This window comes from Girardinichthys multiradiatus, chromosome 8, assembly GCF_021462225.1.
Source record: "Girardinichthys multiradiatus isolate DD_20200921_A chromosome 8, DD_fGirMul_XY1, whole genome shotgun sequence".
Lineage (NCBI taxonomy): Eukaryota > Metazoa > Chordata > Actinopteri > Cyprinodontiformes > Goodeidae > Girardinichthys > Girardinichthys multiradiatus.
In genome coordinates, this window is record NC_061801.1 from 13,933,144 (window position 1) to 14,005,232 (window position 72,089).

General features: G+C 38.6%; 1 protein-coding gene across 2 annotated transcripts; it reads left to right on the forward strand.

The window, feature by feature from the left end:
* The first annotated feature begins 15,266 nt into the window (after nucleotides 1–15,266).
* Nucleotides 15,267–44,877, forward strand: olfm1b (olfactomedin 1b). Of its 2 annotated transcripts, none has more exons than XM_047372541.1 (6): nucleotides 15,267–15,866; nucleotides 26,225–26,374; nucleotides 26,996–27,151; nucleotides 30,304–30,523; nucleotides 37,461–37,567; nucleotides 42,785–44,877. In XM_047372541.1, the coding sequence occupies exons 1-6, from the start codon at nucleotides 15,801–15,803 to the stop codon at nucleotides 43,457–43,459; spliced, it is 1,374 nt and encodes a 457-aa protein (XP_047228497.1). In that variant the 5' UTR covers nucleotides 15,267–15,800; the 3' UTR covers nucleotides 43,460–44,877. The 2 variants fall into 2 exon arrangements, with proteins under 2 accessions (XP_047228497.1, XP_047228496.1); XM_047372540.1 differs by lacking the exon at nucleotides 15,267–15,866 and adding an exon at nucleotides 22,144–22,955.
* The last annotated feature ends 27,212 nt before the right edge of the window (nucleotides 44,878–72,089 follow it).

Genomic DNA, 72,089 nt, shown 5'->3' on the forward strand with positions numbered 1-72,089 from the left:
AGTGTATCAAAGAATACCCAACAGTTCAAAGGCAGCAACGATCATCTCCAGTGTGATCAAATAAAGTCTAAAAGAGTGCTAAAACAACTGGAAGATTCTTAGGTGAAACCAACCTGTCAGCAAAAAGCATGAAAAGTCCCATTGTTCAAACAAACGACATGGTTTGGAGTTGTGACAATTTCCTAGAGAACACAATGCAAGATTGTTTGGTTTTGGGTTTGCAGATAGTTTGTCAGATAGCCCCCAAGCTCTGGATTTAAGCCACAGTACATTGTAGAGCAGTGGCTTAAGTATGCTATGGGGATATTTCTAAAACTATAGACATCAGGTATATTTAGCCTGATAATGGATATGTTTGAATGTATCAAAATTCTTGACAAGATCACGTTCTCTTACTGTGAATAAAGGAAATGTACTTGAAATGTTTTTTTTCCCACAAGACATCGACATCAAACACACCAATAAACAAGCAGGATCTTGGTTCCAGACCAACAAACTTAACATTATGGAGTGACCAACCCTGATCCAATAGAAAAAATGTGTAGTGACATCAAATTTGTTGTTTCTGTGCCAAAGCCAAAAAATAGAGAGGAATTGTGGAATGTAGGCCAATCATCCTGGGTTGGAAAATGTGTTCACAGGTGGCAGAAGCTGAATAAATCCATACAACACAGATATGAAACAATTCTCAGAAACAGAGACTTTACAACGAAATATTTCCTCAGCACAGCGCCCGGGAACTGAAATAGGGGAAAAAAAATACATAGTGTGCGCACGAAAAACTAATTTGTTTCCACAAAATACTAATTCGTCCCCACGAAATAATAATTTGTGCCCACGTAATAATAATTTGTGCCCACGAAATATTTATTTGTGCCCATGAAATACATATAATGTGTGCACAAAATACTAATTCGTTCCCACGACATAGGTATAACGTATGCACGAAATACTAAAACAGCGCACTTTCTCAAACATACAGAGGAGCAAAACAACAACTGGATGGACAGGGATAGTCTGATCGATTTTTATTTTAGGCTTTGGAGGAGCTATAAGTGATTCTGAATAGCCTGGCTTCGCAAGGAATTCTCATTATTGAGAGGCATTTAAATAGAATATTGAGAGCCAGGTGTTAACCCTTCCTGCTTCTGTTTCCTGAAAGTGATCGGGAAACACAGGGGAGATGATTCCTCCAGGGCCGAATTAGTTGTTCACTTCGGGGTTAACTCCCTGTACTTATGTGTCACTGGGGGTGAGACTTCTATAATAATGAAGGGACCGGATTGCTGAAGCAGTGGAGTTTTTAATAACTGTACTGCACACTGATTGCATGTTAAATGTACCGTGGCCAGCTGAACTTCCTCCCAGGTCGCCGTCGTGTATACTGCCAAAACACAAAACCGCACGCACACTTTTCTTCTCTCTCTACACTCTTCGTGGTCCCAGTGTGACAGCGCCACAGCACCCATGCACACATACACATTTACACACCCACCGTACACTGAGCTCCATCACTTATGAGTTACACGTCTCTACAACACAGGTCCCTTGATGCCTACTTTGTGGGAACGAATCAATACTTCATGGGCACAAATTAGTATCTTGTGGGAATGAATTAGCATTTTGTAGGCATAAATTAGTATTTCGTGGGAACTAATTATTATTTTGTGCGCACGCTATATATTTTTTTCCCCCATGTCAGTTCCCGGGCGCCATACCTCAGGAATTCACAGGAGCATTTTTCAGTTTATGAAGTAAATTTGTAAAGAAAAATATAGACCTTTGTATATTATAAAAGTCTAATATTCCTTGTTTCTCATTTTCTGTAGCGTTATAACAAACTTTTCCCCCATGTTTTGATTTGGAAAAGGAGGTGCAGCATTTCCAATGTGCTTGTGTGCATGCAAGTAAAAACTACAATGAGGAACTGTAGAAGCACTAGAATGGGGTAGCTTACAAAAATGTGTGCATAGTGTTTCTACGTTGTGATGCAGCTTTTCTGGTTTTGCAGAAGTTAAGTATGTATGTCAATGAACTGCATGTGGACAGATTCAAACCTTAGATTCTTATTGGCTTAACTTAGTTGCCTCAGCATTGACGGACCGCATCAAACAATCTTACATTGTTGATGAAGGTTTATAAACCAGGCTAGATAATAAAAATCTAATTCAAGAATCCCATAAATCTCTAACATGCATGTAAGGATTGGATTAGTTCAGTATTGTGTTTTATTATTACCTTCTTCCAACACTGATTAAACTGCACACTGAGTGGCTCTAGGGGCTTGGTTATGGGACATTTTCCTCCTGCCGCCTGAGAACACCATGAGGGAAAAGCATTTCCGTGCTGTGTGGTGTGCAGCTGATGCTGTAAACAGTCTAATGCATTTCAGTTTTGATACAATCATGCTGAGCAATCATCGGATAAAATGTCTTTGGAGTGCATTGTTCTGGGTATCACTTCAACCCTAGAGCTGCATTTAACGTCACACAGCTGACTCTCAGATGTTAATGTTTCTTTCAGCACAGACTAATAAAAAAAAAAAAACATTTATCAGAGCACATTTTTTTAGAAGGCCCTAATGCAGGGTTTGATATTTTTGTGGACTGGCAGATATGGTAAGTCTTTGCAAATGCAGCAGTTGTATAAAATCCAAAAGGTTTCAGTGAATGCATTTAAAATGTTGTAGTGGTATTCAAATGTAACCTTCAATAACTGTAAGTTTTTAGGCAACTAGAAAACTAGAAACTGTCAAGCTGAGTTATATTTTCTTACATAATGCTAATAAGCCCCAACTCTACTTTCTATTTAAGTACACATTAATTGGCACCACTAGCACAGATGTGTAAAAAGACTAAACATCTCCCACTGAAAACTTTAGAAAAATTCAACCTTTTAATTGGATCACATTTATTCAGTAAGAACAAATCCATGTCCAAGTATTTATTTACCAAAATAAACTATACCCTAATTATTGGTACCACTCAAAATAAATGTAACTTAAGTATTTTATTTAATATTGTCAATTAACATGTTATGGTTGATCAGAGTTTCTAGGAACCTATTCTTTGATCCTCACTATCAGAAAACTGCAGCAAAGAGTAGCATCATGGGGTCACCAGCTCAACACTACAAACATTCAATGACACCTACATGCCACGGGATATCTACAACAGGGTTTTTGGGAAGAAAAGCATTTTTTTCTTTTCACAAACATAAATGTGTAGTTTGCTAAATTCTGCTGGAAATTTAACTGGAACTGGGTGCTTTGGTCAGATGAGACCAAGCTTTTCAGCAACAAACACTCCAGGCGTGAAGCAAAGGAATAGCTTTAATACTGTGGCTATTTTATTTTCCTTCTAAAGGCCCTGGGAACTTTGTTAAATGATATTTTAAATAGAAATTGAGTGGCTTCCAACAGTTAAGTCAAACTGAGTTTATGCTTGTCAATAACCATGAATTTGTTGGGTGGTATGGGGGAGCAATAAATGGCCTCCACACCAGGACTTGGGGTGGGGGACTGGAATCCAGCTGTCTTACAGTTTGGTTACTACTTATTTCTAACCAACTCAATGACGTCTGATTTATTATAGAAGATAAAATCTTCATTTGTAAAAAATTTATCTAGCAACCAAAAATCCACAAATTAAATTTTCAGTCTAATTCAATAGATAAATCCTTTCATCTTTGTTTTATACTCTCCTGCCACTCTCTCTCATCCCCCTTCCATCCACTCTCTACTTTCCCATTCTCTGTACACCACTGAGGCACATTCTCCCTTACTCTTCCAAGGTCTGAAGACTGAATGCTGATGGAGTGATTATCCAATGCATTAATGCTAACTCAAGATCAGCACACAAGGGGCTGTTAAATCATGCTTTTATGGAGCTCTACCCTATTATCGCAGAGCCTATCAAGGTCACAAGCTCATAAAGATTGGGTCCTGAGCTCAATAAATAAATAGAACGTCACTGAGACACAATAAACTAGAACATATCTTTAATAGTTATCTATGACTGTTCAGATGAAGTGATGAAAGGGGCAAGCAAACCCAGCTTGCTATAGTGAGAACATACTGTTTTTTTCATGACCGAAACATAAAACTACTCTCTGCATGTTGCTTCTTCTGATTTTCATACAGAATCGCACAACAATGGCAAAGAAGACAAACTTTTCCTACAAAGCTAAACTACTTATTAGTTATGTACTCACTCTAGAAAGATTTTAAAGGGGTGGCCAGATGGGAGCCACCAATAACTTTAGGGTGGCAGAAGAAAACCAAGAGCCATAATTAAACTCCAGAAGTTCAATTACAGTGAGGTTATTTAAATGGGTGTGCAAGATGGATATTCAGAGTGGCGTGAACTAAAGCAGTGGTGTCCAACCACTAGGACAGAGTGGTGGCGGTCCTTGGATCTTTAGAAAAATATGTTTTTGTATTTCTGTTGTATTGATGAAAACCCTGGAAGATTATATACAGGGGTTGGACAATGACACTGAAACACCTGTCATTTTAGTGTGGGAGGTTTCATGGATAAATTGGACCAGCCTGGTAGCCAGTCTTCATTGATTGCACATTGCACCAGTAAGAGCAGAGTGTGAAGGTTCAATTAGCAGGGTAAGAGCACAGTTTTGCTCAAAATATTGAAATGCACACAACATTATGGGTGACATACCAGAGTTCAAAAGAGGACAAATTGTTGGTGCACGTCTTGCTGGCACATCTGTGACCAAGACAGCAAGTCTGTGATGTATCAAGAGCCACGGTATCCAGGGTAATGTCAACATACCACCAAGTAGGACGAACCACATCCAACAGGATTAACTTAGGACGCAAGAGGAAGCTGTCTGAAAGGGATGTTCGGGTGCTGACCTGGATTGTATCCAAAAAACATAAAACCACGGCTGCCCAAATCACGGCAGAATTAAATGTGCACCTCAACTCTTCTGTTTCCACCAGAACTGTCCGTCGGGAGCTCCACAGGGTCAATATACACAGCCGGGCTGCTATAGCCAAACCTTTGGTCACTCATGCCAATGCCAATCGTTGGTTTCAATGGTGCAAGGAGTGCAAATCTTGGGCTGTTGACAATGTGAAACATGTATTGTTCTCTGATGAGTCCACCTTTACTGTTTTCCCCACATCCGGGAGAGTTACGGTGTGGAGAAGCCCCAAAGAAGCGTACCTCCCAGACTGTTGCATGCCCAGAGTGAAGCATGGGGGTGGATCAGTGATGGTTTGGGCTGCTATATCATGGCATTCCCTTGGCCCAATACTTGTGCTAGATGGGCGCGTCACTGCCAAGGACTACCGAACCATTCTTGAGGACCATGTGCATCCAATGGTTCAAACATTGTATCCTGAAGGCGGTGCCGTGTATCAGGATGACAATGCACCAATACACACAGCAAGACTGGTGAAAGATTGGTTTGATGAACATGAAAGTGAAGTTGAACATCTCCCATGGCCTGCACAGTCACCAGATCTAAATATTATTGAGCCACTTTGGGGTGTTTTGGAGGAGCGAGTCAGGAAACGTTTTTCTCCACCAATATCACGTAGTGACCTGGCCACTATCCTGCAAGAAGAATGGCTTAAAATCCCTCTGACCACTGTGCAGGACTTGTATATGTCATTCCCAAGACGAATTGATACTGTATTGGCCGCAAAAGGAGGCCCTACACCATACTAATAAATGATTGTGGTCTAAAACCAGGTGTTTCAGTTTCATTGTCCAACCCCTGTATGTTGTTTGTTTGTTTGAAAAACCTGATCCTCTTGATGACACCCATATTTTTCTCTTCACACGTTTGACATTTTCCATTTGGTTATGTAACACCAGAAATTAAGGTAGCAAGATTTATTCCCAGGTTGCTTCAAATGGCTTCACTGGACTTTAGATTTAGTCAAAACAATATCGCATTCACATCATTAAGCAACCAGTTTCTTCCAGGGCTATGCTCTTTGTCACTGTCCTTTCTTTTTAAATGAAAGCTGCCAGAAATGTCAAAGATTGTATTGGTTATTAGTGGGACTTCGGTTAATTTAGAAAATCAGAAATCTTTTTAAAGTATCTAGAATTAAATGTACATTTCACTATTGGTCGTAAATGTGTCAACCCAACATTTTTTTTTTTTCAAAAGACTGATGTTTGACTGATGTACATGTTTAAAATGGTTCAATGTGAAAACAGCATTGGTCATTAGGTAGGTAATCTGGCTGAGGTGATAGACTGTTGACATTGTTTAGCTGAGAGGTCTACCTGATGTCGTAATATAGCATTTTGAAAAATAAAATAGTAGAAACTATTTACCATTGGTCATTACATTACATAACTCTCACATTATGCCAAGTCCATTTCTATTAAGTTAATGAGTTTTTCCTGCATCCATTTCATGGAGACTCCACCAGCTTAACCCAGAAAACATAAAGGATCTTCTACCTTTATAATTCGGATTTGAAGGAACCTCCAGAAGAACCTCCAGAGACCAGTTCGAGAAGAGACAACTTACCTGAAATCCTCAGAGCGATCTTTGGTGGGCTGAGCCTCTGCTGGAGCAGAAACCAGGTACTTGATTTCATTAATTACGATTTCTTGTGGATTTTTCTAATAATCTTTAATTGCAGTGTTGATTTTAATGTTGGTTTTAAATAAAGTTTAAGTCCTGAGAAGTATACACATATCTCCTGATACTTTTTAAAAAATACAGACCTATTCAGTAAATTAGAATATGGTTGAAAAGTTTATTTATTTCATTAACATAGCTCAATTAAGTAAAACACATTATATAGATTAACTGCACACTAACCAATGTTTTCAAGCATTTATTTCTGTTAATTATGATTTTCTGCTTACAGCCTAATGAAAACAACATTTAAGATTAGAATATTACCTCAGACCAATGGAAAAAAAAAAAAACGTTTAATACAGACAATAGCCAGACAAACAATCTTCATTGGGACATATATTCTAATTTATTGAATGTGACTAAATTTACCTGAAAAGGTAAATGATTTACTCTTTAGATCATGTTTGATAGATTATTAGTCTGAGTGGTTATTACCATCTTTGCAGAACTACTTTACAAGGCCCCAAAGTTCAGAATTCAACTTCCAGGTAAAAGAAAGCTTAATTCAAAAGAAAGAAAATCAGGAATCCAAGAGGTGATTCTGACGCACCAAGCCTTCCCTGCATATGTAGCAATGGGTTGTCATATTAGCCAGTGTCGCCTTCAAACCATCTTTGTTACAAGAGGATGAAGACGAAGCACCCTAGATCAAAGTATACCCTATGGAGTTTTAAAAACCAGTAAAGGACAGAAGAAACTGTTTAGGGCGACCACATCAACAAATGTGAAGGCTCTAATCTCATCATGTTTAGAGGTAATAATGCTAGGGTAGACAACCTTTTAGAATTGGTGAGGAGTTAATTCTGCCAGCTGCAAAGCACATTTGATGTGAACTTTCAGAGAAGACTTGTGCCTGTTTGAGAAGCTTTAAGGAGATGGGTGCAGAGCACAAAGGTCATGCAGCAGTGACAAGGCTACCCAAAGAGGGATCCTTAGAAATTTCAATAACAAGGAGTGCGTCACAAACCTGTTCTTCTTGTGTGTCGTATTCAAACTTCTCAATGGATTCAATCTTTCATTTCAGAGAAGAATGACAGCTGTCTTCGGGTTGGCAGAATAGCAAATAAAGTGACCACATTCAAAGCTAAACTGGACCTGTGGAGACTTGCTATGCACAGATTAGTAGAGATTTTGGAAGAGACTAACTCTGGAACCCAATATTCCCTCCAGAAAAGCAGTAGCTGAAACAAATCCCAGTTATGTCCGTCATAAAACCTGGGAGTAGATATTATAGTGATAACTCTCTGAATACATTTGATAAATATGATAGACTTAAGCCTAGACATATTTCTGAATGTAAGAAACAACTTTTCACCACACAGTAGGTGTGCTTTTCAAATTCTAATTAACAATACCAGTTTACATCCTGATACTTTGAGAAAGCCTGACGAGCAAATTATAACAGCTCTAAAAGGGTTGCAGGAGTTATATGCAAATTAGAAGGACAAATAAATCACCATCTCAGACCCACTATCAATTAGCTGAAAAAACTAACTAGACATTCAACATTTCACCACTTTAATTTAGATAGCATGCAGAGAACAGGTTATCAGAACTCAAGATCAGCAGAGCTGATCCATTTTTGTATGGGGCCTTAAGCAGATTTGATTTGGGACCCGTCTTCCTGTTTAGAACATCACAACCACAAAAAGTGTTTCAATGAAGAATTGGTGGAATCTGGGAGAAGGGCCAAGTTTCATTGGCTGAGCTTAAAAACAATCACTGAACAAACTGAGCTCAAATACATAAAAAAGATTAAACTCGGAGCATCAGATTGTAACTATGTTAACACAACAATCAAACAATGAAAATTATTGTTTGTACTTTTACATATTTAACTTGCCAATTCCTTTAAATCCTAAATTTTAATTCTAATCAATTTAAAATATTTTAATTTATCTATGATAAATAAATTAATTAAAACAAATCAAATTTAATAGTATTCTCAATCTCCACAAACAAATGTAAAAATTTTAGAACTATGGTTTGTGTTAAAATTCCAGCATTTGAGGAATGCCCCTTATGATTTGGGTGCTCAAAGCAACAGCTCAGTTTTATATGCCTTTGGCTGGATTTGCTCAAGGGCATATACATTTGTTTATTGGAGATAATACAGAGATTATTACTAGAGAAATTTTATATTTCCGAAAGATATGACCTAAGGTAACATGTACAGCTTGAATAAAAGCTGGCCCAAAGATGGATCCTTGAGGAACTCCAGAACTAATGAGTTATTGAGAAAGAGAAATTTCAACTAGGTAAGTAAGGTAAGGACAACACACTTTATCCCAAGATCAAAATACTCACTGAGCTTTAACAAAATCAGAATAAAAAAAACATCATAGTCCACAGTCAGAGGCAGGTCATTTCAGACTTTTATTAACACAGATTTGGTACAGTAGGGACCCCTAAAACCTGACTGGATTTTCTCTATTATATTGTTGTTATTTAAGAAATTGCAAATTTATTAAGGTAGTCAATGACCAACTCAAACCCATCCTGACATTCCAAGGAGGAGGCAGTAAAAAGAAACACATAGCTGTGACTCCCATCTGTACCCACCCATTACCTTCTAATATACTAACAACAAAGATACAATAAATACATCTGATTGCAAACAAGAAAACTGGATATTGTGCATTCTCAGCTCAATGAGCAAAAAGAAAATCACCACAAGCAGCTGCAATCTACATTTCCGTTAAACCGCATATGCAGCTCTTATCCATTTTACTCCAACTTACAGTTGGCATCAACCATCTCATCTTTTCCCAGTTGGCATTCAGTATCTTTGATTGTTTTTTCATGCATCACATGCTCACCACTGCTCTTATCATGATCTGCTTTCTGTTAGAACCCAAGAAGTTAGAGCTCCCCTCATGCAGACTAATCAAAACAGTAGCTGTGATTGGATTTTGATTTTCTTTTTCTCTACAAAACCTTTAAGATAAAAATAAACCAACAAAGGAGAATATTAATTAAACAACTGAACACACAGGAACTGTAGCCTGAAAGCCATTTAAAGACAAATCCACAGTGATTATTCTTCACCACTTGGAAAAAGAGAACATTTCATCATTCAGAATTTAAGGGTCTGCTTGGCTCAGTGGTTCCTGCTGCAGCTTTGTTCTTTAAAGACAAAGTTAAATGTTGGCCAGCGTGCTAGTGAGATGTGTCACCTGCTGTCCTGTGTGTGGGCTGTGCACCACCATGCAGGGAAGGACTCCTGCCAGTAAACAAATGTTCCTGTTTATGTCTGGAGTATTCCACTCTTATTACTCAGACCATACATTAGGTTGCCCAACACTCCAATCTTCTCTGAGTGAGTTACAATTCAGTTACTTATATATGTTTTCCTAAACAAACATGCTGAAAAGTGTCATGGAGTTTAGAGTACCTTGACTCTTTATCTAGAAAATATAACGTGATGTAAAATTATTGATACAACCTGATTTTTTTTCTCATGTTCCAACCACTTAATTCTTCAAAGAGAAAGATGCATATGAATGAATATAGCAGTTTGTATGTCCAGTTTTGGTCTTGTCTGAACAGAGCACCTTCTTCCACATGTTTGGTGTGTCCTCTCCATGGTTTCTGGCAAACTGCTAACAAGACTTTTCATGGCTTTCTTCCTTTTACCATTCCATACAGGCCAGAATTGTGGAGTGCACAACAATTTTCCAGATGACAGATTCCCCCATCTGAGCTTAGGGTCTCCTGAGCAATATAAACTAATGACAAGGTAAAGATGGGATTCTCGAGTCCAAACTGGGTCAACAAAAAGTAGTCAAAATCTTGAAAGAAGGAAAAATATGATTAAAAGTTTTTTTTGTTATTTAATATTAATGACTCATGCACAAATATGGAGGGAACATATTACGGTGCAGTCAGTGTTTATTTTCTATTCTTTACTGAGAATAAATTATCTTCTTTATCATATTTTTAGAATTTAATGTACACTTGTTCCTTTCCACCATTATGTTTTATAATTTGGTTTGTTTATATTTTAACCCATAACCAAAAAGAAAAATAATAGTAATTGTTGCTTTTATGTATCCAGCAGTTTGTTCTAAATATGTAAAAACAGATTTTCTTCTTAATTATTTTACTCTGGAACCTAAATATGCAATATAGAAATAACAATCATATAGTTAAAGTCAGTAACTTGTTTCTGATAACTACAAATATTTGATCTGATGACATGAACAGTAAAATGTTGCCTTTTTATATTTTTTTCCTCCAACAGGCAGCAATCAGCTCAAGATAATGTTGTTTTGGCTGTTACTTCCAACTTCTTTCTCTCACAATAATATTAGGAATATATCTTATTTTATGGGACCCTTCTTGAAGGAAGAATGGGAGTCTTGAGTTTTAATGGATTTGAAATGCTCAGTCTGGTCCCATTAGTATGAATAACTGGGAAATTCAGCTAGTTTTACAATAATCTCCTCTTTATTTTACAGCCAATAATTTTGCTTTTATTTTACACTTTGCTGTCTAGACCTTTTAAACGTACTTTTTTAGAGAAAACCCTTCAGGTGTCAGAGTTGGGTTGTTTCCCACATTGCTGTGTCTGATTGTTAGGTCTAAAGACAGTGGCCTTTTATACTATTTTATTTTTCTAATATGCATCTAGGAGTGTGCTGGTTTTTAAGTGTGAAAGTGCAGGTATTGCAGATACACAGGTAAATAGTTACATAGAAGTTATCTACTACAAGAACTTCTTTAACCTCGCATACAACGCCAAAAGGTTTTAATCACAGCCACAAGATTCTGACTCATGTGTTCCTTTTTAGCCAACTTAAACATCAGTGTGACAAATTTACTTGTTTATGTGACACATAGTGCCAGACTAACACAAATTTGTTTGTCTAATTTATTTTAATACAGAGCCCACATGGGCCCCGTATCCCTCCATGCTCCACTCAAAAGTTGTAAAAACCTTTATAAACATAGAGCTCATTGATTGTTAATGAACGTAGGTGTGCTGGTAAATGAAAACAATATACTGGTGGGACTTACTACAGATTTAGCTTAGATTGTAATAGGGCAAAGATTCACCCCAAAGCATTATCCAGGTAAGCTGCTGCTCTGAGCCTTCAAACCAGCAGGAGGGCCCTAAGAACCATTGACCTCTAATATAGAATATAGCTCTTAAAGCCGGAAATTTGTATTTATGTTAAAGCAAACATTAGAAAGAATTTGAGGATAATCCAAATATAAAATGCTGATATATTAAAAGTAATCATAAAGAGAAACATTTTCATAATTTGATAGTCATGCTAACAGTCAAAATTTTATCTTGTTGGTTTAATTTTTTCCAATGCTAAAGAATATATAGATGACAACAAATGAGTAAATTGGGGAACTAACAATATCTCCCAAATTATTTATTATTCGTTTAACATAGCTGAAACCACCTGTGTACATTCACTGTCAATAAAGGTGCGTGACCCCATTTTCTCATTGTCTGACATTAAATCAAATCATTTCCTAATGTAGGTAAGTTACGATTATTAAAATTATTTCTATTTGCTAAATGCCCAAATAGTGAGGGATATATGTTTAGAAACTTGTTAACTACACTCTTCAAAGTCATAAGGTTACATACACACAGATTACTTTGCTGTCAAACAATTTGTGAAAAGCCAGATGATGATGCCATTGCAAACTACAGGGGTTGGACAATGACATCAGCACACAAGGGGCTGTTAAATCATGCTTTTATGGAGCTCTACCCTATTATCGCAGAGCCTATCAAGGTCACAGGCTCATAAAGATTGGGTCCTGAGCTCAATAAATAAATAGAATGTCACTGAGACACAATAAACTAGAACATATCTTTAATAGTTATCTATGACTGTTCAGATGAAGTGATGAAAGGGGCAAGCAAACCCAGCTTGCTATAGTGAGAACATACTGTTTTTTTCATGACCGAAACATAAAACTACTCTCTGCGTGTTGCTTCTTCTGATTTTCATACAGAATTGTACAACAATGGCAAAGAAGACAAACTTTTCCTACAAAGCTAAACTACTTATTAGTTATGTACTCACTCTAGAAAGATTTTAAAGGGGTGGTCAGATGGGAGCCACCAATAACTTTAGGGTGGCAGAAGAAAACCAAGAGCCATAATTAAACTCTAGAAGTTCAATTACAGCGAGGTTATTTAAATGGGTGTGCAAGATGGATATTCAGAGTGGCGTGAACTAAAGCAGTGGTGTCCAACCACTAGGACACAGAGTGGTGGCGGTCCTTGGATCTTTAGAGAAATATGTTTTTGTATTTCTGTTGTATTGATGAAAACCCTGGAAAATTATATACAGGGGTTGGACAATGACACTGAAACACCTGTCATTTTAGTGTGGGAGGTTTCATGGATAAATTGGACCAGCCTGGTAGCCAGTCTTCATTGATTGCACATTGCACCAGTAAGAGCAGAGTGTGAAGGTTCAATTAGCAGGGTAAGAGCACAGTTTTGCTCAAAATATTGAAATGCACACAACATTATGGGTGACATACCAGAGTTCAAAAGAGGACTAATTGTTGGTGCACATCTTGCTGGCGCATCTGTGACCAAGACAGCAAGTCTTTGTGATGTATCAAGAGCCACGGTATCCAGGGTAATGTCAGCATACCACCAAGTAGGACGAACCACATCCAACAGGATTAACTTAGGACGCAAGAGGAAGCTGTCTGAAAGGGATGTTTGGGTGCTAACCCGGATTGTATCCAAAAAACATAAAACCATGGCTGCCCAAATCATGGCAGAATTAAATGTGCACCTCAACTCTCCTGTTTCCACCAGAACTGCCCGTCGGGAGCTCCACAGGGTCAATATACACGGCCGGGCTGCTATAGCCAAACCTTTGGTCACTCATGCCAATGCCAATCGTCAGTTTCAATGGTGCAAGGAGTGCAAATCTTGGGCTGTTGACAATGTGAAACATGTATTATTCTCTGATGAGTCCACCTTTACTGTTTTCCCCACATCCGGGAGAGTTACGGTGTGGAGAAGCCCCAAAGAAGCGTACCACCCAGACTGTTGCATGCCCAGAGTGAAGCATGGGGGTGGATCAGTGATGGTTTGGGCTGCCATATCATGGCATTCCCTTGGCCCAATACTTGTACTAGATGGGCACGTCACTGCCAAGGACTACCGAACCATTCTTGAGGACCATGTGTATCCAATGATTCAAACATTGTATCCTGAAGGCGGTGCCGTGTATCAGGATGACAATGCACCAATACACACAGCAAGACTGGTGAAAGATTGGTTTGATGAACATGAAAGTGAAGTTGAACATCTCCCATGGCCTGCACAGTCACCAGATCTAAATATTATTGAGCCACTTTGGGTGTTTTGGAGGAGCGAGTCAGGAAACGTTTTCCTCCACCAGTATCACATAGTGACCTGGCCACTATCCTGCAAGAAGAATGGCTTAAAATCCCTCTGACCACTGTGCAGGACTTGCATATGTCATTCCCAAGACGAATTGATGCTGTATTGGCCGCAAAAGGAGGCCCTACACCATACTAATAAATGATTGTGGTCTAAAACCAGGTGTTTCAGTTTCATTGTCCAACCCCTGTAGTTCTGCACTGACAGAAAAAGCCACTCATCAAGAAAGAAGCCATTTCTTCAAAATAATATCAAAAGTAAGATCATAGTTTGCACATGTACATGTGGTCAAAGACATTAATTTGTGGAGGAATTATCTGTGTTCTAATGAAACTAAATTGAAATATAATGCCTATTTTCGATTTGGAGGAAGAGTCAAAGCTCGAAAGCCTGGATACACAACACCAACTGTAAAGTACAGGATGGCAGCATTATGCTGTGTTAATGTAATGGTTTGCTGATGAAGGGACTGGTGCACTTCACAAAATAGGTGGCATCATGTGAAAAGAACATTACTAAATTACAGTAAAGCTTGGGGACAAATTGGTCTTTCAAATGAACCAAAGCATAAAGCCAAATTAGGTATTAAGTGGCTTAAGAAAACAAAGTAAATATTTTGGAGGCGCCATCACAACACCCTGATCTCAGTCCCATAGAAAATTTGTTCAACGTTACACAAGTTCTGTCAGGAGGAATGAACCAAAATTACAGCAGACTATTGTGAGAAGCTTTTGGAAGGATACCCAAAATGTTTGCCTCAAATCACACACTTTAAACGCAATGCAACCACATTATTGAAGTAATGCATGCAAACTCCTGACATGGAAAAAACCAAATAAAAAAATTGGAAAAACCTTTATCTCTGTCATTGTTCTGCAAACATATCTAATTGTGGTAACCCTAACTGACCCAAATCAGAGCAAGTTTAGTCTGATTTAATATTATACAGTAAAAAAAAGTTCTGGGTCTTTTGTACAGTGTATACAACCCTCTGGTTTCAATCTGTAAATTATATAAAGTAGAATGTGGCCCCAAATTAAACTCTGTTCAAGGCCCTATAGCTACAGTCTGAACCTGTTCTAGTTTCGCAATATTCAATACAATTCTGTGTTTTAGTATAAATCGGACTATTTCCTCCAACTGGTCTTTAATTTCATCTTTTCAGTGTTTATCAGTCAACACATATCCAGTCTGTGAGAGCCCTCTCTCCTCTGTGCGCCTGCCTGTTTAAATCTCGCTCTCTCTGCGATGCAACTTCCGTTTTCAGCACCACGGACAGCTCCGTCTCTCTCATTTTTCTCCCTCCCCCTAACCGAGACCTTATACGGCATCTTGAGCGCGGAGGTAAACTTTTGCCAATATCCTGACTGAAGGTTTGTAACCGGTGTATGCGGAGCAGTGTGCGCGTCCGTCTGCTCCCATGTCCATCACAGCCGCACATCGCAGCTAGAAAGAAGAGCGTCCGCCACCCGACAAGGGAGAGGCTCCGGTGACAGATAAAAGCTCCCGATATGAAATGAATATGTACGGAGACGATACCGTGAGACAGATTTGCCGTTATTTGCTGCGGGGGATCAAACTGTAATCACGATCGTTACAAACTAAAAAAAAAAAATAGATAAAAAGAGAGAGCCGAGTGACCCACAGCACAGAAACAGAGCCGAGAGGTGGTTGACGAGAAAAGGACTGCTGCGCCGGGGGGACTCGAAAGGAGGGAACCGATCTGCATGTGAGACCGCTGGTCCAGGCGCGCACACACCGGAGGCAAGAGATGCAGCCTGCGAGCAAGCTCCTGACTCTGATTCTCCTCATCTTCATGGCCACAGAACTCACCCAAGTAGGTTTGCTATTTTAAACGCCATTTTTCCACCTGTTTGTTGTTTTTCAATATAAAGGTTAATTGGATCACTCTCATTAAAGGAGACCCAGAGAATTAGCCCTCTCCTCTTCTTAAACAGATTAACAACCTAGGATTACATGGTGTGAATGCGCTGTGCATTCACTATCTTCACTGCTGACAGATTGCAAACTCGGTCCTCGTTAGTGAAATCTCTGATTTATCAGTTCACATTTCCACTGTTCTGGTATCAGATGTTGCCTGCAGCTTTCTCTAAAACCCATCAATTAACAATGATGGACTGCTGCTCTCGACAGTTATAAATAAGAGCTAAACAATCAAATGCAGTGTCTCACACAAATGGGGGTGGGGTGGGGAGGTGGGATTTGAGCATGCCCACTGACCACAGTGTGACAGGGTGCTGGCGCCTGTGAGTGAAGGGAAACATTAGTCCAAAAATTAGCTCAAAAGTGGTGCACAATACACGGTGAGCAGCATACTGATGTTGGGTTGTTTATTAGAGATACCTGACATGCAGTAAACATAATAAACATGAGACTGCCATGCTGGTAAGAGAGTGAGAGGAGTGGGTTTATTTATCACCAAGGCCCCTGATGCTGCTGGAGTGAAGGATTTTGTATTATTTAATTCCACTTGCTTTAACACAAAGTCATATTTTTCTGTGTTGTAAATCCAACAGTAGCTGGTAATTGGAGAGAAAATAATATCAAATATGGAACGAGGCACTATCAACACTATCAATAAATTCTGTTTCCCCCATTGGCACGCCACAAGGCACAAACTCAATAATGTGGGTGTAAAGTAGTTTGCTGCAAAAATCCTGCCGGCCCTGACAACCAGCATGTCGGAACAATATTGACACAATGTGGCTTTTCATGGGAACAGGTTTTCATGAGAAATGTCATGAGCACACTTTTATTCAAAGAAGCAACAGCTTTCTTTTGACATTCTCACAGGGTTGTGTAGCGGACAAGGTTTGGATGTTAACATTTTTGTTAATCTGGCAAGTTTTTACATAAAAGCGAGCATTATGCAGCTACATCTGCTGGTGGAAGCAGTGGTGCAGACAGACCATTTGGAACATACTGATAATCCTGGGGTGCCACACTGAAACCAAAGAGCATAGACAGGGGTATTTACAGGGGTATTTTTAGGGGTGGTGGGGTTTGCTAAAAAAGATTTGAAGGATTCCCAGAAGTTGACTGTTATAAATGTACAAAAAGCTACATAAATAAATGGAAAACTCTGCAATGACCCTAGGTCACTTTGCCAATTTGCCAGGTCATACCCCAATTTCCTAAACACAGACTGACACTTACTCCCATGGTGTACTTGTAAACAAACTATCTTTTGCTCATGTACTTAAACTGATGCATAACAGTTGACCCCCCCCCCCCACCCCAACTCAATGTTGGATTCAATCAAATGAATTGAGAATAGTATTTTACATGTATTTTTTAGAAACTTGCAGATTCTCCAGTTTTATGGCATTTTGGGGTGGAGGGGTGGGGTGGGGGGCCCAAACTGGATTTCTCAAATCAGTATCTTACTAAATTTTAAATAGATCAGTCCAGGTTTTCACCAACCTAAACACAGTGATTTCCATTCGTGTCTAAATCTTAAATTTTCCCAATACTGAAAAAGCAAATAAATAAATTAATTGTTGTGTTTATTCAACTATATAGCATTTCCATTAAGCTTAAACTGTATTTTAAAGTAGCTCTGTTCAATGTATTGACTTACAGTGCTTAAAATGTGCATAACACAGTGGATGCCAAATTCCCATTGACAGGACATGAAAAATAAACAAAAACAAAAAATGGGTGCAATTCTATTTTTTCATTATTTAATTAATTGTTTGGAACAGCAGTGCCACTCCATGATGAGAGGGCACCCTGGGCAGTTGGCCTTATTGCCCACATTAAACACCTAATTTACCCTATATCGATTTATTTTGGTTCTAAAGCCAATTTGGCCAGTCTTTTATGACATTTATGAATATGACCAAAACAGCAATATGCAAAATGGTAAAAACAGCAGTACCTGTTGCAACTCATTAAAGCTTGGCAATGAATTGCAGCATGGACCCCCTCATAATTCATATTTAAAGAAAATATTTAAAGCCTTGCCATGAAATGGCAGTGAGGGAGTCAGCAAATTTATAGTGGTGGCCATTGCTCCCCTTTGGTAGCTCCACTGGGTGGAAGCCAGAACTGTGTGTTGCCCTCCTTTTCTGGTGTTGTGCCTAATTCCTGTTCAGGTCAGAGCCCATGACACACTGACAGTGTTCTTTTTTGATGGCCTGTGAGGAAGTCGATATTATTCTGGCACCACAGAAACAAAAAGACAAGGTACCCTGACAGGCAGTAGTTTTATTGCCTCCTTTTCATAAAAACCTTAGGTACATTTAAGTGTAGGAGGGTAAATCAAATATCTTCCCATTTCACCTCTGGCTGAAACCAGTTAGGAAAAAAATCTGAGCTTTTTCTATGCACACATGGACTGCATGCATTACTGCTGAATCATTTATTATGAAAAAAGCCACCAAGCAGTACTGTACTGTGTCGACCTCTGAGGCTGAACAATGAAACCTTCCTAACGACTGCATTAAGAGCCTCGCTTCAAAACTCTTCCACAGTTTCAGATGGAGAGTTTAAAGGAGAACTTTTCACAGCATCTGGCCGCAGGAGCAGCCAGCCGTCTGATTAGTGACACCATCTCTATATTCATCCTGCTCTCAGTCATTCAAATCCTGCTCCCCGGATTTGGCTTTTTAGACCCCACGTTCTTTCTGAGACAAAGCATTCTGAGCAGCATCTGTTTCTCTCCTACGCTGCCTCTTCCACCAATGGGTACCTCAGCAACACCCTAATGGAGCAGGTGGTGCTCTTTAAAGGCACCTTTTTGATACTGCAACATGGTAATTGAAGGAATAGCTCAGTTTGTAAAGCTTTTGGTTGCACGTGTAAGTACATATAGGTTTTCAAGGAGCAGTTTACCAACTTTTGTTGGACGAAACTAAGAAAAAAATAGTAAAACAACAATAATACTCAGTCTGGCTTTACATGGTTTAGAGTGAATTTCATTATGCGTGGTGTGATTGGCAGCTGATGATTATGATTCACTTTGGCCAGCTGAGCAAAGGGTGGAGAGGAGGAAGGAAGGAATCAGAAGACGAGTAGGTGGAGGTATGATGCATTTCACAGTGCATTTGTAGGATGAAATATGTGATTTTTTTCTTCTTATTTTTGTTTTTTCCTTTTTTTACTGCTTCATGAAGAGCTATAACTCTGGATTCTAAATGTGACATTGTGGTTGTCCTACAAGGTAAAAACCGCTGCAGCAGCACAAAGAGCCCAGACAGAAGTACTACTCTCATGAAGCTTTAATGCTGAATTATGGAGCAGTAGTAGGTCGTTGTGGAGGTGTATTGTAAAAACTGCCAGCTTGTTTTTATTTTCCAGCAGTTCTGTGCCTTTAACCTACAGTTTAGTACCAAATAAATTGTAAAAAGAAGTATTAATATTAATCTCAGGCAAGCACAGTTATCACAGTTAACCAGACTGGTATTGTTTTTTGTATGAACCCCTTGGGGATAAATGCTCAATCAATGCTGCAGTGCATATCCACCAATCTGTCTTGATAAATGGTCTGATTGACCCATCTGCAAGAAGGTGGATGATTATTATCCTTTCTGTAACCGTAACTGTTGTTCTCCATGATTTAATCCTGAGAACTTTAGCCGGATGCTGTGCCATTCATTTTGAGATTAGGGTGAAGGTACGCTGATGCATATCTAGTTAGCAATATATTTGTCTGGGTTTCTTTCTTTATTTTTCCTTCTTTTGTGATTTTCTGTTTCCTTAAAAAAACAGACAAATAAAAAACAACCAACAACATTATTGTAATCGGTATGCAATAGGAAAACATGTGTATCTAAGGCACCAGGTCTGGCTCTAACCCAAGGGCCCATAAAAGGCCGGCCACGAGAATACATTGTTAAAAGCTCCCGCTGTCCTCCACTAACCTTTATCTCATTATATAATCTGAAAGTGGACAGCAGAGCACAGTGGGGGGTCGATAGCAGCCAATGAACCTAATGTCACTGTGAGATCCCACCTGAAAGGTCATCTACAGTGAATGAGAAAAGGCTACAGGTGGAGGAGAATCGTAGATGTGAAAATAATGGACATACAATGTGCACATAGATTCTTCTGATGTTTCAACTTGCCAGAGAAATGCATTATACAGACTGCACACCTACACACATCTAATCAGAGTTTTAACCTTTATCAAATTGATCCAGAACATTGCTAGATTCTATTTCATCTCTTACCCCTCATTCCCAGTCCTTAACCCTACATTTATAAAAGCAGGACATCCGAAATGTTTCTGTGGTGAGTGTGAATTTGAATGGGAATGGCTTTTTAGTCCTTAAAAAGTTATTTTTTTCAGGGGTGCACTTGGAAACAAGGCGTAAGAGGTGTGCTTGCACTGACTCTGACAAATGTACATTTTTCCCAGATGACATATTTTTAATGGCCTAATTACTGATATAATCTCCAAGTCATTAATCAGCATAAAACATAGAAAAGAAAAAAAAAATCTCAATTTATAACATGTTACCATCACAGCACTCGTTAGATGTCATTTAAAGATTTTTTTAACAAGCAGCACAAAATCGACCAAACAGTGTAGCATTTCACTGTTTAAAATATGCTGTCATAAGAGCAACCACAGGACAATCAATGTAATGTCTGGTTTTATGTAATATGCTGTATTACTGTAGTGGAAAATAAATGCACTAAGCACTCCCAATGTTGTATGATGCTGTAAGTAGAGCTTTATTTGGCGCCTGCATCCAGTTAAAGCCACTTTCCACAAAAGCATCACTGACCTCCGCTCCTGTGCTTGATCTTTTTTTTATTTATTTTTTATTAATCATTTATTTATTTGCATTTTACAATCCACAAGAGGAACCAAGTTTGGTGTTGCTGATCTGTTTAAAACAGCTAAAGCATACAATGTGCATATATATATATATATATATTTTACCAGATCAGTTAAATCAGCTTAAATGTGATTTAAATTATTACACTGTTGGCATAATTTTGAAACTTTAAAGGTTTTGCTTAGCAGCCATACAACTGGTGCATTTGTCAACATGTAATGTGGGAATTTTCCCCTTGGGTCCATAGGCAACCATGTACTACTAATTGATATACTTCAAGGAGGCTTAAAGATTAGTGTTAATGGACGTCTGATGTTTTGGAACAACTGTATATCACATAGTACATTTTTATAACTATATTGTAAAAATTTTAAGCAACATTTATTTTTCACAGAATGTTACATGTTTTTTATTTTTTTATTTTTAACAAGGATTAAAACTATGTCTGCTGCAGGATAAAATTTAATGTTTATTTAACACATAGTCATGTAAAGTCTGAGTGGTTACAAATTGTTCAGTTCAGCAAAAACTGATGATCTTGAAGCAGTGTCCCATTTCAAAGTGGGATATTTTAATCACTACACTAGGTATAGAATAGGTAGTGGTAGGGATAACAGTAGGGAATGGGATTCAGCCGTATGCTCTCTTTATGAGAATGGTTCCCAAATATTCCAGTTTCGACCAACACGTCATTGACTGAGACTTATGACCCTGTATACATGAGCATATGCATTTCTACTAAATTAATTAAACAGGGGTATAGTGACCACTCAAATGACATTAAAAGCCGGTGTAATGATTTTATATATTTGTTAGTACTATTTTTTGTCTTTTGTAAAATGTATAGGACAGATATGCTTTAGCATGATCAATTTTATTATTGCTTGATTCCTCGAAGTGGATCTCAGGACCCCTAGTTTGGAAAATTCTGCTTTAGGCTGTGCTAAAGGAATATCTATTCCTGGTTAGATTTGGAACAAAGTGAGCAACCATGTCAATGCAAAAGCCTTGGTGCATTGCTTGAAGACCAACTCAAACCTAAATTCACTTTTAGATTTTGTTTTAATTGAACCTTTAACGAAAAATACATATATTTTTAGATGTTCATCTCTTTTGGCATATTTTGTTTTTATACTTGTAACGCGAAAAACAGCTACACGATGGCGCCAGAGTCACACAAATGAAAAGCAGATTTTGTCAAAAAAGTTGAACGCGTCCCGCTGCCTCATCAGACAACCATATCTCAAACGCTGTCATTTCATTGCTTTTCCAACCGTATTCCCTTTGTGTTATAACTGAAGGCTGTGCGGTTATACTTGTTAAGTTAGCAGCGAATGCTCAGCTTTTATTGTGCAGACAGAAAGGGCAGATAGAGAAATGTGACCGCCAGGATGACGGAACCCTCTCAGCTTCACTATCGGCTGACCTCATTGTCGTGAAGCCTGCGTCGGGCGGCTTGTTGACGACCCAGCTGCGGTCCGAGATTGGCGATTACAAAGAACGGAGCCCGTCCCGTGTGACATCATTCCGTCTGGCACGGGGGAGATCTACAGCACCTCCTCTTTTCTCCTCATCCATTTGGAGCCGCCCGTGCGAGCAGTTCATCACAGAGCGCACCCAGGAAGGAGGCGGACCCAGATAGTAAGGGCGAACCGGAGATCGAGGGCAGCAGTGTGCGGGACGGCCAGCAAAGGGGATCTATCCATCTGCAACTTTCGGGGTTTTGCACCCGCCATCCTCCTCTGGATCAAGTTTTACGACTCTTGTGTCTGTCCCAGATCTTAATCCGCGCCTGCGTCCGAGCCCCGCATCCATTCGGAGATGTCCACTATTAGAAGAGCCGAACCGGAGACCCGGTCGGAACACCAAGATGCTCTGGGCACCGTGACTCGCCTCCCCTGTTTCTCCACGGAGTCTGTAGAATGAAGGAGGATTAACGTTGAGTCCGAGACCGGAGCGCTAAGAAGATGACGGTGCCGTTGCTGAAGATCGGGGTCGTGCTGAGCACCATGGCGATGATTACCAACTGGATGTCGCAGACCCTCCCCTCTCTGGTGGGGCTCAATACTACCAAGCTGACAGCGGCGCATGGAGGGTACCCAGACCGGAGCACGGGAGTAAGTTCCACCCGTTCTCCACCATTGGTCGGGCTGATTTTTTCTTTACTTAAGTATTTTAATTAATTATACGAAATATTGATGGGTTCATTCATAATTTAAAGCTGAAATCGTGTTGTGCGCCTGGACTAGTAAAGGATTTGGAAAGGCATAGATTCCTCTGGCGTCTGATGTAGGGCTGTTGGGCAAAAATGGAAAGTTGGTAATTTTGCTCAGATTTTCATCTAAAAAATTTGAAATTTAGGATACCAAATGAGAAAACTTGGAAATGAAAAAGAAAGCATGCTCTCATATTTCCTTTCATCCTTTGTCTCCACAGTGAGTAAATGGAAGGAGGCGCTCAAAACTAGATGAATCAAAGTCAAGAGTTTATCATGCTGGTCTTGTCAAATAGTAAAAAAAAATATTTTGTAGACTTTAAGCAGGGGATATAATAACAGGCTTAATGGAATAATTCTGTCCCATAAACAGGAGCGTTTCTAGATTGTTTTTAAACAGGGTGGCCAAATGGGTGCCACCTATGATCTGGGGGTAGTATACTAATTCTAAAAACCATAGATTTATTTGGCTACTGCGATTTTTGCAACAGAAGAGAAAACAATTAAATAAGCATGACTAAAGGCATGGTTTAACTCATTGATGTTTGTCCTCTCCTCTCATAAGTACTGAATAATGAAAATCAAGACTGCCTGGCCTGGAGGGAGGAAACACATTTCTAAGGGTGGTCATTGCTCCTTACCCACCCCATGCCCTTCTTAGTGCCTCTACATGTAATGATTTTAGACAATTCCTTCCTTGGAATATTTGCAATCAGATTAATGATTGGCAGCTCAAATACTGAAAAATGTCTTTGTTGATAATTAATACTTCAAAAGAAAGAATTCTCATGATTTTCAATCTGTAACATTAATCAGCAGCATGTACGTTGATGCCGTTTTGAGTTTAATACAAATTAAGTGAAGGTTCTGAACATATGCTTTGATGTTACTATTAACTCTACCAAGCAACCCATTTATTTTCTTATGTTTATAACCCTTAAAAATGGTCTGGGCCAGTAAAAGACTGGTAGGAGAATCTTTTGTATTTTTTCTTTAGCAACGAGGTAGTACTCAGTTGTAGTCTTATTCCCCTTTGTTTTCATCAATGCCTCCTTGGCTGGATTAAAAACAGCTGACACAGTCTGCCACACAGTAGTGGATATTTTAATAAAAACCCACCCCTTTTCTCTTATCCCAGCAGCAGGATAGTAAATGGATTAGTCATGTCTCATGTGATTGAAAAAACACTGTGACGTCATATTTCTTGTATTGTAGAGCTGTGACCCACACGCAAACACATAGACTGAATGCAGATTATTCTGAGTTTTTTTCCTGGCAGATAACATTTTCTGGTCTAATATTTAACCCTTTATGACCGGCGGGAGCGCCGGCGCTCCCATTTGCATATCTATTTTTAAACGCCTGTAGAATTGCGACCAAATAAGCTAGAACAATACTTTTTTTTGCAAATGAAACCGGAAAGTTCAACTTAAATATTCTACTCACCACGTGTCCCAGAGCACGGTTTTTATTTTCCACTAAAAAAAAAAAAAATCGCAAAAAACAAACATTAAAATCCAGACCGCAGTGTACTTCCTACAACGGAATATACGTGATAACATTGGTGGATGAACTATCACATGGTTTTCTTTCACGCCAATGCCCGCAACAACCGAAAGTGATGTCATTTCCTGGGTTTTTTTTTTTTTTTTTGGAGTGGTCTTTTTTTTCCCAGAAGTTGTAGTTTTTCGCGATAAACTTCGCTCGCACTTTCGCTTTCATTTTCACTTAGAGATTTAATTACACTTCTGTAAATAGTTTATTTTGATGCACATATTATCTTTTGTCAAACTGTTCACAATGTACATTTTATGTTCGTTTTGTGTATTGTTATGGACACATACCAAATAAATTTCCTGTGGTTTGCAAGGGTTTTGTGCAACTTTTGTATATTGCAATTACTGAGGGATACAGCTATGATATTTCTGTATTTAGGAAAATATGTGCAAAAAAAAAAAAAACAACCCGAAAAAACGATTTTAATTTTTCTGGTGGTTAATTGCACTTTTTAGCAATTTACTTAGTTAATATGGAGTTATTATATACAAAATATTAAAATTTAGGATGTAAGGGTTGTATTGATGTATAACAAATTGAAATGCTCCAAAAATGGCTCTACTGCATGTACAAATGTAAAAATATGCTCTGGCAAACTTGTTCTATGGTAGGTCATTCCAAATATGATAAATTAGAAATTTTAAACTCATTAAAGAGCAAAATAAATGTATTGCAGATTATTTAGTAAGAAGTAGTAGCTTAGGTTTTAATAAAATATTACTAGATCAACCTTTTTGTCTTAAAATAATAATTAAACTCAACACACTTGCATCATATCAAATGCTGTTGGTTGATTGCTTTATAGATTGAAAATAGTGAAAAGTCTTAGGTTTTGTGAACGTTCTAAATAGAAAAGTAAAATTCAGAATTTTTCAGTATTTGAGAGCAATCAGAGCTGATTAAGGAAACATAGTATGTGTCTGATGTCTGGTTACTGATAGGTACATCTATAGGAAAACCCCCCCCAAAAAAATCAACAACAGAAAACACAATCTTGATCATTGTTCTACTTATGGTTACAGTACAGATGAAATGTAAACCCAGCTGTGACACAACCACCTACTAAAAATAAGTAAGAATTGTTTCTGTTAATGTAACTTTCAGATTATGAATGTGTTCTTTCATAAGTAAACAACTAGTGCATTTGTAAAGATGTCCTGTTGCTTGTACCTCAAGCTGACTCTAAATAATGGGAGTAGCTTTGGCAGTTCTTTAAATTGTTTTACATAACAAGTGAGAATTAATTTATTTTCATACTATATACACCAAAATAATAGGGGGTTAGGGTTAGACTCCTAAGCAGCAGGACGATTTGCCTGAGCAATAAATGTAACTTTCTTGCTCAGCAATGTCTATGGACAAGTCTGCGTCTAGTTTCCATGGTAACCATGTGCTATACCGATGGATTTTAAATCAGAAATTTGTTACAGAATCTCTGACATTCTGATGTATCTTCATAACATGCAGTATTTCATGATAAACAGGTGGCGCCTAACCATGTACAGGGTCTAGATGTTGATACATATTTTACATAACAACAAAGTTTATACTTACTATGTTATGCCACCTTTGAGCATTTTCGTTTCTTTTTTTTTTTCCCTTTTTTGTATGAAGGTGTTGCCAGCAAACCCAGAGGAGTCGTGGCAGGTGTACAGTTCCGCCCAGGATAGCGAAGGGAGGTGTGTCTGCACTGTGGTGGCGCCCCAGCAGTCCATGTGCTCACGGGATGCCCGCACCAAACAACTGAGGCAGCTGCTGGAGAAGGTAATTGCTTGGTTAAGTACCCGGCAACAGCAATCAATGTCTCACAATGCCCAGGGTAACCATTTTTACCCTTTTTCCCATACACAAACAGTGGTATGCCCAGTCACCTCCCTGAATATGGGACAAGAATAGAAATCATACATCTAATGAGCTCCCTGGAAACCCAAGTTATCATGGGAGGCAGTTGAACACTTAGCTTGTATTGTGCTGCATTCACCCAGAGCAACACATCTAATGATGCAACACAGCTCAACACCCAGAAGGGGATCTAAGACACAAACATTGGCAAATAAGCTAATCAAAAATAATGCAGATGAGCTGATTTACATGAGCCGACATCAATAGACTCCTCTTAGTTTAAGGAGTTTGTCAAATAGAACATTTCTGGAGATAGCAAATGTCTCAACAGTATGCATTCTTCACTTCTGAGGCCCCTGACTAGTCGGCCTGATGTCAGAGTTTGTGAATCACCAGGAAACGAATGCCAAGCCAAAACAACATATTGAAAGCCTGTTGCTTTTTCTCTACAGCAGATACTCTAAACAAACCTTTACTGTGGGGAAAAATAGGAGACAGTTATTTTAGTTACTCAGTCTGCACTTGTGCTTACTGAATTCCCAGGTCCAGAACATGACCCAGTCCATCCAGGTGCTGGACCAGCGCACCCAGAGGGACCTTCAGTATGTAGAGAAGATGGAGGTCCAACTCCGTGGCCTGGAGACAAAGTTCAGGCAGGTGGAGGAGAATCACAAGCAGAACATTGCTAAGCAATACAAGGTATGAAACCACTTCTGCAGTTATCCATCCCAGCACCATGCTGTCATAGATGCTGTGTCACTCAGCGCTAACAGCCTAACCCATTCTATGTTGTCTGTCAGTACAAAGTGTGTAGAATCATCACAGTCATAGAGTATATTCAGAAATTTGTAATAAATGTCATTAAATAGGTAAAATAGAATTGCAACATAAAATCAGCTGTCCCCATCATTGTAACCAACCAATTTAATTATTTATTGTCTAATTATTTAAAATCGGTTTAATTAAGGACATACCACATATATGTACAGATTTACTAAATATATGAACTAAATATATCTGCAAAAAAAAACCCTGAAAAAGAATCAAAAACGGTAGTTCTCTTTCAAATAAAGGATCTTTACTTATGTCTGTCTTTCTGAACTTGGTGAAATGGATTGCATCTAAGATTATGTAACATTCTGATACTATTTGCATTAGTGCCCTTTATATCTCTGCCTTTTTCCTTCAAGTCAAGTCAGCTCAACTCAACACCTTTAAATTATTGAGCTCTCCCTGTCAGTTGGCCTAAAACCAAACAGCGCTGCAGCTGTGTTTGGCTCTGTGGCTAAATCCATGACATTAAAATCAATAGATGCTCATCGAAATGTGTTTGGTCAAAAATACTAAGGTAAGCCTTTGGAGATAAATGCCTCTTAAGTCAGCTGCCATTAAAACAATATACATCAAGAAGAAGTTGTAAAAGGAATACCCATTTGACAACGCTAATTGTGCAGAACAAGATTTAACTGTTTTTATTGCAAATGATTAAAAACAATTTAAAAGAATATAGAAAAATTTTACACTCTAGTTATCAACTCAGCGGCTCATACTTACAGTTTGAGCTGCTACATACAGTTTGGTTGAAAATGTAAGTTTTTGCGAATGGTTCAATGTATTGTTTCAATTGAAATTTTTACCATATTAATTAGTGCTGATATGACCCAACTATTTCTGTTTTCCTACATATAAAAATCATTACCTAAAAAACCGAATAGCTGGAACAGATACAATATCTGTAAAAACATCAACTTAAAGTTTCATTTTAATCCACTTATGAGAAATCTTTTCTTATCCTTTGATAACAAACCATAATGTATTAGTAATGCTTTTCAGTTCTTTCATATTAAGGGTGGAATGATACATCTAGCTCATGATATGATAAGATATTATACTTGAGATTTTAGTGATATGTTTGAGAAAACTATTTAAAGTATAAATTTACCCTTTTTGTTGATTTTCATGAATAGAGTAAAGATTTTCCGAATGACACCCTATGATGTAAAGAGTCTCCAATGAGTACAGAATAATCCAGTTCAGATTTGACAAGTGCATTTGTTGCTTGCTCAACTTAATGTGCTCCTAACTCCTTGTAGGCTATTGTCGTAAATCTCAAACCACTCAAACCACCACACAGCCAAGATTGCATATGACTAATGCTTGTTGAAGCATACCTAACACACACCAGAGATAACACTGGAAGCACTTTGCCTTTACCTGTTGGTTGCAGTTAACCCCAATTATGTCTAATTTACCTAATTTGAGGCTTAAATCCTTACATTTATATCAAATTTTTGTGCTTTATTTATATTAATAATGAGTGGCTAATGCCAAAAGAGCATTGACGATGCTCTTTTTTTCTGTTTCTTATATTTCCAAGTGTGTTAGTCTATGTTCAGCATTGCATTATCCAGTTTAGGTTTGATGTAACATTAGCTTCTTCAAGGCTAATGTAAACGAGCATTGTCAGCCAACTATATGAGCAGTGTTGTATTAGAACATGTTTTCGATGCAACAGAACAACTCAAACTACTTTTTTATTTTGAAATAAGAGCCTCAAACATAGATACAAAAAATACTAACATACATTCACTTTACCTAATTAAATCACATGTTAAAAGCAACTGAATGATGCTTTGCAGGACATACTGCACACATTGAAGAAATATTCTGCACCCGTAGTCGGTATTCTAATGAATACAGACAAGACATTTGACAAGAATTTTATTTATGTGCCCATCCATACAACATAAATAGAGTTTCGCTGCATCTTTAGCTTTAGCATTGAATCCAAAGTAGCATGTGTTTTCATACTATCTGTCTTGCACCTCTCTAAGTGTTTCTTCCTGTCATTGATGCATGCATAGTAAATACTTCATGCGGCCATGTTCAGTGCATGCGCTCAGTTTACGTATAAGTGCATTTTATTAAACATGTGTGCCTTTGTGTGTTTCTTGAGTCAGATTAGAAAGCTCTAGCCCCTGTCAACAGTCTTTCATTTTCTTGCTTGCAGGGCTAACTTTAAGACATGTAAAGAGAGCCACAGGGAAGAAGAAGCAGGTCAATTCCAGTAACCCCCCCACCCCCCACCCCCCACCCCCCAAACTGCGCCACAGTTGTCCACAGATGTCCACAGTACTTTGGACATCAAACAGTTAATTTACCCTTTAGCTTCATTAAGATTAAGAGGCCCCATCACCCTTTCCCAAACCAACCCACTACTGATCTATTCCTGCATGTAACTGCTGTCAACGTTTTCCATCTTTAAAGCTTTTTGCTGGCGTAAATACATTATTATTAGTATTATTATTATTATTATGATTATTATTAATTGGTGTTAGTCAATATTTCTTTTGGCTTTTGTCTATGCATATTTGGTTAATCAGCAACTCTTTACGTAAAATTCTAGACGTAAAAATTCGAGACATTTTGTTATGTGTGACATGTAAAGCATGTAACCCTTAATACGATGTTGCATTTTGAACGTTGATGACCAATAAAGAGCTTTCCCAATTCTTGTCCGTGTACCGAGGGCTTGCTTTTTTTAAACGGCTGCTCGCCACCCAGGGATGGGGGGCCTCCCCCATGCTCTGCTTGTTCAAGCCAGTGGAGAGCATTCTTCGGGTTTGTTCACTAAGAGACACACCTGCACAGACAAATTAACAAAAAACATGACTGTACATTTGACGCACAAACAACGAACATAAACACAATCAGTGAAGAAGCAGGGCAGAGTTAGAGTAGTCAGGATCAGATAGGTGTTTTGTTTTTTTTCTTCTTTCCTTTCTTTTCTGGACAACGGGTCTCCCTTTGTCGCGCTTGACACTCAACCGAGCTTATTCTAATCCTTTCAGGCCATAAAGGCGAAAATGGAGGAGCTTAGGCCGTTGATACCAGTGTTGGAGGAGTACAAAGCCGATGCCAAATTGGTATTGCAATTTAAGGAGGAGGTCCGAAATCTGACGTCAGTTCTAAACGAGCTACAAGAAGAGATGGGGGCCTATGACTACGAGGAGCTCCACAACAGAGTGTCAAATCTTGAGGAGAGACTGCGAGCATGCATGCAAAAATTAGGTAGGCACAGAAAGTTGTTGGCACACACTTTGCTTCAAACACATGCATGCACATATAGTGACTTAGTGTGTTATAATTAGCTCAGAAATGAATTTTCAGGCATATATATACACTCTGAAATACAACATGTTTATATGTGGTTTTAAACCACCCCTTTAAAGTGGCCACAATTTCCAGTAGTCTTTTAAAGTGATCTAGATCAATATTTCTCCTGGATTGTTGAAGGTCTTCTAAAGGTTAGTCTTTTGATATTTGTAGATTTTAAGCTTTTCCCTGTCCAAAACAACAGAATATGATGTCTGTTCTTAAAAGTTAAGAAAACTGGACAAATGCAAAGTGAAAGAAGAAACATCAGGCTTAAAAAATGCTTCATATGACCAATATCTAAGAGACATCTCATTGAAAACAAGAAAATAAATCCAACATCAATATAAAAAATTGAATGGTTTGGAAATCACGTTATTGGTGCTAAAAATCCTAACTTTTGCTTGTGTTACCTCTGGTATTTCTCATAGATTTGAAGTGAAAGATTTCAGGTGACAAATTTTGTATTCTTTACAAGCATCCAGTAACAACAAGTGACAGAACAGTGGTTCATTACGAAGGTTTGGGAGCTTTTTTATTTCATTTCAAGAGTTTTATCAGCTGAACAAAGAAAAATAATGCATTGTCCAGAAAATGGCCCAAAAAACGTGAAAAAGCAAATATGATAAATCTTCAGAAGTCCGGAAGAAATGCTGTTCGCGAACTCTTCGAAAGATTTGGAAAAAGAATAGATCATTGGATGCAAAACATTATGACACAAGAATATAGCACAGTACTTTCCAAACTGTACACATAGACTGATATTTCTATACTCTTACTATATATGACTAATGACAAAGTTCAACAGTGATGTCTTTCTTCCTTACATTTTTAGGACAGGCAAACTAATGAGTTTTAGTTATTGATGTGTCACTCTTTTGTACTTCACAGCATATCTTTTCAAGAATCTGTATCATATATATCAATGACTTAAACATTTAGATTCAGATGGATGTATATGCTTTAATCTAAAAACATTTTGTATTTTCTTTCCATATTGTTTATATGACTCTGGGCCAAAAAAAAATCTTATATTAAATAAAATAAATTTAGCTTTTATTGCAGTAACTCACACTGAAAAATTTAGACATATCCAGCTTTTGATCTGTGAACATTCATGTAGTGAAGGAAGGAAAATCCTGTTAATAAAACATTTTTAACAAAAGCACAGTTGTTGGTACCCTTAACAATCTCTTTTTACATACAAATCTGGTGAACTCTACTAGGAAGCACCAAGTGGGTAATCACTAGGTCTTTCAGTAGGACAATGATCCAAGAAATATGGGCAAATCAACCTTTTTTCACCACCATCTCAGTGCCGAGACATAAATCCTTTAGAAAAATTGTGGGGTGAGGGAGCACAAGAGAGGACCCTGGACTCTGGATGATCTAGACAGACTGTAAAAAGGAATAGTCAAACATCCATCTCTCTGTATGTTTCAAGCTTGTTACACTTTATATTACAAGACTGGATGCTGCCATTTTGGCAAAGCAAGGTTGTACAAAATATGGGCAGAAAGGATTCAAACAATTGTGGTGATTTTATTAAAATTAATAATTTCTATATTGGATTTTTCCAGACTTTTCAGTGGGAGATTATGCTACAGAAATAGAACATTCATTTATTTTAACTGTTTCCAGACATCTTTTCCAGCAAATGCATATCACCTTCCTTTTTTAAATTGTTATAAATAATATGTGACATCCTACTATTAGGAGAGCCCTTTATTTCAGCCTACCTAATATGTCTTCTTTAACATATATTATGTATAGGTGTTTAATTATATATGGGTATAATTAAACACTAGCTTTCTCACATAAAGACACCTGCACTGCTCACGTGTATTCACCACACACGTTCTGATCACAGTCTTATCTTTGGTTTTAGCCCCTTCCTCAGACTCTTCACACCTCTGTCACAGCGCACAGTGCTAATAGATGCACACCCACATGGTGACTAAGATATATTACAAGAGCAGAGACACTTAGCACATCGCGGGTATATTGTGTCCCTGTTCTGAATTATTCACAGTGCAAGATGAAAGAGGAGAATTAAAAAAAAAGTGTTTCAGTCACAATGCCCTCTGCTCATTCATTTCAGCTCACTAACTGCTTCCTATGTCATTTTACGTTGTGGTGAAGAAGTATTTTTCCTCTTACTTAAATGTGTAATATCATCAAACAGATTAAAATATCAGACCAAAATAACATAAGTAAACACAAAAAGCAGTTTTGAAATGATGAGTTCATTTATTGGCAGAAAAGAGCAGTCCAAACCAACCTGATCCTAGGTGAAAATATAATTGTCCCTCCTTGTTTTATCATGAGTTAAGTCAGATTAACCACAGTTAACAACAGTTATCAGATTAACTACAGTTAACCACACCTAGGCCTGATTATTTTCACACCTGAGGAATCAATACAGTGCTTACATAGAATCAGTCTGGCGATATGAAGTAGGCGAAAAGATCTCACAAAGTAACAGATTGCGCCTCGATCTAAAGAAGTTAAAAAACAGTCATTGACATCAGTCAGTCTGAAAAGGCTCCAAAACAAATTTTCAGGCTTTAGGACTCCAGAGAACCACAGTGAGAGCCATTATCCACAAATGGAAAAAAATATTGAACAGTGGTGAACCTTTCCTGGAGTGGCCACACCACCAGTATTAATTCAAGAGAGCATTGACGACCCCTCCAAGAGGTCACAAAAGAACCCAGAACAAAATCCGCTGTAGACCTCAGTTTAGTTATGGGCTGTTCATGTTTCAACTGTAAGTAAGAGAATAGGTAAAACAACACTCTTTGGAGCATTCCAAGTCCAAAACCCCTGCTGATTAAACACAAAAAGTATCCTGAGAATCCCCAAGACTTAAAACTAACAGCATTTCAGAAAAAGAACATAATACATTTATATATGGTCTGGGGCTTGTCAAAATGGATGATCAATGAATTCTGCTTTTTAACACAAAATCCTAATGGAGAATAACCGACCATAAGTTTGTGATCTCTGGTTTAACTTCCCAGAAGTTATGAAGCAGGAGAAAGGTCTGCGACGAACCAGCAAGTCCACCTCTAAATGGTTAAAAAAAAAATCTGAAAGTTTTCAAGTGGCCTAGTCAAAGTCTGGACTTAAATATAAATGTGATGCTAATGCATTACCTTTCAAAGGCTCTAGTGTGGCTGAATTAAAACCATTTTGCAAAGCAGAATGGGCTAAAAGTCATCCACAGTGAAGTCAAAGATTGATTACCAGTTATTACAAATGCTTGATGTCAGCTGTTGCCCCTAAGTGTGGCACAAGCAGTTATTAGATATAGGAGGCATTTGCTTTTTCACATAGGGGATTGGATTGTTCAAGTTATGGTTGTCTGGTAATAAAATTTGTTTGATGAGCTGAAACATTTAAGGGTGAAAACAAAAATAAAAACTTAAAAACTTAATCTATAAGAGAGTAATTACTTTTTTTTACAGCACCGTATTTTACACCTATTTATGTTACAAGTCACCTCCAACCCACAACCTACCGGCATGGGGTTAGGACCCTTTCCATGTTTCCACTCCCAGTACGCTGAACACTCCACTCCTTGTGTCTGTGCTTAGGCAACAGAAGACAAGGGAGTGGGGACCGACATTGTGTACAAGATCAGAGGAGATAAAGGCGAGGTCACCCAGCGAGACACTGGCTTAGGCAGAACAGAGTGTGGCTATCCTTTTCATCTTCACATGCTTGCTAAAGCTCCCATACATAGTGCACACAAATACACTCCAGCTCCATGCGGCTATACGGAGATTAAACTGGCCAAGGTCACTGGCGACATTTGCATCTGAACAACGGGAAAAAACGTAGGCGAGAGAGCGCCAGAAATTTTACCTCTGAGTGATAGACATGAAGGACTGTTGGAGGGGTGGTAATGGAATGGAGAACGTGAAAAGAGCAGGAAAAGTGAATGAGAGTAAATAGAGTCTCCACTGAGCTGTCCTTCAAGCTGTTTTGTGCCAGAGGCTCACGGCCCAGTGGCTGTCGGGACACAATGGCCATCGATCAAGTGAACATGCCAGCTTGCTGGGCAATAATCAAATAAATAAATCTCCCACTGCTGTGCTCCTACAGTGCACATAGAGCTTCAGGCAAATGGAGGCCCTGCACACTAAAAAACAGTGATGGATGAAGGAGCAGTAATACCTCTGCTGCCTGCTCCACGACAGTTGATTCTCTTTTCTATTTAGACTTTAATTAACAAAAATCTGGATATTACTGTACTTCAGCAGACTAAAATGTGGAGAAATTCAGTAAATACAATGATACCTTTACTGTGACGATTGATGTACTCAAAGCCGGTTTCTTAAAATTTAAGCTAAATCTTTATTCTTTCATGCTAAAATATTTCATTCAACTTTTTCCAATTGATCATTTCATATCCCTGAGAGGACGCTTTACGTAAGAATAAAAAATAAAAAAAATGTTTTCATATCATTGAATGAAGTAATTATTTCATACTCCATCAAAACATCAACCAGAACTTGGTGGAGAGATATTTTCTGTAGCTGGGCACCAGCATTTCACACACAAATGTTGACCGCCTCTCTTTTCAGAGACTCTCAAAAACTGTTTGGTTTCATGTTTGTTGCTTGGTAACTTGCTTGGTCCTCCAAACATGTGGTATTGAGTTGATGCGAAAGAGCTTTGATTTTGGTCTCATCTGAACACAGCACCTTCTTCCGAGCCTTTTTGGAATCATTTAGCTGTTAACTTTGTTATGATTATTAATATGAATATATTATTTAATATTTAATATTAATACTTCATTTATATTTATATAATATTTATTTATTTTAATAAATGATTTTTTGGGCTGTTAAGGGTTGTCCTGTGAATACCAGCCCAATAAGGCTGGTATTCTCATGGCTGTGGTCCCAACAACTTGGAAATCTAAGACCGGCCTCCACATCCACCTTATTTATGCAACATACAAGATGTCAATCCATTACAGCCTTATGTGTCATGAAATGTATTCTTTGGGACTGTGGTCCCAGCCTTCAGATCATTAAGAAACTCAACTTTCTCATGATCATTCTCACCCCATGATCCAAGACCTTGCATGGAGCTCCCAGACTTAGGGAGATCCATGCTCCACTGTAATCTCGATATAAATACAGCTGTTGTGTAAGGGGTTGAGAGATTTGTTGGAGAACATCAATAAAACACGCAGCATCACAACACCAATAAAGCTCACAGGTCAATCAGTCATTCAAAAACAGAAAGAGTATAGCACAACTGCACATCTACCAAGACATGGTCACTCACTGAACCTGAAAGACTGGACAAGGATGTCAAGAATGTCAAATCTGACTGAAATGGGTTTTTGCAAAGAAGAATAGCCAAAACATCTGTCTCCAAAGCTTGTTGAGACATTACCAAAAAAACTTGCTGCAAAAAGTGGTTTTATAAGGATTGACTCTGGGAGGTTTAACACAAATGCATGCCATACTTTTCTAATTATTATTTATAAAATAGTTGCAAACCAAATATCATTTTTTATTCTACATGGTAGTTAAGCACTACTTTGTGTCGGTATGTCACATAAAGCCCCAATGATATACATTTCTGTTTATACCATGGGAAAAAGATGAAAATGTTTGAGGGGTAGAAAACATTCTGATTGATAGACTGATAGTGCTTTTGTGGCATGAGCTGCAGAACTCGTTAGGTTTTCCACTTGGCTTTGCCCTCTGATTCGGTCCAAGCAAATTCAGGCCAAAAGGGGATTAGACCCTGTGCGTATCTCCAGAAAGCAGATCCATCAGTGTTACCCACTATAGTAGTGGACTTCTAATGATAGATGCGCGATTATAGAAAAGAAATAAATAAATCAATGGCCAATGTATTAGTGCAGTCTCTAATACCCCTAAGGGTTATGTAAGGGACTCAGCCCCCCAGTAGAAATGTTAGATCTATGCTCATGTGAGCATTTGTATTTCTCTCAACTACAGCAGTGCAATGCCCATACATTCTCTAGGGCCTGACATATGTTGTGCATGGAGACACACCGACGCTCCAGCACAAAGCCATGAGTCCCATTACGTAAGAGGCTGGAATGTGAAGTAGCAGAGAGTATAGGATAAACAGAGGAAGCACACATTAATCCTGGATTGTATGACTACAAAACACCATGACATTTTACTTCGGTGAAGAACACAGCAGATGATGGACCAATGGATGAATCGCTTCTCAGACAGAGAGGCTAATGAAACCCATAAAAGAGCAGTCGTCACAGCAATGCACTTTAAATTAGCTTGTTACAGTGGCACGCTCCATCTAATAGATTTGAGAAACGCTTTGCTATGATCTCAATGACTTTTTCTTTTCGAATATAGCTAAAAAGCCCAACAAATACATGCATGGAACCCTGTTATCTCTGCCTGTGCATATTAGACAGAGAGAATAATCTGTTCTCAGTCAGGAGGGACACAAGACCAGTGTTATTTTTGTCAAATTTACATTAACACCTCAATCAACACTAATTAACGCCATGACGCCTTTTGGTTCACACAAGAGGCAAAGTACAGAGAGCCTCTCACTTTCCTATTTTTCATTTCTCTCACTTTTTCACACATTCACATTCTGAGGGTAAAACAGACATTAGCGTATGTGAGCAGAATAATAAGCACATCTTGTAGAGTATATCATGCAAGAGGAAAGGAGGCGATGTAGCAACAAGCAGAAAAACAAACCCCCAATCTCACTATACTTTTAAAATAAAAGTATGTGATTTAGTTCCAGTTTGAATTAGCTAAAATACTTCAAGTGGGGGGACATTGCTGCAGATGTTCCCATTTAATTTCTTTACTTGCAGCCTGCGGTAAACTGACAGGCATCAGTGATCCAATCACCATCAAGACATCTGGATCCAGGTTTGGCTCTTGGATGACGGACCCGCTGGCACCTGAAGGAGATACCCGGGTATGTACCGCATACAGTTACATGAGTGGGTTTTAAACCTAATTTCTAACAATACTTATATGATTTCTATGTCTAAATATAATCCATCACACAAAAGAGCAAAAAGGACACCACTGAAACCATGTGGAAGTGTGTTAGAACAGACGCCTGCCAGGTTCTGAGAATGTTTGACGTGTTATTGCTTTTCACAATTAAGCTTCAGGCTCAGCAACACACGATGTTGCTGTTCCTGAAGCCGGGATGAGAGAGCGGGAGGAAATTGACATTCCTCCTAGCTTTGCCACTACAGACAGAAATGCGTCATGTTGACATAGGGCACACATGCACAGCTAGGTCAGTTTGCCCCAATCAGAATGAGACCAGTATTTACATGGATGTGGTACAGATTTCTTCACCAGTTCTGTCTGGAGGAATGATACTAAAATTTCAGCAAAATATTATAAAAATACTTAAAAGAAAAATTCTACCAAAAACAGATGAAATGTATGTAAACTTCAGAATTATTTGAATTATGCTGAATTAAATACAAAATACAAAAACATCACATAACAATAACACTTATATCCGCTTTCTCCCACTGCACATTGTCCAAGTTCTAAAATTATAAGATAAAAAAAACAACAAATAAACACAATAAAAACAGTGAATGCAGTTTAAAATCATATTGACCATTGTACATTCTGTACTTGTAGTTTAGTGTTTTTGTTGCTATTTAAAGCTTTGATGGAGAGTGGAACAAATGAGTTCTTGTTGCGGTTCAATCACCATGCAGGAACTCTGAGGCTCCAACCAGAGGGAAGGAGCTGATACTCTGAATGAAGGATGTGAGTGGTGTGTGAGATAATTTTCTAGGCCTGTCTGGTTATTGTTTCCTTAAAGATGGTCTGAAGTGAGGGATGCTGCTTGACTCCCATCTACGTCATAGCTCTTTGTGTGAGCCAGGTGAGCTGGGCCTTCTTTTATAACAGATGTTTGGACAGACAAGTTACCAAACCAGGTCCTTTGTTTTTTGGACATTAAGAATCAGGAAATGTTCCTCACACCACTGAAGCCTTGGATCTGCTGTCTGCAGGTTATTGAATCTGATGGATCTGGCATGGCTTTTTAGCAACAGGTGTAATAATTGCTCTTTTCCACCTAGATGGTAGTGTGTGAGTGTCAAGAGACATCTGAAAAAAATTGTCCAAACAGGTGTTAATGCATCTGCAAAGGTTCTTAATAGAAAAGCTGAGATGTTGCCTTATTGACATTAACACCTTATCGAGAGATGTATTATCAAACTCAATCCCATTTACAACCACAAGTAATGTGGTTGTAAATGTTCTACTGAATGTGTCACGTTCAGTTGAAGTGATGATTATCTAGCCGTCTGTAAAAAGCATTCAATTAGTTTGCCAGTTCATCCACAGCACATATAGGTTTTTGTAAAGCTTTTAGCTATTTTCATAGAATGCCATAGTTCTTCTGAGTTCCTAGATAACAAATTGTCCTTAGCAGTTTGTGGTGTTATCTTGCTTTTTGTAGTTTCTGATTCAGTTTCTTTTGAATGAATGTTAATTCTAGGGGATCATTGTACATGGTTAATGCAGTTAATGCAGTCTTTAACCTCCCTTGTGATGAAGGGCTTGTTGTTGGGATAAATCTTAATTTCTTTTTTTGGGATCACAATGTCAACTCAGAATTTAATATAGTCTATGATTATATCAGTGACAATGTCCAGATTTTGCTCCAGAGAGAAAGTGTCCCAGTCTGTGGACAGAAAACAGCCTTTCAGTGTCTTTATACTGAGCAGACCAGATGTTAACTGTTTTAATATTTTGGGGTTGGCTGCTTTTCAGGGAAGGTTTGCATGTGGGGATGAGATAAATTATACTGTATTATGATCAGATGTGGGTAAAGGTGGTTTGGCTATGGCTCTGTAAGCATGTTTTACATTGCCATAGCACTTATCCAGTGTGAGACTTTGCCTGGTGGCACAATAAATGTTCTGTTCAAATCCAGGTAGTGCAATATTTAAGTTACACAGATTGAAGTCTCCTATTGTCAAAATTAGAGCATTTGGAATGTGCTGCTCGTGGACACAATCTGGTACCAGTGCTGCAGCCTGAGAGGCACTGGCCCCAAGTGGGACATAGGTGGAGCAAGTAATAATGTTTTGCTTAACTCACGGGGAAGATAGCCCCCATCTCAGTCCTACTGAAAATCAGTAGTCTTTGCTTAAAAGCCAGGTCTGTGCCAGGAAACAATTTAAACAAACCTGAATATGACATTCATGCAGATGATGAGTGTATGCAAACAGACAGGAACTGTATTCCCTCCAGTGGCGGATGCTGGTCTTTTGAGGAAGGGAAGCTAAATTTCAAGATCGCTGATTCGCTCATTTCCCTGTCAATCAAAAAGTGATGTAGCCTCAGACAGATCATCCAATCATCATGCAGAAGCTGAGCGTCTGGGCCAGCCAAGGCCAGCCCACTGCCCCATAGACCCCCAGAGACGCTGAGCGTCCGATGGGCGGGACAAAGCCCAGCATTTTTGCTTCGCTATTGAACTCACTGTTTAAAGCACTGTGAAGCTGCGGGAATGAGTGAGAGGAAAGCCACGTCGTTATCAGTGATAAGAAGCTGATTCTGAACAAAAGTTGAGCGCGTTGAAGCGCATATTTAGTCAATGACATGTAGACACAACAGTACAGGTCCTTCTCAAAATATTAGCATATTGTGATAAAGTTCATTATTTTCTATAATGTAATGATGAAAATTTAACATTCATATATTTTAGATTCATTGCACACTAACTGAAATATTTCAGGTCTTTTATTGTCTTAATACAGATGATTGTGGCATACAGCTCATGAAAACCCAAAATTCCTATCTCACAAAATTAGCATATTTCATCCGACCAATAAAAGAAAAGTGTTTTTAATACAAAAAACGTCAACCTTCAAATAATCATGTACAGTAATGCACTCAATACTTGGTCGGGAATCCTTTGGCAGAAATGACTGCTTCAATGCGGCGTGGCATGGAGGCAATCAGCCTGTGGCACTGCTGAGGTCTTATGGAGGCCCAGGATGCTTCAATAGCGGCCTTTAGCTCATCCAGAGTGTTGGGTCTTGAGTCTCTCAACGTTCTCTTCACAATATCCCACAGATTCTCTATGGGGTTCAGGTCAGGAGAGTTGGCAGGCCAATTGAGCACAGTGATACCATGGTCAGTAAACCATTTACCAGTGGTTTTGGCTCTGTGAGCAGGTGCCAGGTCATGCTGAAAAATGAAATCTTCATCTCCATAAAGCTTTTCAGCAGATGGAAGCATGAAGTGCTCCAAAATCTCCTGATAGCTAGCTGCATTGACCCTGCCCTTGATAAAACACAGTGGACCAACACCAGCAGCTGACACGGCACCCCAGACCATCACTGACTGTGGGTACTTGACACTGGACTTCTGGCATTTTGGCATTTCCTTCTCCCCAGTCTTCCTCCAGACTCTGGCACCTTGATTTCCGAATGACATGCAGAATTTGCTTTCATCCGAAAAAAGTACTTTGGACCACTGAGCAACAGTCCAGTGCTGCTTCTCTGTAGCCCAGGTCAGGCGCTTCTGCCGCTGTTTCTGGTTCAAAAGTGGCTTGACCTGGGTAATGCGGCACCTGTAGCCCATTTCCTGCACACGCCTGTGCACGGTGGCTCTGGATGTTTCTACTCCAGACTCAGTCCACTGCTTCCGCAGGTCCCCCAAGGTCTGGAATCGGCCCTTCTCAACAATCGTCCTCAGGGTCCGGTCACCTCTTCTCATTGTGCAGCGTTTTCTGCCACACTTTTTCCTTCCCACAGACTTCCCACTGAGGTGCCTTGATACAGCACTCTGGGAACAGCCTATTCGTTCAGAAATTTATTTCTGTGTCTTACCCTCTTGCTTGAGGGTGTCAATAGTGGCCTTCTGGACAGCAGTCAGGTCGGCAGTCTTACCCATGATTGGGGTTTTGAGTGATGAACCAGGCTGGGAGTTTTAAAGGCCTCATGAATCTTTTGCAGGTGTTTAGAGTTAACTCGTTGATTCAGATGATTAGGTTCATAGCTCGTTTAGAGACCCTTTTAATAATATGCTAATTTTGTGAGATAGGAATTTGGGGTTTTCATGAGCTGTATGCCAAAATCATCCGTATTAAGACAATAAAAGACCTGAAATATTTCCGTTAGTGTGCAATGAATCTAAAATATATGAATGTTAAATTTTCATCATGACATTATGGAAAATAATGGACTTTATCACAATATGCTAATATTTTGAGAAGGACCTGTATATATTTGATCACTTATTTTTTGACATTTTAGGGGAAGCTGAGCTACCCTTGCAGCCTTAGAGCAATCGCCACTGATTCCCTCTTATATTATTATGTGCATTACAAGAAAAACATTTTTATGGTTTTAACAGGGACTTTGAGCATTTAAGAAGGAAGAAAAAATCAGTCATTTATTACAGCTGCACAAAATTACAAGCATCTTCCTCTGAAAAGCTATTTCAAGAGCAACAAATAGCACATTATATATACAAGGGAATTCTGCATTAGAAGGTGTGAAGAAAAGTGCTAAGTATTGATTATACATGTAAAAAGATTGCTTTTTTAAAGAATGAAATAATAGATTTAGATCAAAATACAACAGAAATTGCCTAGCAAAGGGCAAAATAGCGTAATTTGACAGCGGTGGACAGCTTTCTTTGAGTTATTTTTATCTACTGCTTTTCTACCTCAGTGTGTTTTATCCCGTTCCAAGGGGACCTGCTCCCTGCATGTGACTGGCATTTTTTAATCTGTCACAGCAGCAGGGGTACCAGGTGGTGAAGGGGCCTTAGCCATATCAGTTCCACTGAGACTAGAAGGTATTAATGGCTCCGGAATGGCTACCACCAAAAGCACCAAAAGAAAGCAGGGTAAAAGAAAACCATCTGCTTAAAGGGACGGTGGGTTATATCCCTTCAGGGCCTGACAGTTGCCACCCTGAGGTTGTCATCAAGACTGTTTTAATTCAAAAGCTTTGTCTGCTCAAAGAAGAAAAATTCCCATTGCTAAATTGATTTGGATGCTTGTTCATTATGTGATTTAATTTATTCTGCTTGCAAGGCTCTGAAATTCAGCACTGTGGAATGATAAGATATGGGGTTCTGAAGCATCAATGGATTTTAATCTATTCCATTTTTTTCTTTTCATGCTGTTTAGGTTTGGTACATGGATGGTTACCATAATAACCGCTTCGTTCGGGAGTACAGGTCTATGCATGACTTCATGACGTCGGACAACTTTACATCCCACCGGCTGCCCCACCCGTGGTCAGGCACGGGTCAGGTGGTCTACAATGGCTCGATCTACTTCAACAAATTCCAGAGCCACGTCATCATCAAGTTCGACTTCCGTACCTCCTCCATCAGCAAGTCCCGGCAGCTTGACTATGCCGGCTTCAACAACGCGTACCACTATGCCTGGGGAGGCCATTCAGACATCGACCTGATGGTTGATGAGGGAGGCCTGTGGGCCGTCTACGCCACCAACCAGAATGCTGGCAATATTGTCATTAGCAAGCTGAACCCCAACACCCTGCAGATTATCAAGAGTTGGACCACCAACCACCCCAAACGGAGCGCTGGCGAGTCTTTTATGATCTGTGGCACACTCTACGTAACAAACGGATACTCAGGAGGAACCAAGGTTTATTACGCTTATTCCACCAACTCCTCTACCTATGAATATATTGACATCCCCTTACAGAATAAGTACTCACATATTTCTATGTTAGACTACAACCCTCATGACCGTGCCCTCTATGCCTGGAACAATGGCCACCAGGTCCTCTATAATGTGACATTGTTTCACGTCATCCGCTCAGAGGAACTGTAATGGATGGGGATTCAATTAAAATAAATTAAAATAAATGTGTCCTTGGAAAAAAACAACATTCTATTCAATCTCTGAAAATGGAGACAGTAACAAGAACATTTGTTGAAACAAAGAACATGTGAAAGACTGAATTATCCGTGAATGCAAAATGGATTGAATGTGTATATGGGCTTTTATTGTGTTTCATTCCAAAATTAGATGTTATGACAGAAAAATGCAATATTATTTATCTCCAAACAAAAGATCACTGTTAGGAAAAAGAAAGTTTTGTAAATAAATGTCTCAAGATGAGTTTCATAATGTGCTTTATTTTGATAGCTGCCATTAATATATCAGAGGCATTTTATTTTGGAATGAAACTCTCATTTGTTGTATAGAAAAATGATTGTAAATTAGAACATATATTAGACTTAAAATAGTAAGAACAGATGCCAATAAAAGAAAATATCATGCCTTTTTTTATATAAGCAAATATCCACCTAAGGTCCCTCCTGCCGCTCCAGTTTTTTCTGCAGAACTACTCCCAGATGGACTTTTCTGTGGTCAGTAGGGAGGGTGGGGGGTTCTGGAACAAACACTGTTGGTAATAAACTGTGGGATCCCAACCCTGCCCAAGGTTCTTCGGACAAAAGTGGGAGGTCAGTCTAGTCAGAGGACTGGATAGCCAAAAGGAGGCGGTCTGTCATATCATTTTTATAAGTACAGTAGCAAATCTAAAGTCTGTAGAGAAACAACAATAACATCTACTAAAAGACCTGAAGGCACTGACTGTTGATTGAACTGTTGTTTGATCTGATTTTTCTGTATTAGTGATTATGTGTTGAAAAAGGCTTTCTTTGCATGTTTGTTTTCTATAACTCCAGTCTGCTCTGCTGAATGTCTTTTGCTGTATGATACTACAAAACAACAGAAAGGAGTTGGAAGAAGGAAGAACACATTCAAGGAGTGGCAAATATTTTGTTTTTGTTTCCCCTCTGCTTCTCCCTGTGTCTTTCATTTGATTTAATTTCTTGACCTCCATTTTAAATGTTCTTGTACCAATTTAACTGTTGGCACTGGTTTTGCCTCCTTGTATTTATTTTATTGGACTGTGTAGGAGGAATCTAGCTAGCTCATTAGTCTATGAAGTAAAAAAATATTAACAATGGAATGTATGAACTATTGTATTGTTGGTAAGGAAACCTGTTTTCCTTACCTTCATCACACATCATGGGCTTGAAGAAGGGAAGGGTTTACATTAAAAAGATTGCATCTCATGTCATATATCCCCACACTGTTAGTGGAGGATAATGTTTGTTAAATGTACTTATACCCTTGCTAAAGACAAAAGCTTTTCAATCTTTTTGCGCTTTGCTGAACATGTGTTGTATCTGAAAAGAGATGGTTAATGATTCGTGTCAATAAAACAGAGAAATCTGGTTCTTGGGTTGTTGCTTTAAAAAGTTACAGGCATCCATTTGGAAGCATGTTTAGGATCAGAAACGAACTGTTTGCTTTACATGTCAAAATGTAAAGCAAACATACTTTTGGTTTTATTACCAAAAAGTGCACCAATATATGTCAAACTACACAAAGTTAAATATCACAAAGTACAGCCATATTTTTACCTAGTAGTTGTTCAAGTACTGAGTTTGTCCCTCATTACTGGAATGTGACACAAAATAACCCCCAGGTGTTTTGTGTTACTACCAAGGAGTCATGCTGTAATAGTGTAATAATTTATGGCTATTACAAAATTTATCAGTTGCTACCATCATATTAGCGTTACCCTGTAACAGTAGTTAGTTCCTATAAGGTAATGCTAAAAGGAAAACTTACTCCTAAACTGGATGAGTGGCAGCAGAGAACACTGTTTATTATTGTTAAGTATTACCTGAAATGCATTTAACTAGCTCAGGAATTTAATGAATGTCCATATATTATAACAGGAAATTAGTCACATTTTAAATGTCTTAATGGTTTTGTAGTTGTTTTTTTTAGTTGCTCCATAATTTATTCTAAATCTGAAGTATCAGTTCTTGTCCCATTCTTTGCCCACAGTGCATCCCTTTTTCTTAAAAATATGGAAATAATTTCCTTGACTAAAGAATTGTTTACCTATAACACTTATAAAGAGAACATGTTTTCTATCTCTTTCTATTTGCTGCTGAAAACTTCTTTTACTTTTTGGTTAATAGTGTTCTACCACAAACAAGCCACAACAGCTTTCATTACTTGTTACATGTATGTTTTGAAGCAAAACTGTTCACTTTTTGCTTACTCAATAATTGTACCGTCTTTGTTTCGCTCTCCATCACATCAACTACCATCTGTAATCTGTCTCGTCATCATTCAGCCAGTCACTCTTTCCCACTCTTTGTTGCTCCCACTCTCCCACTACCTCTCAGTTCTCAGATGCTGCAATCGATGAATAAATGATTGCTTCTATTGCTCGCCTGACATACTGCTTTGTTCTCCAGAACAAGAGGGCCAACAATTTTGGAGACGGAAAGAAATAAACCTGCATGCAGAGGCAACGTGTTCCTTGGAGGATCTTGCTGCGCATGACACAATGAACTGTCACTCAGTAGGGGAATATATTTGCATCTTCAAGCAGTGAAGGTTGCATTAAGTCACATATCAGCACTGCCTGGAGCCTCCGTTCTTACCATTCGCATCACAAGCTCATACACCCTTGAATGTGACAGTTACACTTTATTTCATCACTGTGCATGTTGGCCCTCTCTTGCAATTATTTCATACTCACTCAGGGTTTCTTGAAAGTAAGGTAGAGTGATTAACTTGGGCATAGCTTGCCCTTTTGCTACTATCACTGTACCATTAATTCTGAGACAAAAGGACGAATGCAGTGAGAGGTTTGACCTCGCTGTAAGGTGCTCCATGTACCTCAGAGCTCTAGATTCTATCAGTAATTAAAAAAGTGCTATTACCAACATGTTCTTTACATTTTTTAGGCACTGCAGTACATTGTGACAGATTGTCACAACTGAAGACATTTGAATCATTTTAAAACATGATTAACCACTGTAGAAATCTGCCAGATATCTGTGCCATTTTCCCCATTACAACATCTAACCCTTCATACATTTATTAAAGGTGACAAACCATTTAAATTACTGCTCAGTTTGACCAATGTGTGTTGTGGAATCAAAGTTAAGAAATCCAATATTTTATCTCATATCCTATGTTGTATGTGTTGTATCAACACAAAGTAGTAAATCATTGTGAAGTGGAAGAAACAGTTTGAAATAGTATTCTGCCTTTTTGAGTCAACACTCTGTATTTGATGCAATTACAGCAGGAAGTCATTTGGGGTATGTTTTGCAGATATAGAGCCTGAGTTTTTTCTTCTTTGCAAAATAGCTCAGGCTCTAGGAGATTGGATGGAGAGCATCTGTGAATATCAGTTTTCAGGTTTTGCTAGACATCTTTCATTGGATGGAGGTCTAGACTTTGACTGAGCAATTTTAACACTTGGAAATTAGTGTCCTGCATTTTTTGTGTCTCTACTTCAACACACCTGAGTCAAATAATTACAGCATTGGGAGGACTATGTGGACTTGATTGTATACTCACAAGGTAAATCAGCTATCATCTCAAGATGTATTGGACCAGAGACCATTCTAACAGTTTCAGGACACTTGCCCTTGAGACCCATGATCTAAACAGCACGTGTCAAACTTCAAGTCCTTGAGGGCCAGTGTCCTGAATCTCATAATTAGATCATTGGCAGGACTTTGGAGAACTAGAGTGCATGAGGAGATAATTCAGTCCTTTAAATCAGGTGTGCTGGACTTATGACACATCAAAAAACTGCTGCAAACTTCAATCCTTGAGGACTCCCCAATTATACTCCCTCAATTATAGTTCTCTCTCTATGATCAGGTTCATTGTCCTACTGCAAGATTAAAATTTATCACACTTTCAAATCTTTTGCAGCAAGCTTTTTACAAGTCTTCTTCCAGGATTAGATTATATTTGGCTTCATCCATCTTCCAATCTTACTCTGTTTCCCTTCCCATAACCCCACAACATGATACTGCCACCACCATTTTCTATTGCGGGAGTGATGTTTTAAGGGTGATGTGTTTCTGCCACAGGTAGTGTTTTGCATGTAGAGCAAAAAGTTTAGTTTTCATTGTATTTGACTAAAGCACCATCTTCCACATGTGTGCTGTTTCTTATATTAATAGCAGGAAACAAAACTCCTATTGGCATTCTTTTAACAATTGGTTTCTCATTGCCAGTCTCCTATAAAGGCTTGATCTGTGAATTGATTTAATCACCAGATGTGGATCTCCGCAGCCTCTATATAGGTACCTTGGGCCTCTGGACTGCTTCTCTGATAAATGCTCTCCTTATATGACCCTTAGAGTTTAAGTAGACAGATAAGTCTTGGTAGGTGTATATTTCTGCCATACGTTTTCCATCGAACAAACAAGCTGATTTAAAAAAATAATAATTAGGTAACTCCTAGGTTTAAGGTGACTAAATACATTTAGAAGTCACTGGGTGTGTTTAGCTTCATTATTGTAACTATTCTGGAAGGTTCTTCTTTTCCAGAATGAAGAAAATAATCTCTAGGACATCTAAGTAGACTTATTTGCAAATTACTACTTCAACACACTAAAACACAACCTGCATGTGAGAAACTGTGGTGTTTTATAAAACAAATATGATCTGAAAACCTTTGAAAGGTTTATGCATATAGAAAATTAAACTGCACTGTAGGAATATTCCACATTCAACCAAACTGATGTATTTTTAGTTTTATTTAAAATGTAAAAACCTGATTAATTCTTAGCCATCAAGGGAGCTAAAGCAGTCATAACATACCTCTGGCCTTGGACTTTTCCTACACTCTAGCAATCACTGTGAGCTCTTTGAAATTTAATGCAAGATCACACATCCAGAGACTTTTTCAAAAACACATCTTTTCATATGGTTTCATTTCAAATATTTCCTTTCCAGATTCATATCACTTGCACAGGAAGAAAGCAGAAATAATGCCTAAATTTTCATTGGAGCTTGGGGCAACATCAGAGCAAAACCTATCACAAGCCTAGCGTGGATTGGAATAACAGCTAATAATAAATCAATGGGACCATAAAGACAATGTCTGAGAGAGGAAAAACAACAGCGACATAGACAATTCATTTTAATTACAGTGCAATAAAAAGGCAAGGCAAAATAAAGTCAGATGTCCCCTTTGTGATTCTCAATTTGGTAGTTGTGTTTATGGTTGTGTCCTTGTCAGCAGTTCAAATACCTGCTCACTCACAAAATATCTTCTTAATTGTGCCGCTCTCAGATGGCCTTACATACACACATACAGAGAGTACTATACATTCGCAGAGCACCCCAAGCAACCTACACTGACCTTTCATCATGTAGAATTTAAGACCAATTCTCCTGCTTTGCAGAGGCATTTTGCAGAAGCTGTGAATTCTGCATTCAGATGTGGCATTAAAAGCATGTCAAAGAGAGAGCATGAAGCTGAATTGTGAGGTTTGCAAAACTTAAATTTTGCCACGAGAGACATACGAGCACAATGTTTTGGTTTAATACCGCAAAGGTCAACATTTGCCAGTCAGTTCGTATTATCATCTTAACAAATGGTATTCAGCTGTTAGTGGGACAATTATTATTGCGGCATTATACCATCATGAACATGGACAACTAAAGTTGGATCTCACAAAGAGTTTTGAGTTAGCTTAACATGCCATTCAGGTCATTCTTGTTCTTGATTCTTCAGAGAGGCTACATGGTTTTCCATTATGACTCTCATTATTTTAAGAGTACTGATTATAAGACAGACCCCGAGAAAAAAAAAAAGAAATTTCACTGGTCCAGCTAATGGGTAAACATCAGTGTATTTGTATAAAAAAGTGTGTGTGTATTTGTATAAAAAAGTTTTTATCCCTGCAGATGTCCACAACACTTGTGTGTGGAACTAAATGGAGGATTTCTAAGTTCTGCCATGCAATTTTAGAAAGCAACACCTAAGCAAAGCAGATTGCACTTAGTCTCAAATATGTACATACAATAACCTAAATCCTCTTGTAAGGGGGCCTGAAGATTGTAAAATGCTCCCTCATCTATCCTGTGCCCATGATAGGTGAGCGGGCACAGTCTGCACTGTGAATGCAAGAGCATTAACCCTGTGTACATTGTCGGACAGTGTGAGACTGCCAACTACGTTGCCGTCACTGTGCACAAAACGAAGTGTTGCTTTCAAACCTAGAGCAAAAAAATTATTTCCAACTACCAAGCATGGTGATGGTAACATCATCCTGAGGGACCATCTTGCTGCAATCGGTACTGGTTGCCATGATCTAAGGGTAATTGAGTTTTGTTTTGGATCTTGTTCATAATCGTTTTCCATGTGGTGCTTTGGTTCATTTACTTTAAGTTTAGTTTCTTGTTCTGATTTGTGTGGATGATTTCTAGGTGGCACTTTAGTTTCTTACTTATTCTCATATTTTGTTCGTCCTGCATTTTAGTTTATGTTCTGTATAAACTTCCTTTGGTTAGACTGTTTTATTTCTTCTCTGTTCAGCCCATTCATTCTCTTGTTTCTACTCCCTGCCACAGTCAGCTTGCAATCAGCTTAATTTGGTCCATCTGCACTTTGCCAATCAGTCTCCTTGCTTCACCTTTATATACAGGGGTTGGACAATGAAACTGAAACACCTGTCATTTTGTCATTTGATTGCACATGGCACCAGTAAGAGCAGAGTGTGAAGGTTCAATTAGCAGGGTAAGAGCACAGTTTTGCTCAAAATATTGAAATACACACAACATTAAGGGTGACATACCAGAGTTCAAAAGAGGACAAATTGTTGGTGCACGTCTTACTGGCGCATCTGTGACCAAAACAGCAAGTCTTTGTGATGTATCAAGAGCCACGGTATCCAGGGTAATGTCAGCATACCACCAAGAAGGACAAACCACATCCAACAGGATTAACTGTGGACGCAAGAGGACGTTGTCTGAAAGGGATGTCCGGGTGCTAACCCAGATTGTATCAGGGGGTGGATCAGTGATGGTTTGGGCTGCCATATCATGGTATTCCCTTGGCCCAATACTTGTGCTAGATGGGCGCATCACTTCCAAGAACTACCGAACCATTCTTGAGGATCATGTGCATCCAATGGTTCAAACATTGTATCCTGAAAGTGATGCCGTGTATCAGGATGACAACGCACCAATACACACAGCAAGACTGGTGAAAGATTGATTTGATGAATATGAAAGTGAAGTTGAACATCTCCCATGGCCTGCACAGTCACCAGATCTAAATATTATTGAGCCACTTTGGGGTGTTTTGGAAGAGCGAGTCAGGAAACGTTTTTCTCCACCAATATCACGCAGTGACCTGGCCACTATCCTGCAAGAAGAATGGCTTAAAATCCCTCTGACCACTGTGCAGGACTTGTATATGTCATTCCCAAGACGAATTGACGCTGTATTGGCCGCAAAGGAGGCCCTACACCATACTAATAAATTGTGGTCTAAAACGTGGTCAGAAACGTGGCACTAGAGACACCAGCGACCATGTTCAAATGTCTGCCAGGGGACAGATTGGGCGACATCAAATCATACCTGAAACTGCTGGCTAAGGATAAGCGTAAATACAGTAAGATTGTTATTTACGCTGGCGGTAATGACACCCGGTTACGTCAATCGGAGGTCACCAAATTTAGTGTTGCTTCGGTGTGTAAGTTTGCCAAAACAATGTCAGACTCCGTAATTTTCTCTGGTCCCCTCCCTGATCTGACCAGTGACGACATGTTTAGCCGCATGCTGTCATTCAACCGCTGGCCATCTAGGTGGTGTCCAGAAAACGATGTGGGTTACATTGATAACTGGCGAACATTTTGGGGAAAACCTGGTCTGATCCGGAGAGACGGCATCCATCCCACTTTGGATGGAGCAGCTCTTCTTTCTAGGAAACTGGCCGAATTTATTAGTTCTCCAAAACTCTGACAACCCAGGGTTCAGACCAGGAAGCAGGGTCGTAGTTTAACACTCCTCTCTGTAGCTTCTGTACTGCTACCCACCCATTACCCTATTAAGACAGTGTCTCGCCCATGGCCAAAATTGAATAGGTTAAAAAATAATCTAAAAGGAGGAAATCAGGAAAATCTCATAAAAATAAACACAACTCAGACCGAAAAAAAAAAAAAAAAGTAAATGTGGCTTACTGAACATAAGATCTCTCTCTTCAAAGACATTGCTAGATAGTGACCTAATTTATGACAATCAGATTGATTTATTTTGCCTCACAGAAACCTGGCTGCAGCAAGAGTATTATGTTACTATAAATAAGTCAACTCCTACTAATTATTTAAATTTTCACATTCCTCGAAATACCGGGCGAGGAGGAGTAGCAACCATCTTTCAGTCCGATTTATTGATTAGTCCCAGACCAATCAATTGCTACAACTCTTTTGAATATTTAATCCTTAGTTTTCCTCATCCAAATTGCAAAGCACTAAAACCACTTCTGTTTGTTGTTTTGTACCGTCCACCAGGTCCTTACTCTCAATTTTTAGATCAGTTTTCAGACCTTTTATCTGATTTAGTGTTAAATACAGATAAAGTTATTATAGTGGGGGATTTTAACATTCATGTTGACACTGAAAGTGATAGCCTAAATATAGCGTTTAATGCTATCTTAGACTCAATTGGCTTTGCACAAAACATTAATAAACCTACCCACCTTTGTCTTCATTCTATGGACCTTGTTCTGACATATAGCATTGAGTGTAAAGACATAACAATATTCTCTCATAACCCTGTCCTGTCTGACCGTTTCTTAATAACCTTTGAGTTTAATTTAACCGAGTACTCCACACCTGAAAGAAAATTTCATTATAGTAGATCATTATCAGACGATGCTGTAACAACCTTTAAAGAATCTGTTCCACTTTTAATTTCCTCATTATCACTAAAAAGCCCAGTGGAGGGCAATAATTCTGTTTCTGCCACTTCACAAATTGATTATTTCGTTCATAGTGTTTCTTCATCATTGCGTGATGCATTAGACAATGCAGCCCCGTTCAAAAAGCAGGTAATCATTCATAGGAGGCAGGCTCCTTGGTTTAATTCAGAGCTGCGTACTTTAAAGCACAATGTTAGAAAATTGGAGAGAAAATGGCGCTCTACACACCTAGAGGATTCCTACTTAATCTGGAAAAATAGCCTACTGTTGTATAAAAACACACTTCACCAAGCTAGAACAGCTTATTTCTCATCATTAATAGAAGAGAACAAGAATAATCCTAGGTTTCTCTTTAGTACAGTTGCTAAACTTACACAGTCATAGCTCTGTTGAGCCATCCATTCACTTAGCTCTCAGCAGTCATGGCTTTATGGGATTCTTCTTAAATAAGGCTTTTAAGTTAGCTGTAATTAAACCTTTACTTAAGAAACCTTCGCTTGATCGAGATGACTTGAAACATTACAGACCTATATCCAATCTTCCATTATTATCTATAATTTTTGAGAAAATAGTTGCTAATCAAATGTGTGAGCATTTACACAGCAATGACCTGTTTGAAGAGTTTCAGTCAGGCTTCAGAGCTCATCATAGCACTGAAACAGCTCTGCTGAAAGTCACTAATCATATTCTTATGGCCTCAGATAATGGACTTGTGTCTGTACTTGTCCTCTTAGATCTCAGTGCTGCATTTGATACAGTCGACCATAATATTCTCTTAAAAAGGCTGGAATATGCTGTAGGGATCAGGGGAACAGCGCTAGGCTGGTTTAAATCTTATCTGTCTGACAGATTCCAGTTTGTTCATGTAAATGATAAATCATCTTAAAATCCAGGGTTAATTGTGGAGTACCACAGGGTTCAGTACTTGAGCCAATTCTCTTTACTATATATATGCTTCCAATAGGTAAAATTATCAGGCAGCATAGGATAAATTTTCACTGTTACGCTGATGATACTCAACTTTACTTATCCATAATTCCTGATGAACCCAACCAGTTAGATAAGCATGTCTTGAAGATATAAAAGCTTGGATGACTTTAAATCTTTTGCTTCTAAATTCAGACAAGACAGAAGTTGTCGTCTTTGGACCGGAGTCTTTAAAAACGAAACTGCTTAGTCAATCACTTAACCTGGATGGCATTAAATTGACCTTCGGTAATAAAGTAAAAAGCCTTGGTGTTACTTTTGACCAGGACATGTCATTTAAATCCCATATTAAACAGGTTTCTAGGCTTTCCTTCTTTCATCTCCGGAACATTGCCAAAATTAGAAATATCCTATCCAGGAGTGACGCTGAAAAAGCAGTCCATGCATTTGTTACTTCAAGGCTGGACTACTGTAATTCGTTACTATCAGGATGTCCACAAAATGCAGTTAAAAGCCTTCAGCTGATTCAAAATGCTGCAGCAAGAGTTCTGATGAAAATTAAAAAGAGAGATCATATTTCTCCTATTTTAGCTTCCCTTCGTTGGCTCCCTGTTAAATCCAGAATAGAATTTAAAATTCTCCTCCTCACATATAAATCCCTTAATGATCTAGCTCCATCATACATCAGAGATCTGATTGTTCCATATGTTCCTAACAGGGCACTTCGTTCTCAGACTGCAGGTTTACTGGTGGTTCCTAGAGTCTCTAGAAGTAGAATGGGAGACAGATCCTTTAGTTATCAGACTCCTCTCCTGTGGAACCAGCTCCCAGTTTTAGTCTGTGAGGCAGACACCCTGTCTACTTTTAAGGCTAGGTTGAAAACTTTCCTTTTTGATAAAGCTTCTAGTTAGAGTGGCTTAGGTTATCCTGAGCTATCTCTGTAGTTTTGCTGCTATAGGCTTAGGCTGCTGGAGGACATAATGACCACTTTCATTCTATGTTCTACATTCTCATATTACTCTCCAATTTTACATTATTTGCTGTTATTTCAGCTTTTAACTTTGTTCTCTCTATTCTCTTCCTAGAAGCTACACCTGGCCTGGCTCTATGTCTACCTGTGACACCTTTCTGGTGAGGGGCATCGTCCGAGCTTCTGCTGGTAACAACTTAATGCTCACCCTCTACCGATGATCCACATGGCCCTGTCTTTTAGTGTTTAACCCTTTCCCTCTCCTAGACATGGGAATTGACTGAGCTTTACTGTGACTAACTCTATGTGCTCTTTTTCAGACTCTAACCTTGAAAACTGGCTCAGAGTTTATCTGTTCTTTGTTTCTAGGTGAAACGACTAAAGGAGCTACATCCATTAACATTTACTTTTCCTTCCCATAGAAAGGACTCCTGGATCAGTGCTTCTTTGTTCTCTTTGTGTCTCTGCTCTGTTCTTTCTCTCAAACCCCTAGTCGGTCATGGCAGATGGCCGCTCACACTGAGCCTGATTCTACTTGAGGTTTTTCCTCTCCACTGTCTCCGCTACATGCATGCATGCTCAGTAGGGATTGCTGCAAAGTCAACGCCAGTGACTGTCCACTGTCTCTACATGCTCATCCGGGAGGAGGGAATGCTGCAAGTCACTAACTCGATGCAATCTGCTGGGTTTCCTTAGACAGAAAACTTTTTATCCAATTTGAATAAATAACTAACTCTGACTGCACTGTTCAATGGTTAGGACTAATTGGAATGTATGTACCTGACTGTTGTGAAGTGCCTTGACACATGTGTTGTGAATTGGCGCTATATAAATAAAACTGAATTGAATTAAAACCAGGTGTTTCAGTTCCATTGCCCAATCCCTGTATGCTCCTCTGTTCTGTTCATTCCATGCTGGATCATTATATTTGTCACCCATGACAAGTCTGTCTGAGACTGCCGCTACTCCAAAGCCTTGGTTTCATGTTCAGCATTCCCTATGCCTATGTAAGTTTTCTTCTTCTATTTTGTATTATACCTTTTTATTTCTCCTATCTGCCCCTGCTTGTCTGCATTTGGGTCCACCATAGCCTACATCCCTCTGACACTGGTGCAGTTCATGAGGTATGTGGAATAATGAAGGACTCACTCTAGCTTTACCTTAAATCAACAGCTAGCATGATCTTGAATCTTGGATAAAGGTCGGTGCTCACTGATTCAGAAAAAAACTGTCAAAACTGGCTTAAATAAAGCAGGCTGACATTATGCTTCTAAAATTGCTTTTTCAACAATCAACATCAATCTTGCTGACAATCACTTTTTTAAAAACTCTGGTGTGTGCCAGCTAATTTAATTGAACTCTTACAATTATGGGAGGAAAAGTGGAGTGAACTTGTTGGTGGCTGTAAAAGGATTTGGTTAAGCTGCAATGTGGTAAGGGACTTTTAACCAAAAAATTGAGGTAGAATATTTAAATATTTGAACTCATAATTATAGCTTTGTCTCCACGTGTATTACAGATAATAAATGCAAACGTGTACACTCAATACTTATTTTGAAATGTCATTGATGTTGTATGTTGCCAAATTATTCTATCTTTAAAAAAGTATGATTACATCAGCAAATCAATAAAGTACAGAATGTGGCCACTTTTCATGTGTACTTGCATATCTGTGCAAATTTATCTGTGAGTATGTATTGCTAAAGAGCTGTGCTGCCAAAATCTTTGCCATCTGTGTACACAGGAGATTTCACACGCTTGTTCTAGTTTGAGAACTGTGCCAGTGTTCTTCTCAAGGAGATCGGCCAATTATCGCAGGGAAGCTAAGAGCAACATGTTCCAGCCCATTAGCCAGTCACATCTTCACCACAGTAATTTTCAATAATATGTTCTCCACATTGGGAGTGATGGCATTTTTCTTCTTTGGTGTGAAAGTCAAGAATTATGTTTTGAGTGGCTCAAGATTCGGTGAGAATTTTGTGAACAGTACTAAAAATCTTGGGACCCATTCTAATCTATGTTAAATCAGTCTTTGGTCAGGTATGATTCACTGCGGTGACATGTGATTCAGTACCACCATTTCTAATCCCCCCCTCCAGATCATTTTAACAGTAAACAATGAATTATTCAGTATCAGCTGTTTATTGAGAATCAAACCAAATTGTAGGATCATTATAATATGGGCAAGACACAATTAAGAGGCATTATCACAGTTACCTAATTTCCTCTCTCATGACAAACAGTACCTTAGCAAAGAATGTATACCTCTTAAACATCAAACTCTTATTTTATTAGCATTTTATGTGATAGGATACCACAAAGTAGTGCATAACTATCAAATGGAACCCTATGTTTATCAAGATTTGTTTAACCAAAGAATATTTGGAAACTTTGGCATTCTTATGTATTGTGTAATCTGATAAAAAGGATTATTTTTGTCAGAGTTTCTTAATAACCAAATTGGTTACACAGTAAACATGTGGAAGGAAGTGATCTGGTCCCATAAGGGAAAAACTAAACAGTCTGGCCTCTGAATGACCCAGAGCTACTTTGCAGAGATGAATGGACATAAATATCAGTCTTAGAGGTGCAAAGCTGGTAGAAACATATAACTAAAGAGTTGAAGCTGTATTTGTAGCAAAAGCTAGATCTTCAAAGTATTTACACAGATGGGCTGGCCAATAAAATAATAATATCCCAATAAAATACATCAAAGTATATATCTGCAGTGTGACCAAATGTGGAAAAAGTAAAAAAGTATGGATATTTGTGCAAAACACTGTAAAATGAAGTTGCCTGTGTTCACACCATGTGTGTTCTTCTGTTGGTGACTGTCTGTCACCTCCACCATAAGATGCCAATATCAGAATTACTTAAATAATGTGCAGGCCTTTTAATGCACCAGTAATGTTGAATACCCTGAATTTGAAAACCAATGCAGCACTGAATATATCCTTTCTACTCATGGCCTGCTGCAGGGGAGTCCTGCCAAGCTCAGCCTGATTAATTTGTTTCATCTGATAACCCTAGTCTCCAACAATAGAAGCAAAAACAGAATTAGATGGACCCAGATCAATACCTCCAGACAGTTAGCCCCTATGCAAAACCAATGGACGATTATTTTCTCAACCCTCCCTACTGAATGGCATGTGCAGCCCCTGACCTGCAAAGTGAGTGTTATCCTGAATGCATCTCCCCAAACCTCTTTTTCATCTTCCTGACAATCATAATTGTGTTACTTGTCTCTGTCACAGACATCTCGCCACAATTTTTTCCTTTCTGCTTCTTCCTCAGTCATTAAGAATACAAATTGGGAGTGACAGAGTAATCATGAATTCCATCCTTGAAAGATAGAGTGAAGCAGGCCGGTCAATTGAGAGTCGACCAGGTGTTAGTGATTGAAGTCTTTTAGTAACTATAGATATTCATCATTTTGAATGCATGTCTGGTGAAGGAGGTGTCTGAGTTCTGTTTGGTCCAAGTGTTTATTGCATTCTAAAACTGTACAATGAATGCAGAAAATTAGGTACAGTATCCAGAACAGTGCTAACATGTATTCCTTGATGCATGCATAAAAATTTGCATTGATAACCAGCTAATTGTAAGGATTATGATTATTGATTAATTCATATTTATCAAACATTATAATTAAAAATTAAAATTAAGAAAAATAATTTGTTAAACAAAAATCATTACTTACGAATAGTAATCAGAGATGTCCTCTGGTATTGTGATTATGGGCTCAAAGCCGTTAATAATAACAATTAGTTAATTATCATTAATAATTGATCATTATTAACCAAAACCATGCTAAATGTTAGATAATGTAATGTTTGACAGATAATTCACTCTTGCACGAAATAAACACAAACGCTTATCTTATATATTATCTATATATATCTATATATATATATATAGATATATATACATATATATATATATATATATATATATATATATATGAAAATTTATTGAAACCATATAGCCCTGATATAATTACGATTCTGGTCCAAAAACCTTCACCTAACTAACAAGCACTATTCTACACAAAGGGAATAAAAATGACTGCCTAACAATAATAATACAAAGAAAATATATGTGCATTGAGCGTCTATGAAGATCAAACCAGCAGTTTTATGGACAAAATGTGCAGTTTGGGTTAACTTAGAAAGAGAAGCCCTCCTGGTGTGCTGATGCATCTCGATGGCGGCAATCAGCTGGTAGATGGTGGGCTGCGCCCTTAGCCACTAGCAGCTGAATGCCCCAAATCTTGAACAAAGGGTCATAAAACTCTGAGGCGGGAACTCAGTGGAAAAACTCCAGTAATAAAACTGGGACAAAGGAGTGGTCAGGGCACGAGGTCCAGACCGCAGGTGCTTTGAATGGAAGACTTTTAAAAGTCCAACTTCTAACTCCTGGCTGATTTGGGATCAGCCGGACCAAAAACACACGCACTTTGCTGATCACATCCACGCTCTGCGATTCAGCACAGTTGCATAAAAATTGTTCAAGTTCAAAACAAAAACCAGTGGGTTCGTTGGACAGGTGAAGCAGACCTAGCTGCTTTCTCTTGCAATCTACTGTAAAGGTAACAATAAAAACAGAAAATCAATGGAAAATGTAGCCACCAACTTTGCCAAACTTCACAAGTTTTTTAATAAAAACCCTCAGTTTAAAGGTGACAGCTGTTGACCGATACTGTAGGGTGAACTAAAAGCTAGTTGCCATGCAACAACTATGCATAATATCTGCGATATGAATCATAATGGTTGGTTAGTAAACATGCTACTGAGCGGTAAAATTATGAAAAAAAAAAAAAAAAACTGATGTAAAAATCTTTTGGGTTGTTCAGGTCAAACTGCGTTGATTGAGCCTCACAGAATGATTTTTATTTGCTGCAGAGTTAAAGAATTGCTTAGAAATGATTTTCAGCATCTGAAGCACTTCTCCATGACTCTGCCCGTGTTCTCATAGTCATTGGAATCTTACATGCCCTGATGTAAATATATTTACTATGAATATTTATACACTGTGTGTTATATTGCTGTTGTATTTGCTGTCATTTTTATAAGGTTTTGTTAAACACATTTTGAAGATTAGGAAAATTATTGCGTCTCATCTAAAATTATTTTCTGTTATATCTATCCTACTACTGATCGGTTGTTTGCAGAACCAGGCATGTCATTTGTATCCTGAATATTAAATCAAGTGAATGAACTTGTTAAGGAAACATCTTTAATCACTGTTTATTTCTTAGCACCTCTGCATCTGGGATGCTACATAAACAATGATAAGACCCCTTTTAGTCTCTTCTATGACACAACAACCTGGGTCACAAGTTTTGACCCAGTGTTTGGATAAAAATATCCAAGCTCTGTCCCAACAGCATAGATTCAGCATTTGGAATAAAGAAAATCCTGCATTTTTTGTCAGTATGTGTTGCATGCAGAGAATCTATAAATCAATTTCAAACCAAACTGGCAATATTCACACACCATCTCAAGCAAAGCTGCCTGCCCCCCCCATCTCTAGCTGCCCCCGGGTGCACCGAGGCAGAGAGCAGAATGCTGAGCAGAGCCGTGTGTGGTGACAGTGACATCCATCGCATGCAATGAATAATCAATGAACACCATCTGCTGCATACAACCTCTCCAATCGTTTACTCCGGTAAAGCTTTTTCGATTCATTCCTCAACACTGTGTATCCATCATCTGTTCGCTCATCCTCTTCCCTTGTTTTCCCACACAAATTTACAAAGCAGCTGTACTGCTTCCTTTCATTGTCTCTTCTTCCATTTCATTTCCATCTACGTCCTGTTCCGCATGTTCTGCAGAGCCCTCGCTGATGGGCAAGTCATAGTACTTCTCATTCGAATTCACCCCTACAATCCCCAGACAGCTAATAAAGTAACCCATTGCCCTTTGTCGGACATTTAGCTTTATGATTAACAATGGTTGAATAGCTTATTAGTATGGTCTAAAAGAACATTAAAACTACCACAATAATATGATCTAAAGGACACCTGGTTCAGGAAAATAGTTCCTTACTTCAAAGGTACAAAGTTGTGACTCTTTATGCTTCAGTTCCCACTTTGAAACTTTCTAATAGCTTTAAATGTGAAGCTCTCATACCTTCCTTACAAGCCTTCGGTAAAAAGGTAAATTCCTATTTCATATTTGCATTTGACCCAGTCTTACAGCATAGTTAATATACATCACAGTATAGCTTTCTTTGCATGCCTATAACTCCACTTAGACTTGACACTTGTTTGTTCTCTGCATTTCATCTGGAGCTTGTGTCTTACCTTGACATCAGCTTCCCTAAACCCTTCCTCGTCACCCATCCCTTTCATATTCTCCAAATAGTAATTCTATTAAATTTCGAAACTTGTAGCCGAGCCACATACTCTGATCTGACATATAGTGTTTGTCATGTAGTGTATTTGAAAACGTATGGATGTCTGAACAGTTCTGACTACAGAGGGTCCTTTGAAGAAGGGAAAGACATTTGTTCTATTGCACTTTTTGTTTTATCAGGTAACATAAAACCATTAAGACCTATTTTATATTTACAGAAAAAAATAACAAAGATGATACAATATTCCTTTATTGTCAGAACAAGTCTGACATTTGTCTTGCATCACTGCACTATTTTTTACAGACATATACATAGACCGACAACTTACCTTTAAAAATGAGTCTTAAAATTCAAAACTAAAATAACAAATGCCACAAAATCAGCAACTGTCAAGGTCAGTATTTTGACAACTACGCCTAAATCAGAATAAAGTCACAGGTAATAGCACTACTGTCCTTGTCAGGTATATGACGTATGACGTATCTCTGGAGTAACCCATGGCAATGCACATCCTTCCAGAACATTTTTTTTTTCTTATTAACTTGTAACATTTTATATCAAACTATTTTAATACCATTTAGCTTTTGGAAAATTGCTGGTGGTAGATTGTAAAAGTATTCTCATCGTTAGAGCCGCAAACTGCATTATGTTTTATGGGACCAAAAAAAGGTATGGTGTAATTTTTATGTGAAAGCCGACTTAGCAAACATGGTTTAACATTTTTTACAAGGAAAAATTTGAAAAACATGGTGTAGATCTGTATTCAACCACCTTTTCTTAACAACCCAAAATAAAATCCAGTGCAAAATGCGTTTAGTTACTTATTTACGTCACTTAATCAATAAGCATTCCCCACCTCTGTGCAATTCATTCTCAATATAAATACAGTTGGTCTGGGAAAGCCACAGAGGTTTGTTAGAGATTATTATCGAACAGACATGAAAGCATCATGAAAACTAGGGAACACCACAGACAGTTCAGGGATAAATATATGAAAAGGTTTAAGGCAGGCTCAGGTTATCAAACAATATCAGAAGCTTTGAGTAGCAAGAAGGAATCCCATTTGCAGTTTACCACAAGCCATGTAGAGGACACAAAAACATGTAGAAAGATTAAATAAAGCAAAGTTAAGGCAATCACACTTTTCTTTTGGGTCTGCTATCATGGTTATTGTTCACAGCGTTACAGTCTTGGCAGTTGACAGCAAGGTACTGATTTGTTCATTGTAAGATTTTTTTCTTTATTTCATGTTTCAGACTAACTCGTCGTATGTGGGTTGTTTTTGAACAGTGACAAACTGTGTCAACTGTGTGCATTATTTGATGCTATTCTGTCTACTTTTTATGCTACCCCAATGTTTTTCATCTTCTTTCAAAAATGAGATGACAGTTGATAAATACAATCAGCAAAACACTTCTCTATTTCTCTGTCTTTCTGTCTCTTTTGTAAGGCACAAAAATACAAATTTTTGTCTTGTTAAACGAAAAATAAAAAATGTTCCCTCTAATTCTTTACAATTCTAACTGGAAAATGTCACTGTAAACTACATTTACAATTGATTATGAAGTTTTTGCTTATGACTAAAGGTGTTTTAGAGAGCTTCTGCACATCGATTCCCTTCTTAACTTGAATGTGGGGGTTTCTGCTGTAAAGATGGGAGGTAATTCCAGCAAAAGCTCAATATTTGAAATGACTTCTTGTCATGCTACAAGAAAATATTGTATCGTATTTCAATTAATATTCAAATGGGCACGCTTGCTTGTAGAGCTGCACCCTATTGGGGTGGAAGCTGGTATCTGCCATGAAAAATAGAATGTAATTCATTTTGTTTAGTGTTCCACAAGGAGTCATTTGCTTTTTAGGGTACAAAACCCTATTAGAGCAACTGAAATGCTCAGCCTCTTAAAATAAATCCGCAAAAAGTGAGGAGGGAAGAAAAGGCATCATCAGTCCTAAGGCTAAAAGGAGCACTCAGCTAACCACAGGCAAGTGCACAGGAAATTGTGTGACAGTTCATCAAGTTGGCATGCAAAGGAAAATGTATCCATTTCATCCTTTTACTGAACAGATGAATATCTGAATGACATTCTCTCAAATGAAAAAAAGCTTATGTGATCGCGAGTAAACGCATGTGAAAAACGAAATCTTACTCAGACACAGATCCTATGTGAGTTCAGACTGACACGCAGTATGTACTGTATCTGCATGCATATTTTTATCATAACAAACCCTATTTAGGCTACATGGACTTTTGGCTGAAAAGGGTGGCATCATTAATGGAATGACTGGTACTAAAAATGTTTTTATTCATGAACAAGCTTAAACATTTAGTGGAGTAATTGGAAAGAAATCTATTTAAATTTACATTCTGGCCTTTTTCTGTTTTTGTCTTTATTATTAACTAGCATTATTTTATGCCTCAATGCTTTACTCATCTAAATAAGATTCCCCTTCATGATCTATTGGTTTATATTAAATCATGTCCATTAAATTATCAAATTCAGGGTGGAAAAACAATGCCACAAACATATTTCTACACAAGAATTGCGTCCATATTGAAACATTTTTAGCAGGTCTTCCACACAGGGTCAACATTGTACCTACAGGCTCAGATATACAGATACTGTCATGATTTGAGGGTGTTTGAGATTTTGTTTTGGATTTTTCTCTTGTTCTGTTCATGTTCTCTAAATTGTGTTTTAGGATCCTGTTCCTGATCATTTTCCAGGTGATGTTTTAGTTCTTTCCTTAGGTTTTGTTTCTCATTATTGTTGAATTGTTTTAAGTGCATGTAAATTTATGTTTTGTTATGGCCATGTTTTTTAGGTTTGATTGTGTCCTTGTTTAGTTCCAGCCCTGTTTTGTGTTCACTCCTGCCACAACCTGTAACCAGCTTCATTCGCTCCACCTGCTTCTCCTTTGCCCTGTCCGTATACAGGTCCTTCTCAAAATATTAGCATATTGTGATAAAGTTCATTATTTTCCATAATGTAATGATGAAAATTTTACATTCATATATTTTAGATTCATTGCACACTAACTGAAATATTTCAGGTCTTTTATTGTCTTAATACGGATGATTTTGGCATACAGCTCATGAAAACCCAAAAATTCCTATCTCACAAAATTAGCATATCATCATGGGTAAGACTGCCGACCTGACTGCTGTCCAGAAGGCCACTATTGACACCCTCAAGCACGAGGGTAAGACACAGAAATAAATTTCTGAATGAATAGGCTGTTCCCAGAGTGCTGTATCAAGGCAACTCAGTGGGAAGTCAGTGGGAAGGAAAAAGTGTGGCAGAAAACGCTGCACAACGAGAAGAGGTGACCGGGCCCTGAGGAAGATTGTGGAGAAGGGCCGATTCCAGACCTTGGGGGACCTGCGGAAGCAGTGGACTGAGTCTGGAGTAGAAACATCCAGAGCCACCATGCACAGGCGTGTGCAGGAAATGGGCTACAGGTGCCGCATTCCCCAGGTCAAGCCACTTTTGAACCAGAAACAGCGGCAGAAGCGCCTGACCTGGGCTACAGAGAAGCAGCACTGGACTGTTGCTCAGTGGTCCAAAGTACTTTTTTCGGATGAAAGCAAATTCTGCATGTCATTCGGAAATCAAGGTGCCAGAGTCTGGAGGAAGACTGGGGAGAAGGAATTGCCAAAATGCCAGAAGTCCAGTGTCAAGTACCCACATTCAGTGATGGTCTGGGGTGCCGTGTCAGCTGCTGGTGTTGGTCCACTGTGTTTTATCAAGGACAGGGTCAATGCAGCTAGCTATCAGGAGATTTTGGAGCACTTCATGCTTCCATCTGCTGAAAAGCTTTATGGAGATGAAGATTTCATTTTTCAGCACGACCTGGCACCTGCTCACAGTGCCAAAACCACTGGTAAATGGTTTACTGACCATGGTATCACTGCTCAATTGGCCTGCCAACTCTCCTGACCTGAACCCCATAGAGAATCTGTGGGATATTGTGAAGAGAACGTTGAGAGACTCAAGACCCAACACTCTGGATGAGCTAAAGGCTGCTATCGAAGCATCCTGGGCCTCCATAAGACCTCAGCAGTGCCACAGGCTGATTGCCTCCATGCCACGCCGCATTGAAGCAGTCATTTCTGCAAAAGGATTCCCGACCAAGTATTGAGTGCATAACTGTACATGATTATTTGAAGGTTGACGTTTTTTGTATTAAAAACACTTTTCTTTTATTGGTCGGATGAAATATGCTAATTTTGTGAGATAGGAATTTTGGGTTTTCATGAGCTGTATGCCAAAATCATCCGTATTAAGACAATAAAGGACCTGAAATATTTCAGTTAGTGTGCAATGAATCTAAAATATATGAATGTTAAATTTTCAGCATTACATTATGGAAAATAATGAACTTTATCACAATATGTTAATATTTTGAGAAGGACCTGTATACACAGGCACTCTGTCCATTCTCTGCGGAAACATTCACTGGTCACAGATCTCTGATCACTGTTCACTCTGCTCAGTTCATGCTAAGACTGTTTATGCCTGTCTGTCAAGCCTGTTCTGAGTTTATGCCTGCATCAGCTTCCCCCCTACTGTGAGATTTCTTTTTGTTTTTAATTAAAGCCGTTACTCACCGCCGCACTGCCTGCCAATCTGCATTCTGGTGTCGGAAAGCCATCACCTTCATGACAGATACATAAATACACAAGCATTTGCAGAAATGCAGTTTAGTATGTCTACCACATGCTTTTTGTAGCCATCAACATGTTTCTTGCACAATTTTGGAAGGACAATTGAGCACTCCTCTTGACAGAATTGGTATATTTTCTGACATGGACCAAGCTTTTAAGTATAGTCCACACATTTTTACTTGGACTGAGTTTTGGGCTTGGGGAGAGCATTCTGGAAGTTTAATATTAACCTTTATCCATTTAGAAACATGTTTTGATGCAACATTAGGCTGTTTGTCCTCTTTCAGCAATATAGTGTGAAATTTCAACATACTGATGCCAAATGTCACTCTCAGATGAAAGAAAATTATAAGGATATTCAAGAACAACACAGGACAAAGCACTGCTTGAGTCTATTATAAACACAAAGTTACTGGAACATCAGCTCAACTGGGGAAACATTTTTTAATATATCATTAACTGAGATTAGAGCGAGGAAGAAACAAGACCCTGCTCCACCATTGACGTAAAATATGCCCAGATGGACAAGACCTGCCTTCTGGAGAGACGTTTTATAATCAGTGGAGACAAATGAAAATTGAGAACAACAGGGTGTTCTAACAGGACAAGAATCTCGAAAACACATCAAAACAGGTATTTCAATGGCTACATCAGCTAAGCAATAACCTCCTGAAAAGGCCTGACCTCAATACCTGTTAAAACAGTATTAACTATGCTTAAAAGCAGAGTTCATATTAGAGAATCAACAAAATTAAATGAACTATACCATTTCTGAGAAGAATTTTGGGCAAATGACCAACCAGAACTATAACAGAAGCTTTCTGGTGTCTCCAAAAAGCTTTTAGTTTATTTGCAACTTGCTTAGAGGCATTTATCCAAACATTAGTGGTGTGGTCTGTATGTATCTTTAAGGCAGGGTTAGGTAAGGCAAGGCAGGTTTATTAATATAGCACTTTTCATCAAAGTGCTTAACATGATGAAAAAAAAAGTACTTTGTTGTGACAAAAAAAACAAAAACATAAAAAGTTAATTGCAGTCACATAATAAAGTAAATAAGGAAAGAAAAGTACAGAAAAGCTGAACTACAGACTAGAATAAATAAATGCACTCGATGCTTTTAGGCCCATATTTTTTAACATAAAATTAAATGTTTTTCCCTGGGGAGCATATTCCTTTTAAGACTGGTCCACACCTGAAAACATCTGGAATTGCACTAGAGCAAGAATTAGACTATTGGAAGTTTACCATGCTATAATATTAACTTTCATTTTTCTCCGATGATACACAAGGAAGCAGTGTATTTGAGGTGTTGCCTTAAAATACATCTACAGGTGTTCCTCCAATTAACCCAAACGTTGCGAATTATTCTGGTAATCCAATGAAAGAAAATTATTTTCTTATGACAAAGTATATTTACTGGGATATAGCTTCAACATAATATCTGGTTTCCACCATACATAACCTGTCAGCTGGTGTTTTATTGCAAAAACAGTAAGTCCCATAACAGCGAAAGAGTATGTCTTTATTGCTGCAGAGGAACTACAAACGCCACCCCCTGTGACCCACTTGAACCCACTGGGACTTCTCTTTAGTGTGGCAGAACTCCTTGAAAACATCAGGGAGGACTTGCTGAATCCACAGGGGTAAACTGCTGAGCTGTGCCTCCATTGCCCTGTGAAATACTGATCTGGCACATAGTGCTTTAGTGCCTGGCACACACTGAGCAAATATGACTGAAGGACAGGGGAAGAAAAACAGTCCTTTGTGCTTTGTTAATCCCAAATGTCCCATCGGTCTGAATTGATTTCAGCTTTGGTTCTTGGCTTGAGATTACGAAGGGAGGATTTTGCATCTCCCTCGCCATCTGATTGCTCATGTTCTCTGGCTCTCTACGGGATGAAACTATGCAGATGGCACCAGCTATACAAGCACTACCTAGTAATGGGCCTTCAGTTACGTCGGTACAGCATGTTAAGTAGGGATGAAGCAGAGTCAGAATCCAGGAATGCCTAAAACATTTAATACAAATGTATATGGAAGTTATTTGAAATACCCTTGAATAGCTGTTCTGCCCCATGTGTGTGCAGTGTGTAAGCATAGGAAGTCCTATAGGAGGAGAGAAAGTGAAAAAAGCATTACCACAGTCTGCTGAACATGAGAGGATGGAGGGTAATTATTTGCTGGCCATGTGAGTTAGCCCCTTCACCTTCTTATGTACACGTTTAACCACTATGACACTCCATATAAACAAAACATAAAGAGATGCAGCAATGACAATTAACACATAATGGATGGAATAATCCTACCCAAGCTTTAGACATTTGTAAAAATATAAGAAATGACCTTAAAATTACCAATGCTTAGTGCCTCTGTTGCTTCTGCCAGTCTGGCTGTGAGAATGCCTCCAACACTTGACATATCACTGAGATGATGGGTGAGACAGACAGCAATAATATGGGCAACAGATGATACCAGGATCAGTCACATCAACCACTGTAGTGAGAGCCAAAGCAGGCCCCCACCAGGGCCAGGCAGGCATAGGACCTGTGTCATGGTGAAAATAGCAATGACTGGGCTTGTTTCACTTGCTTGGTTTTTGGAAACCTCCGAGTAGCAAGGAGCAACACAAGGAATTGTACTACATGAAAAAGGTGTTGTTTTTTTTTTTTATTATTTACAAAATGTAGCAATGTTTGAATTAAGTTTAAACATTATTCTGGCTAAATACCAGAATAATGAAGGAGATAATTTGTTTGCTGAAGTTTTGTCCCTGAGATGAAATATGATGTGATTTCCAAATGTGCAAAACAACCCCAGAACAAAAGCAAAAGAACGTTTGAGGATGCTGGCTGAATCTGGTAAGAGAGTCTCATTTTCCACACCGAGACAAGTCCTGTACCAACATAAGCTTAAAGGCATACTCAGATGTTTGACCCAATTCAGACAGTCCAAAAATTAACTTGAAGAAAGTTTCAACAATATCTTTAAAACGTTTTCCTCCTATTTATCTTGCATGGAAATAATTTTGGTAATCCTAACTGACCTAAAACAGACAAAAGCTCTGATTTCATTCAGACGGAAAATTAAATTAGGAAGTTTGTTTTTCACAGTGTATGTAAACATCGGTTTGATGTCACAACTGCAGATGTAGCACAATTCAAAACAATAGGGGAATTGAATTTTGATGGATGAATGATCTGTTCAAATCTAGGAATGGCACTGCCAAAATGTGTTGCCTATTTTTCAAATGAAAGGCTTTTGAGATGTAAGTTTATTTGAGAATAGTGAGTGATTCTATGTTAGAGTAATATGTGAGGAACTTGTATATTAAAAGCAAACTTCCAGGGAAAAATAAACAAAAAACAAGACATATAAATAAAATATGCATTCACAACATGAAAAAGACTAACTGATGTGGTTTTCTAAAGGATGTTTTTTAATAAAGCCTCTTACAATGCAATCAGAATTCGCATAGTTTTTATGCTCCTGAAGGGAAGTCACGTTGCCAATGTTGTTCTCGTCTAAATGTACTTTTGAAAAACAGAAAACATGAAACAGAAATTCCACCCAGTCTGTAAATAGCAGGTGTAATAAAGTAGGTGTAGAGAATATTCCAATATTGTCCTTAACATGGAGAGCATCTCCTTCTCTGACACTGTCTTCAGAGTGTCCAGTTCCACTCTTTGTGGATTAGTTTGTTGAGTCTGTTTGCTGCCCCAGCAGCACATAGGGTGGCACTGCCCATGACAGACTCATACACCATACCACGTTAAGCTGCATGTGGTTCTGCAGAGTCATCAGAAAATGTCTGAATGTGGGAGGTCTGTGGTGTATAGGGTGAAAAGAAGGGTGACAGAACGTTCCCTCGAGGAACTCCAGTGTTGCTGATGACACTGGGTGTCAGACCACACTGCTGCAGAAGCACATACTGTCATCAGGTAGGTCATTAGGGAATGACCTGCGTTGGAGCTGTTCCAGAATGTGGTGTAGGATAGAATAGAATAGTCTTTATTGTCATTGTACTGGGGGGTACAACTAAATTGAGGGTGCTCATGTACATGTTCAAAATTGGATATGAAAAAAATAACTCTTATGCCTATTTAAAGGTTTATTTTATTCTAAATTGAAACACTTGATGTTAATGTTACATCTTCAAACTATCTTCACAGATCTTAACCAATTTAATCAATTTAACATCAAATAAAAACATTTGTGGCATTTTAGTTTTCTGCTCCGCATATCTTCTCAGCTGTTCGATGTTCATTTTTATTTAATTAAGACAAGTTAAGGGGCACCTCTAACACTGGCACTACTGCTGACCTCCCTCCGTATAGGGAGGAAAAAGATGGCAACTGTGGTGACAGGTTGCTTTTAATTAGCAGGGTAGCAGCAAGAAGGGATTCCTCTTACTCCCTCTAATAAGCAAACTCAAGGTTTAAATCTTTCTCACAGACTGAGTATTCTCCTATTAAAACTGAATCATTGAATCAAAGCTATCAAAGCAACTAACTGCTGTTCTTTTGGCCGACACAGTGGCTCTTAAAGGTTTACACTCTCATGTGAAAATTCCAGGTGTCTGTGCAGGAAAAAAAAACAAAAAACATCTCAAGCTTGTTTCACACACAAACACACACACATACACACACACACACACACACACACACACATATATATATATATATATATATATATATACACATATATATATATACAGGTCCTTCTCAAAATATTAGCATATTGTGATAAAGTTCATTATTTTCCATAATGTAATGATGAAAATTTAACATTCATATATTTTAGATTCATTGCACACTAACTGAAATACTTCAGGTCTTTTATTGTCTTAATACGGATGATTTTGGCATACAGCTCATGAAAACCCAAAATTCCTATCTCACAAAATTAGCATATTTCATCCGACCAATAAAAGAAAAGTGTTTTTAATACAAAAAATGTCAACCTTCAAATAATCATGTACAGTTATGCACTCAATACTTGGTCGGGAATCCTTTTGCAGAAATGACTGCTTCAATGCGACGTGGCATGGAGGCAATCAGCCTGTGGCACTGCTGAGGTCTTATGGAGGCCCAGGATGCTTCGATAGCGGCCTTTAGCTCATCCAGAGTGTTGGGTCTTGAGTCTCTCAACGTTCTCTTCACAATATCCCACAGATTCTCTATGGTGTTCAGGTCAGGAGAGTTGGCATGCCAATTGAACACAGTGATACCATGGTCAGTAAACCATTTACCAGTGGTTTTGGCACTGTGAGCAGGTGCCAGGTCGTGCTGAAAAATGAAATCTTCATCTCCATAAAGCTTTTCAGCAGATGGAAGCATGAAGTGCTCCAAAATCTCCTGATAGCTAGCTGCATCGACCCTGCCCTTGATAAAACACAGTGGACCAACACCAGCAGCTGACACGGCACCCCAGACCATCACTGACTGTGGGTACTTGACACTGGACTTCTGGCATTTTGGCATTTCCTTCTCCCCAGTCTTCCTCCAGACTCTGGCACCTTGATTTCCGAATGACATGCAGAATTTGCTTTCATCCGAAAAAAGTACTTTGGACCACTGAGCAACAGTCCAGTGCTGCTTCTCTGTAGCCCAGGTCAGGCGCTTCTGCCGCTGTTTCTGGTTCAAAAGTGGCTTGACCTGAGGAATGCGGCACCTGTAGCCCATTTCCTGCACACGCCTGTGCACGGTGTCTCTGGATGTTTCTACTCCAGACTCAGTCCACTGCTTCCGCAGGTCCCCCAAGGTCTGGAATCGGCCCTTCTCCACAATATTCCTCAGGGTCCGGTCACCTCTTCTTGTTGTGCAGCGTTTTCTGCCACACTTTTTCCTTCCCACAGACTTCCCACTGCGGTGCCTTGATACAGCACTCTGGGAACAGCCTATTCGTTCAGAAATTTATTTCTGTGTCTTACCCTCTTGCTTGAGGGTGTCAATAGTGGCCTTCTGGACAGCAGTCAGGTCGGCAGTCTTACCCATGATTGGGGTTTTGAGTGATGAACCAGGCTGGGAGTTTTAAAGGCCTCAGGAATCTTTTGCAGGTGTTTAGAGTTAACTCGTTGATTCAGATGATTAGGTTCATAGCTCGTTTAGAGACCCTTTTAATGATATGCTAATTTTGTGAGATAGGAATTTTGGGTTTTCATGAGCTGTATGCCAAAATCATCCGTATTAAGACAATAAAAGACCTGAAATATTTCAGTTAGTGTGCAATGAATCTAAAATATATGAATGTTAAATTTTCATCATGACATTATGGAAAATAATGAACTTTATCACAATATGCTAATATTTTGAGAAGGACCTGTATGTGTATATATATATATATATATATATATATATATATATATATATATATATATATATATATGCACATGCATATATATGCACATGCACATGCACATGCATCATACTAAAAATGATGGTGAGGGATAACGTCTCACTTCATCATACATGAAGCAGACATCTGTTTATGATCATACTTACATTGCCAAAAGCCTGCTACTTATTCTTCCTTCCTCCACAGGCCTTTAAAATATTTAGGCATACAGGAATACACCAGATTAAGGTCACATGTAAACACAACCATATATATATTTATATAGAAATATTTTTTTTTTTTTTCTGCAGGCTGATACATTTGTATAATGAGGTCTTTTGGATCATTTGTAACCTCTGTGCAAAGTCTTGGTTGAGCTAAAGGCTACAAAGGAGCAAATGTGCAAATATTCAGACAATCCCACTTG

Coding starts and splice junctions, on each gene's coding strand:
- olfm1b (XM_047372540.1), top strand. CDS start 22,806: ATGACGGTGCCGTTGCTGAAGATCGGGGTCGTGCTGAGCACCATGGCG. Junction 22,956..26,224: donor ACCCAGACCGGAGCACGGGA/GTAAGTTCCACC, acceptor TTTTGTATGAAG/GTGTTGCCAGCAAACCCAGA. Junction 30,524..37,460: donor AGCATGCATGCAAAAATTAG/GTAGGCACAGAA, acceptor CTTTACTTGCAG/CCTGCGGTAAACTGACAGGC.